The sequence below is a fragment of the Erpetoichthys calabaricus genome, chromosome 3, assembly GCF_900747795.2.
Source record: "Erpetoichthys calabaricus chromosome 3, fErpCal1.3, whole genome shotgun sequence".
NCBI classification, from domain to species: Eukaryota; Metazoa; Chordata; class Cladistia; order Polypteriformes; family Polypteridae; genus Erpetoichthys; species Erpetoichthys calabaricus.
Genome location: NC_041396.2, coordinates 295,132,532 through 295,204,620, shown reverse-complemented (window position 1 = coordinate 295,204,620; position 72,089 = coordinate 295,132,532). Strand labels below are relative to the sequence as shown.

The window sequence follows — 72,089 nt, the reverse complement described above, 5'->3', positions numbered from 1 at the left end:
GTGGCCTCGGAACCTCTGACGATTTTTTTTTCTCCAGTCATCTGGAGTTTGTTTTTGTTTTTTTCTGTCCTCCCTGGACATGTTAATTAGATATTGCTTAATTTTATTTTCTTATATATTCTGTCTTTTTCTTCTCTTTCTTCATCCTGTAAAGCACTTTGAGCTACATCATTTGTATGAAAATGTGATATAGAAATAAATTTTGTTGTTGTTGATCAGCCATTTTCAAGGCTGCCTCACTTCTTCCTCTTCCTCGTTTCCCTCTTCTATGTGGGGTTGATGTTCCTGATGAACCTTCTCCATACAGCTTGGTCCTCCACCTCCCACCCAGTCAGCCCCTTTCCCTTCAGATGTTCTTTGACTTTATCCATCCACCTCTGCTTTGGCCTCTCTCACTTTTTCTTCCCCTGGACTCCCATTCCCATCACTCTTTTGCCCACCTATTCACCGTCTGTCCTAATCACAGGTCCATATGACTTCTTCTTCATCTTCCTCTTCTTCTAACTTCATCTTTTCTCACTTCTATGTGGGGTTGACTCTCCTGATCAACCTTCTCCCTACAACTGCACCTTCTCGCCAGTCAAGCCCCCCATTCCTCCTTTTCTTTTACCCATCCACCTGTTCTTCATCCTCCCTTACCTTTTCTTGACCATGTCTATCATTCTTTTGCCCACATATTCTTTGTCTCTCCTCATCACATGTCCATACCACTTGACCCTCCTTCCCTGTCCTTTCTTAGTTGCTGAGTTGTCTCACCCTCTCTTGTTGTATCTCTAATGGTCTCGTTTCTCATTCTGTCCTTTTTTGTAACTCCACACATCCATCTCCATCTTATCATCTCTGCCACATCTCACTTCTTCTCCTGAGCCCCCTTTACTGCTTGTGTCTCAGCACCATCCATCATTGCTGGTCTCACCACTGTATTAAAAACCTCACCTTCAGCCTTCACATTAATTCTTCAATCCCACAATCCTCCAGATAGCTTCTCCAAATTGTTCCATCCACACTGTGCTCTATGAGTCATCTCTACATCTACTTGCCCATCTTGGTGTACCACTGATCCCAGGTAGTTAAACTCATCCACTCTCAGGCTAACATCTGAATCCTGATCATCACTAAACTTCTTCTTCTTCCTCTACATCTTCAATCCTCTACCTTCCAAAGCCCTTCTCCACTCTTCCAACTTCCTCCCCACTTCCTCCTGCCATTTGTTTCCTCTCATTTTTCTCTGGGGACCCCGACTCTTCTCAAACCTCCCAAAGACTTTCATTAGCACCTCTAATTTGGTGCACACGTTTTGTGAAGGCTCCTCGTGTTCAAACCCTGCCATCCTTCAATGCCTCCAGGCGGCCTACACGTTCTCCCCATCTCCGTGTCTACTTGGTATCCTGTTTTCTTCCTTCACTCCCAAAATATGCATTTTACAGTCATATGAAAAAGTTTGGGATCCTCTCTCAGCCTGCATAAAAATTGACTCTCCTTTCAACAAGAAAGATAACAGTGGTATGTCTTTCATCTCCTAGGAACATTGGACTACTGTGGTGTTTTCCGAACAAAGATTTTTAGTGACGCAGTATTTAGTTGTATGAAATTAAATCAAATGTGAAAAACTGGCTGTGCACAAATGTGGGTCCCCTTGTCATTTTGCTGATTTGAATGCATGTCACTGCTCAATGCTGATTACTGGCAACACCAAATTGGTTGGATGAGCTCGTTACGCCTTGACCTTCATAGACAGGTGTGTCCACTCATGAGATATAAAGGTGTTTAAGGTGGTCAATTACAAGTTGTGCTTCCTTCCCTTTGACTCTCCTCTGAAGAGTGACAGCATGGGATCCTCAAAGCAACTCTCCAAAGATCTGAAAACAAAGATTGTTCAGTCTCCTGGTTTAGGGGAAAGCTACACAAAGCTATCTCAGAGGTTTAAACTGTCAGTTTCAATTGTAAGGAATGGAATCAGGAAATGGAAGGCCACAGGCACAGTTGCTGTTAAACCCAGCAGGTCTGGCAGGCCAAGAAAAATACAGGAGCGGGATATGAGCAGGATTATGAGAATGGTTACAGACAACCCACAGATCACCTCCAAAGACCTGCAAGAACATATTGCTGCAGATGGTGTATCTGTACATCGTTCTACAATTTAGCACAATTTGCACAACTGTATGGCAGGATGATGAGAAAGAAGCCCTTTCTGCACTCACACCACAAACAGAGTCGCTTGTTGTATGCCAATGCTCATCTAGACAAGCTAGATTCATTTTGGAACAAAGTGCTTTGGACTGATGAGACAAAAATGGAGTTATTTGGTCATAACAAAAAGCACTTTGTATGGCGGAAGAAGAACATCGCATTCCAAGAAGAACACCAGCTACCTACTGTCAAATTTGGTGGAGGTTCCATCATGCTGTGGGGCTGTGTGGCTAATTCAGGGACTGGGGCCCTTGTTAAAGTCGAAGGTCTGATGAATTCAAACCAATATCAACAAATTCTTCAGGATAACGTTCAAGCATCAGTCACAAAGTTGAAGTTATGCAGGGGTTGGATATTCCAACAAGACAATGACCCAAAACACAGTTCGAAATCTACAAAGGCATTCATGCAGAGGGAGAAGTACAGTGTTCTGGAATGGCCGTCACAGTCCCCTGACTTGAATATCATCGAAAATCTATGGGATGATTTGAAGCAGGCTGTCCATCAAATTGAACTGAACTGGAGAGATTTTGTATGAAGAATGGTCAACAACACCTCCATCCAGAATCCAGACACTCATCAAGGGCTATAGGAGGACAGCGTCTAGAGGCTGTTAGATTTGAAAAGGAGGCTCAACTAAGTATTGATGTCATATCTCTGTTGGGGTGCCCACATTTATGCATCTGTCTAATTTTGTTATGATGCATATTTTCTGTTAATCCAATAAACTTAATGTCACTGCTGTAATCCTACTCTTTCCATAAGGCATGTCAGATATTAAAAGGAAGTTCAGCCAATGAGAAACAAAAATCCAAAGAATTAAGAGGGGTTCCCAAACCTTTCCATATGACTGTAGGTTCTCTGCCAACTCTATACTGGGTGTGGGTATGAGGGTTACCCCCTCTCCTAATGCTTCTGTCGTAAACTGGGAGTCCCAAAAGTGCACCAGTCCCATAAATACTTCCAAAATACTGAATTCCACAGCAATAAACAAAGGGGGTATTAAACATTAACTTGAATCCCACCCAGAAGAGGAACCCTGGCCAAGACATGACCTATCTGGGATAGGTTTGACCCCGATGTGGATTGAGTGAGTTCACCAAATGAAATGATGGAGACTAGAAGTGAATGGGCTGAACATGGGAGCCTGATGTGACCTTTGCTTTTATTAGGATATGATAAATGACGCCAGTGCAGCTCAGCCAATGTGTGGCATAGTTAAAAAAAATGGCACACCAGTCCCATAAATACTTCCAAAATACTGCCCTCTAGTGATGGGGATTACGGTCAAAACCCCGGCTAGAAACAAAAGGGGCCTTGCAGAAGCTTTATACAGTAGAATAAAAGATTTATTTTTATCAAATCCCAAGGAAAAGTCGAAAAGAAAGCATAGGTTCAAAAATCCAGAAGAAGTACAAAGGCACAGCAAAACACAAATAAACACTCCACTCCCTAGCGCATTCAAAATGAACTACCAGGAACTATGGAAGACCCATCAATTTATAGGGTGGGCGGTGATTGTCAGGTGGCCCCACCTCTTGGGGAGCCACCCCTTAAAAAAACATAGGACATAACACAGACTACATAGAAACAAAGACAAAACCAACAATAATGAATGAATATTAAGTCCACTAATTAACGAATCAAAAAAAGACAAAGGCGACAATAAACATGAACATGAATCCCACCCAGAAGAGAAACCCTGGCTGAGTTATAGCTTATCTGGGATAGGTTTGACCCCGATGTGGACTGAGTGGGTTCACCAAATGAGATGATGGAGACTAGAAGTGAATGGCCTGAACATCGGAGCCAGCGGGCGGCCGATGTGCCCCTTGCTCTTATTTGGATGATTCAATATGATAAAGGACGCCAGTGCAACTCAGCCAGTCAGGGGGTGATGTGCTCCTTAATCTTATTTCATGTCTGATCTTTGACAGCAGAATTCTGACCACTCAAAGGTGAACTTTTAGTAAGCCAACAAAGAGGCGATGAACGTGTGGCATAGTTAAAAAAAAATAGCACTGGGTGGCGCAGTGACCCACTAGGGGTTTAGGAGCTGGAGTGGGTTCAGTCGCCATCACGGACCTCAGTTTTGGTCCTTACTTATCATGTGAGACTCCAGGAAAAATACCATCTTGGCATTAACCCCTTAACCGCCCTCTGCCGGATATATCCGGCATCGTAGCTTTATTGCTGACGCCTTACTGCCGGAATTATCTGGCACATTTGCCTGTGGTTATGTGAATGCCTGGCGCGTAGTATAACTGACAGTTTGGCGTGGGTATTATTACTACGTTGTATTTTGACAACTCTGCGCTTGTATTGGCCAATCACGTAATGTGATTCGAAAGTGAAAGCTGTGAATATGGCGAAACGTAAACTGACTTCAAGTGAGGTTTTGCAGGCGATTTTGGACAATAATTCTGATCATGATTGTAGCAGTTCTGAAGAAGATTTTAGCGACAATGATGATCAGCAACGTGCGCTGCATGATACTGTGAATGACGACGCATCGGATGATGGCGATGAGTGGGTGTATCCCCAGCATCTCAACTGGACTGCTGCCCGTTATCTGAGCCAGATATGAAAGATCCAAACCGTGACCGCTTGTTCAAGCTACGTCCTTTGATTGACCATTTATTTGAAACATTTCAGCAGGTATTTCAGCAGGTAAATACTGCTTGAATAAATGTAAAGTAAAAAAACGAAAATTGTTCAGATTTCTCCTGGCAGGGGGAATATTTAGGGAGTTGGCGGTTAAAAGGTTAAGTGAGTGAACACGTTCTCTTTAATTCATGATTGAGACCTTCAACATTCCAGCTCACAAAGTTCACTGTCTGGTCATAAACACATTGCTTCTGAACTTCTGTTGATGTTTTGAAGCCTTACGTTAAGGTGGTATATTTTTACAGGTGGTAGCTTTGATCTAGATTTCATATTATTGCCAGGTGTTCTGGCTTTGATGCCTACTGTTGTGTTGGCATTAATGATTGTTGGGGTAGAGAGGATAAATAAGAAATAGCAAAGCTCTTGTTCTCTCTCTCTCCCTCTCCCCCAATGACCACCGACTTCCCAAACCCCCAAATGAGGCATACCACACTTCACAAACTCCAGGTGGTGCAGTGGTAGTTGTCCTCACAGGTGGTGCAGTGGTAGTGCTGCTGCTTTGCAGTAAGAAGATTGTGGGTTCGCTTCCCAGTTTCTCACTGTGTGGATAGCTCTTTGAGTACTGAGAAAAGCACTATATAAATGTAACGAATTATTATTATTAATGAATTATTAATAAAACTTTTTTTTTCTGTTCATGTGTGTTATAGCAGACATGTAAAGTCACTGGGGTGGTACCCACTAAGACTCAAATGATGGTCATCTGTAGGGTTAAGGTGGTCTATTTTTACATATGGTAGCTGGATTTCATATTATTGCCAGGTATTATGGCTATGATGCCTACTGTTGTGTTGGCACATTAGTAGTGTGGGGGTAAAAAAGATAAATAAGAAATAGCAAAGCTCTCGTTCTCTCTCTCTACCACCCCCAATGACAACTGAAGACCCCCAAATGAGGCGGACCACACTTCACGAAGTCCCGGTCCTCTGATATGCCCACCTCATTTTCACGTGTGTTATAGCAGACATGCAAAGTCACTGGGGTGGTACCCACTAAGAATCAAATGAAGGTCATCTGTAAGGTGACAGCGTTATATATGACTGGGAATTCCAGTTTACAGTGTGTGGGCCCTTCGGGGGTCTTGCATCTCCACCTTAGGATGCCAACAACCTGCATGGCTTGTTTAGCAGGCTCCATGGATCCTGGGGCAGGTGAAGGTGATGCCTATCAGTTTCAGGTTCTCCTTAAGTACACCTCAGTACTCGGGCCCCAATCCAGGTGGTCTGTCGTGTGGTGGGTGCAGAAATGTGCTATCAGCGTAGGCTACCAACCTTAACTACTACGTTTGAAGCTGCCTTTGTCTCTGGTCAGGTGTACCTTCTTCACCTCATCTTCATCATGTGGACTTTCAAAAACTCAACTTGATGTTATTGTAGGAGTGGACCAGACTGGCAGGCTTTGTTGGGCTGAATGGCGTGCTCTTGTCTCGATTGTTCTAATGCTCTGATGTCACTTTGCTAACCAAACAAGGCTGGTGACAGACGTTGTCATGGGTCTGAGGTCCTCCATCTTTTATGATTAGGCCCGCTGTGTGATTTGCCATGTTAAAGCTCTTTATGAGCTCTGTGAATCATTAAACCTGTGGCCTGCCATCCCATGTGAAACATCCCACTGTGTCAGTAATAAAAAAAAACAACTTTGGACTCATTTCTGGAGCAGGTGACCCCGAGCTGATACAGTCGTACCGCTGAAGGTAATAAGAATGGCGGCCTCATGCGGCTTAAATACAAAGTAGTGGATCCTTCAGTAAACGTCTCTCTATCTCAGCCTCCCTCACACTTTGGTGGGTCACATGGCTTCTCCTTCTCCATTCACTGAAACGTCTCTTGTGAGACAGAGCAACGTTTTTTTCTCGTGGGCCTGCCTTGACTCCAGTGACCGCATGCTTTTGCACCCATGATCAATTTTACATTGTCACGCGCAGCTGGTCCATGACACAGGCAGCCCTAATGGTGCTGCAGATCTCCAGCCAGCAGGGGGTGCATGCCCTGTGGTCTGAATGTGAAACCCAATGCCCCACTGCGGTGACGGGGACACCATGCTGTAAAAATAATGAGACGTAAAACTGAAGTCCTGAGCTCTCTGGGGTCATAACAGATCCTTGGGCATCCTGCATAAAGAGTAGGGGGTATCCCGATGACCTGGCTATTTGTCTCACAACTTCACCACCTAACAGCTCATGTGTGGTTAGCATACTGCCACAAAAATGGCTGCTGTCCCATCACCCAGGTGGGTGCTGCTCATTGGTGGTGGCTGAAGAGGCTCCACACTCACTGAAAGCACCTTGAGCAGTGAGAAAAGCGCTATATAAATATGGAAAAATGGAATAGTGAGAAAAATGCTGTATGAATGTAAATATTATTAGGTTATTAAATTATTATTATTATTATTATTATTATTATTATTATTATTATTATTATCCTTCAGTGGGACCCCTATAATCCATTTCAGCCTTCTCATTTTGTTCCTGTCCAGGAGGTGCCCCCTCTGTTCTTCTCAGTCTCCATGTTTCTTCTCCATAACTCTATCATACCTGTATATCTGAGATCCTGGGTTCTTAATAATATAATATAATATAATATAATATAATATAATATAATATAATATAGTGTGGTGGTACAGTGGTAAGCAGTGCCCATGTCACATGGCACACTCACACAAGCCCCTACAATTGCACTGTCGGGTCGCAGTAAGAAGACCAGGGTTCCCATCCCGAGTCCTCCCTGCTTTGGAGTTTTTCTACTCCCCGTGTCTGCGTGGGTTTTCTCCGGGTGGTCCGGTTTCCTCCCACAGTCCAAAGACACGCAGGTTAGGTGAACTGGTGTTCCTAAATTTACCCTATTGTGTGATTGGGGAGTGTGTGTGAGTGGTGGACCAGTGTCCTGTCCAGGGTTTTTTCCTGCCTTGTGCCCAGTGCTAACGAGGGTGGGCTCCATCCCCCCCCATGGCCCTGTATATCTGAGTGAGCCATCAGAGAGTATTCCCCTCATGTGGCCCTGGGCTCTCTTCTGGTTTATAGGGATACCTTTTGTATGTTAAATTTGCACAGATGATCCTTTGCACCCCAGGATAGGCTCCTCCATTTTTCTGGAAACACTGAAGGCCCTGCAAACAGGAAAAGTAAAATGGCTGTCATGTCTTAAAATGAGGCGGAGCCCCGACACAAAGCTTGCTGTGTCGCCATGCCAACTGCTCAATTAAACTTTGATCCAGATGCACATCTTCTGTGTTACCATATATGGGCACATTGGGCAGCACTCCTCCTCCTCTGGGGGGGGGGGGCGGAGCTTGGCCAGCAGTTCATTGCCTTTGCTACCTGAGCCCTGCAGCTCACTGCCTACCTGCATGAACGCCAAGGCCTGCTACACCTCCTTCCTAAATTCTCTCAAATTAGAGAAGTGCCAGGGCATCAGACAAACGTGCCCCCTAATGATTTACAGAACTCTGTTTAGTTAAAAACAAACCTACGCTGAATTTACAGATCCACAAATCAGGCAGGTGAAGCATTGGTGCCAACTGGGGATGACGTAAGAAGTGGTGAATGGCAGTCGTTTGTGGTGACTCAGATGAAAGAAAATGTTTTACAAACGGCAGCGCCCAGGCGGACAGGAGAGAGTGCAATGACTCATGGGAAACCGCAATTATCTGTTCAGTGATAGGAACGCCGCCTGAAACCAGAGCCCTGCTGAATTGGCGTAGTGATCTTACACGAGTACCTGAGGCGCTGGCACAAACTTCACTCGCAGGAGTGAACAAGACAACAAGACAAAGCCTTGGGCTAACTGCACATTCTCGGCGTTAGAATAAAGCCATTCTCCTTTAAAACTGTCAAGTCGTACTGGCTCTGAAACGCGTCACGTTCACCAATGGACACTTCCTGCTTCCCCTGCCAAGGACGGATCACGTCACAGGCTCGAGGCCATCTCAGAAACTGTCACACTCGTGTAACTACATGTAACACTGCAAAGGATTCTGTGTACTGAAAAGATGAAAGGCACTATACAGATTAGAGCTTCTTCTCTCTATTTAACACATGAGTGCTCAACAAAGCTACGGGACATTGGTGACTGCAAAGTTCTCCAGGACTGGCTCCTGCATTCCATGCCATGAGGCCAGGATAGGCACTGCCCTCCACGGGGACCCTGAAATGAATTAAGGAGGTCAGCGTTGTGATATTACAATTCAAGAATTGAGTCATTAAGTCCTGCAGTCCAGTTTAGGGTCATGGGGGACAAGGCCCATGCCAGCGTCCTCGGGTGCAAGGCAGGATACGTCCCCCAGAGGGTCAGTTCAGCCTGACCAATTCACCTGAGGACTAAGAGGAGGTGTAAATTCCACAAAGACAGCGACCAGCTGGGGGACTCAGCACTGCCCACCACGTCGGCGTGCCGCTAGTAGTAAATGAAAGAGCAAGTTAGGAGTTGGCATTTACCTCCTGGTGATCACCTGGTGACTTGGACATCAGGTGGCCCACCAGGGCTTGGCCAAGTTCCAAGTAGGATGATGTGTATGAGGTCAAGACTGGCCCGCATTACCCTCTGTGCCCCCATATATGGCTCAGGTGGGTGGTCATTCATCTTAAGGAGATCCGCCTGCCTTGATGTGTCAGATGGCAGTCTGCTCTCAGCATTCCTCCTTCCTTGCAAGTGGGCTGCCATGCCTGGCGCTGTACTGGTGGTCCCATTGGCCCACTGGGTGGACGTTGGACATTCTGCCCTGCGTTCATTAGAATAATAATATGTAGGACAGGAGTTCCTCTTACATGCCAAGAATTGAACCATTAAGTCTTTTAGTCCAGTTTAGGGTCATGGTAGACTGAGCCCCATGCCAGCGTCATCGGGGGCAACTCAGGGGGAATCCAACTGTGGATACATCCAACAGAGGGTCCGTTCACCTGAGTGTCTTTGTAGATGTGGAAGGAAAACTAGGAGAAGGTGCAAACTCCACACTGAGAGTGACCAGCCGTGAGATTCAGCACTGACCCCCACGCCAACGTGCCCCTCTTAAACTATCGAAGTAGTGAAAGAGCAGTTAGGAGTTGGCATTTGCCTCCTGATGTGCCTGAATTCACTGTTGGTGATCACCAGGTATTTTGAACATCCGGGGTTGACCAAGTTTCACCTTACGTCCAACAAGCACACATGAGATGATGGCAGCTTTGCTGCGATGTGTACGAGGTCATGACTGGCCTGCATGCCACCCCCCATATATGGTTCAGGTGGGTGGTCAGCTCATGCAGATCCACCTGCCTCGATGTGTCAGATGCCAACACCTCCACCTGTACTTCAGAAGAGGTCACCCAGCTGCAGCTAAGCCTGCTCAGGCCCGGCCAGGACTTGGATGGGAGACCATCTAGAAAAAAAGCTTGGGTTGCTGCAGAACGAGGTGTTGGTTAGGACAGCAGTGGGGGCTTACCCTGTGGTCCGAATGTCGACCTCAATGCAGTGACGAGGACACTGTGCTGTAAAAATGGCACCGTCCTTCAGATGAGGTCCTGACTCTCTGTGGTCATTAAAGAGTAAAGAGTAGGGTGCATCCTGATGTCCAGGCTAAATTGCCCACCATGACCTAATCATGCTGGTCCTCTAATAATCCCCAGTTTCTGACTGGCTGTCTCAGGTGTGTACAAAATGGCTGCCGTCACATCATTCAGGTGAGAGCTGCATGAGTGGTGGCTCCACAGTAGTGAGAAAAGCGCAATATAAATTGAAAGAATTGTTATTATTAATAATAATAATAATGGAGTGCCACACCTGGCACTGTACTGGCGGCCCCAGTGACCCTCTTGGTGGACATGGGACATTCCTTTATGAAATTAATAATGTGTAGGACAGGAGTGCCCTTAGTCTGTTCAGGGTGGTCTGTTTTAACTTTTAGCACCACCTTTGGGGGGGCAACAGCTATACCCACAATGCTGGGTGGCCAGGTATGGCATTGGTTAATATGATGGGTTCAAATCGTGAGTGGGCAATCCAGGAAATGGACCCTAATGACAAACCTGACCTTTATGAAAAATTCCAAGGTGGATTTGTGTCTTTGCGGCCAAGTTCAGTGACCAGCACTGTAAGAAAGGAAAGATGAAGCCGTGGGGAGGAGAGGTGCAGGCTGGGACGCAAGTCGATGTTTGTAGGGGGCCGACCTGAGAAAAGCAATAAACCAATCAAAAGTGTGGAGCAGCTGCCTCACCCACATCAACCCGTGACACTGTCCAAAATGCCCGCTGCTGGACAGACGTCCAGAGGTCACTCTCACTCTCCATGGCCGGTTCATAAGACTCCATTTGTCATTTTGAAAACCGGTTTGAGCCGGCTTAGGGTTATCCTGGCACCAGAAGCTGGCCTGTGCGACTCAGGTGTAACTAAGAGGGGTGCCAGCCTGGTCGAATTTCTCTGCTTGCTCAGCTGGCTAAGGCAGCCATGCTCAGAATCAAGCAGCCCCCCAAAAGTGAGTATGCACAATCCAAAGGGGCGACCCAGGGTGGTCTTTGAGGTTAAGTTAACCGGATGTTCTACGATGGCCTGCAGTGTAAGAGTGGGCCATAATGATAGACTAGGGTCCAATCTGGGGCTGTTTCCGGCCCTGTGCTGCTGAGGTGGGCTGCAGCCCCCTCATGACGCTGATTTGTAATTAAGTGCTTTTAACACCTAAAGAAGAAACGTGCGGACTGGATGAAGCATTTTAAAAATGTACAGGTCAATGAGCGGATTGGATTGAAGGGTGGGTGTTGTCAGGTACCCCCCATGGAAGGCACCCTACCTACATACCCCAAAACACCACCACTGGAGAAGCAGCAGCTCAGCTCCCACCTTGGGTCTCCCGGAATATTCTGGTTATCCGTCCCAAACACAGGCATCAACTCCAAAATGACGAGCTGTGAGTGAGTGGTCCCTGCTTTGTGTGCCCTGTTATGGAATCGGGTGGTGAGATTGTCTGGGATGGGGGGAGCTCTGTAAGAGTGTGGCTGCTAACGTCAGGTGTTAAAAGCTGTCGTCTTCTTCTTCTTCTTCTTCTTCTTCCACTTCTTCTTTTCATTCCTTCTCTTCACATTTCACACTGGCGGCAGACTGGCGGCAGGGGGTTGACTTTCTAATTCTTGAGTTTCTCTGCAGGACCCGAACCCCAAGCCCTTCGCTCCATGCAGAGTACTAACGTCGACGTAGCTCCTCTTAATCAGGTCCTCCCTCCCTTACTTAAGGGGGCTGCCATTAGAACTCTGGTCCTGCACTCCCACAGGAGCTGAAAACTCAGCTGTCCTCCTAAGAAAATGTCTGTCATGGTGGAGGGGGCTGCCTATCTGTCACTGTTACTCCTGAGTTATGACATCCCGTCCCACACACACCCAAGAGTTTGAACGTAACGCTGCCTGCCGTAGACTTGAGTGCATTCTGCATGTTCTCCCCATGTATGGATGGGCTTCCTCTCACATCCTCAAAGACCTGACTCAGGGGTTGGCAACCCGCGTCTCTTCAGCCTCCTTGTAATGGCTCCTTTTGGCCTTGACAAAAAAAAAAAAAAACATGAAAATGAATAACGGCAATTTCTTAATTTAATTTGTATATAATATATGTAATATATATAATGTTTATTTACTACTACTACTGTTATACACTTTAACATCTAATTTTTATTTTATTTATAATTTGTCAACTAAAATATGCGTCACATCTACGTCTATAGCCCTCGCCTTTACCTGCAGGTGGCTTCTGGAGTGTGCGACCCCTGCACTAACCATGAATAAATCCCAAAAATGAAAAATCCCAGAAGAGAACAGAGAGTTTAATTCTGCGTGGACAGAAGCATTTGCCTTCACCGCCAATGACGCTGGCTTACCGGTGTGCTTAATATGTGGCGATAAATTATCGAACAACAAAAAAATGTAACGTTGAAAGACATTTTCGAAACAAGCACTCAGCATTCACTGAAAAATACCCAAGTGAAGATGAGCGAAAGAGAGCAATTTCAGAACTGCAACGGAAAGCTGAACAGAGCAAACATACTTTCAAAAAGTGGATCACTTCTCCACAATCAACTACAGCTGCTAGTTTTGTGGCAGCTCAAGAGATCGTAAGGAGGGGTAAGCCGTTCACAGACGGAGAATACATGAAAGAATCGTTCATAAAAATATCAGAGCATCTATTCTCTGACTTTAAATGTTTTGGTGTTTGAGCGCATGATGACAGTGTTTGCCAGAGATGTACAGAAAGGTACACTCTCTCACTTCCCCTCCCTGAGAGAGTTCAAAGTAGTGAACATTCACATAAATTGTGATTATTTCCACCGTACAATTATTGCAATGCAAGCTGCATTTAGAGAAAGATTCAGTGAGTTCAGAAAGAAAAAAAACACTCTCTCCTTCCCTGGACATCGACCCATCCCTGCTGAACACATCTGCATTCACGAAATTGAACTGGCCGCATAGCGGATAAAGATTTATGGGTGTCCAAGTTCAAATGCCTGACAGCGGATCTTGAAGAAGTCGCCCGTCAGAAGGCTACTCTCGCTAAAGAGCACAAATGGACTGATATTGAAAACCTCCCCAAACCCGACAAACTTGTTTTCAATACATGGAGTGCCATTCCCGAAACATATATGAACATGAAAAAATATGCATTTGGAGTCCTGTCCATCTTTGGCTCAACATACTTATGTGAGCAAGTTTTCTCAAGAATGAACTTCATAAGTCCAAATATCTCTCCCACCTCACACATGAGCCTGCAGTCCTGTGTGAAGGTCAAAGTCACATCGTATAGCCCCGACATAGAACAACAACAACATTTATTTATATAGCACATTTTCATACAAAAAGTAGCTCAAAGTGCTAGAGATGATCTGCAGCGAACTTCAGAAACAGAAGTCACATTAAACAGGTGAGAACAATAGCATTTAATAGGCTAATATTTTAAAAAAAAAAAAAAAAAACACATTTATTTCAGACCCGGAGCTGATGTAGGTTTTTTTGTATGTTCAGGTGCTTCAGTTGATTGCTGGCTGAGAGGGAAACCTGAAGAGGATGAGAGCACACTGAAATGGAATTTTATGTTTACTTTTTTAAAGCTGCTAAGCTACAGCTAAATGTTTTATTTATATTAAAGTGGGCTAGTTTTTATTTTAATTTTATACAGGTATAGGAAGGACTCGAATAGGCCTGCAGAGTTCAGTTAAATTTATTTCAAAGTAGGCCTACACATGCACACTGCACTTCTGTTTGTTGTATTCCGTGGTTGTAACATGTAAAATCTAAAAAAAGATTAAAACTTTTAAAAGTTTATAAGCTGTGTTATGTTTTGCAGCTCCAGACTATTTTTCTTTGGAGGAAGAGGGAGCAAAATGGCTCTTTTGATAGTGAAGGTTGCAGACCCCTGACCTAACTGAATGATGGTGGGTGAGTGGGTCACAAGATGGCTTCCCAGGGTTTGTTCCTGTCCTGCACCCAATGCTGCTGGAATAGAAGCTGCTGCTGTGTGACCGCATCGTCTGAGAATCGCCCGCCTTGTCAAGTGACGATTTGACCGACTGTTATAAGGCCTCAAGAGTGTGGCTGTGAGGGAGCGGGTTGGCTCCACTCCCCCTAAACCATATTGGGGGCCTCTTGAACTCATAATGTCGAGGACGGCCAGGGACTCTGCCAGGCCAGGACACCAGATGGATGGAAAAACCTGGGGGGGAGGGGGGGGGGAGATAGAAAGAAAGAGAGCGAGAGAGAGGGAGAGAGAGAGAGAAAGAGAGAGAGAGAGAGAGGGAGAGAGAGGGAGAGAGAGGGAGAGAGGGGGAGAGAGGGAGAGAGGGGAGAGAGAGAGAGAGAGAGGAGAGAAAGAGAGAGAGAATGGAGAGAGAGAGAGGGACAGAGAGGGGGAGAGAGGGAGAGAGAGAGAAAGAGAGAGAGAGAGAGAGAGAGGGAGAGAGGGAGGGAGAGGGGGGGGGAGGGTGTTCAGGGCACTGGGAGCCCAGGATAGTTGGTCAGTCCTGTGGTGCCATTTTGCCACTCAGAGGCACAAAGACAGATCCGGGGGGCACTGGTGTCTAAAACCTGGAAATGTATGCCAGCCATGTCTTACTCAAAAGTCAGGATTTACAAAACATGAAAACTGTCTTAACGTTACAGCAACTTTTGAACACTGTCACGGATGGCCGGGACGCCTCGACAGTGGAAGACACCCTTGGGGGGAGAGAGAGCTTATTCAGGGTATTACCTCCCCTGGAACGGTAGGTGGCAGAACCCCCCTACCCCCACCCACCGGTGCCTCAGACTCCTACAGGACTCCATGGCAATTGGAGTTTGGTTCAGCCCTATTGGGTTCCATGGGCACCGCCAGGGGGCGCTGCAGGTACTGTTGAGCCCTGTGTGACCCGGAAGTGCAATCGGAAGAAGGTCATCGGACCCCTGGAGCTCTTCCGTGTGCCCTACAAAGCGGGTCAGAGTCAGGAGGAAGGAAGACGAAGCTTGTCAGGAGGAGGAGTGGAGGCAACAAGAGAGAAAGAGAAAGAAAGAAGAAGATTATTTGTGCAGTGGTGTGCTTGAACTGTGCTGCACAGGTGGGAAACGGGGGTCTCACGGGGGTCCTGTGTCTGCCTGTGTCGGGTTTGGGCAGCAGGAGCGCCCTCTGCAGGCCACAACGTCCATAAGTGTTAGGCGGACTTTTCCGGTGTTGGCATTACAGCGACTCCAGGCCGCAGGAGGATGAAGTGAACAGAAAATCTCATTTCAGAGAGGCGTCAGGCCCATTCCGATGCTCATGAAGTTATTTTATCACAGTGAACGGACATGTTCTCTTAGCACAGTAATCTTCAATGGTGGTAATAACATTTGTGACCACAAGGGAGCGCCAAACCACAGCCCCAGCAACACACCACACGTTAATAGAATAAAACAATGGATATTTGTTCCAGACCAACCGCACCTTTGCAGACCTCCTTCCGGAAATGTGCTACAATTATCTAATCAGTCAATTCAATAAAGTGACAAACCTTCCATTCTCCAGCTGAGTGTTCCCAAACCCCCCCTACCCCCAACCCGACTCTCACTTGTCCATGTGTAGCAGCGGGCTTCTTTTTATACCAAACCTGGCCATGCCACACCTTCTGGGAAGCACTTCCGGGTCATAGTGAAAGTAGGGCGGTCCTCCCCTGACAGCACTCTCTATTGGAGGGTAGGGACCCCAACAGGGTTTGCATTTCTGGATTTCATATCCCAAGCACCCCTGCGGGCGTGTTCTCATGTGAGGACCACTGCCACCTGACGTAAGAGGGACTGAACTGCTCCTGACTCCCAGTATTGTTTTGCACCATCCGTGCATGAAGTTATTTCTTTGTCATCACGCTGGGTAACGTAATTCTCCCTGACTCATCCAGGATGCCCGTTCTCCTCCTACACATTAAATGTTGTGTATAAAAAGGGTGAGCTGCACGACATAAGGGGCAATGGTGGTGTTGCCAAGAAGCCAACCATCACCACAAGATGGTGGCAATGCAGCAGAAGCCAAGTCTTGGATCAGTGAGCCCACATCCCATGAGTTCTGGGTGAGGACTGAAAGAACTGAACAGGAGCCACAGCTTCGGTTGGGCCTGACTGCGACTAACTGAGTAGTCGGACACATTGGAGCATCACATATTAGTTGTACATTAACTGAAGGAAGGATCTGCTAAGGATTGGCGCTGGTATCCAGAAGGTTACTGGTTGGAATCCCCGTTACTGGCAAAAGGGATCCTACTCTGTTGGGCACTTGAGCCAAGAACTTAACCTGCATCTTGGTCCGGGGGTGCCATACAATGGCTGACCCCAAGGGGTATGCAAAAACTAACAAATTCCTAATGCCAGGAATTGTATAAGGCGGAATAAAGAACAAAACCCAAAAAGATGAATTCCGGGCAGGTGCCAATAAACCATCCGCTTTCACTAAAGCTCGCCATTTTGGATCGACGTCGGACCCTGAGCTTCCGAGCTGGAAATCCGACTCAAGTGGGACTTCCCATTAAAAATTCCCACTAGTGAATTCAGAACTTCTGACTTCCCGTTTCATTAATGCTTTTCAGTGGGTGCTTCCAGTGGGCGAGGGTCTCCAGTCTTGTATCTAATATTGATACCCGCGTGTAGTACTTGAACAATAAAATACCAAAGTTGTACCATTTTAATGGAGGGGCTTGCCCCCTGCCGGCCCCTGCCTCTCACATTTACTCGGACCACCTTCAGTCCATCGTCGACGCTCACAGAGTTCTACACTGGAGAGGCAGGATGGAGCAACTGGAAAGTCTTCAAGATGCCTGCTCCAGGATGGCACCCTGAACGCTGGCACCTTCCTATCTGTGTATGTCATCTCCATTAAACAAGTGCCAGGATATGATTGCCCTTATCCTGCTATACACTTTATTGCATGTGCTCAAATCCTAACAGCCCTGCCCATTTCCAGATACTGTATGTGAAATGCCCCCTTGCCCACATGGCTGACCACCCTGACTGCAGCAGGCCTCTCGCTTCACCCTTTTCCATATTTGTTTAATGAATTCTTGCTACCGAGACCACTCCCTGTTGCTCCCAAGCGGTCAATGGAGCAGATCTCTTCTGGTTTACCATCTGGAGTCAGACCAAAGCAAATATGTGTGTAAAGCACTCAGAGCGAGGCGCTTCCGAAAACCCCACCCCACCCTACCCCACCCCACCCATTCCAGGCAGCCCCTGGGCAGGTATGGGAGGAAATGGTTTAGGAGGAGAGGGGAGGGTGGGGTCGTTCATCTCAAGTTGCCGGAATGTAGCATGAGAACACCTGTGGGAGAGTGGGCTCGGGTGTTGGGGGTCTGCTTTGTGTCTCTCACCTCTCCTCCCCCATTTGAGACCTTCTTTCGAGAGAAAACGCATTCTTGGCCTGTTTGAAATTCTTCCATTGTAAATGGCACATGACAAAGAGGAGTTCACAGGCTGCAGTTATCATAAAAAGTGCAAACATCTGGTGGAGGGGGAGTCCTGTACACTCCTTGGTGCGACTGGCTGGTTTCGTAAACTGGCAGCTGATAACGCCGGGCCGCCAGGAATGGACAAATAAAGGGGCTTTGCTTCATCCGCTTCCATGCAAAAGGCCGTGGAGCTCGGCCATGTCCCGCTCAACGAAGGGAATCCAATTGAGGGAACCGCCTCTAGTGGGCGCTACCTGCACCTCCAGATATGCCTCTCAGCATGTGCCCCTAGGGGTGCCCCTGACCCCTTATGCCAGAAAACGGGGGTTCCAGTGACAGCGAGTCCAACAGACAGATGAAGGTGGGGTGCTGGAGAAATGGGAGAAGGAACAAAAAACAAAATCCCCAAGACCACCTGCTGGTAAGCTGGTCCTGTACAGCATGCCGGAGACCGCGTGTGAATCTGAAGTCTCCCCTGATACTACTTGGGACCCCTGAAACACAACCAAAAGAGAGATAGGGTCACCCAAAACAAGCATGTTGCTTAGGGCCCCAAAAAAGACAGTCACAAATGAGGTCCCGATGCCACTCTGGAGCACCAGGAGGGTCTACACCACTTGTGGTCTGGAGATGGAAATGGACCAGCCATACCACCTGTACCCACCTGACGCTCAGCATGTGCCTTGGGTCCCCTGACCCCTTAGTAGAAATGCCAGGTGGGTTCCTCGAAACGGGGGGCAGTGACAGGGACAAAGTGAGAAGGAACAAAAAAAAATCCCCAAGACCACCTGCTGGTAAGCTGGTCCTATACGGCATGCCGGAGACCACGTGTGAATCTGAAGTCTCCCCTGATACTACTTGGGACCCCTGAAACACAACCAAAAGAGAGATGGGGGCAACCAAAATAAGCATGTTGCTTAGGGCCCCAAAAAAGACAGTCACAAATGAGGTCCCGATGCCACTCTGGAGCACCAGCAGGGTCTACACCACTTGTGGTCTGGAGATGTAAACCAGCCATACCACCTGTACCCAACTGATGCTCAGCATGTGCGTTGGGTCCCCTGACCCCTTAGTAGAAATGCCAGGTAGGTTCCTCGAAACAGGGGGGCAGTGACAGGGACAAAGTGAAAAGGAACAAAAAAAAATCTCCAAGACCACCTGCTGGTAAGCTGGTCCTGTATGGCATGCCAGAGGCCAAGTGCCTGGACTGCTGTGTAAGTCTGAAGTCTCCCCTGATACTACGTGGGGACCCCTGAAACACAATAAAAAGAGAGATGGGGGGCACTCAAAACAAATATGTTGCTTAGGGCCATCAGGGGGTGCTTATCCTGTGGTCTGTGTGGCCAGTGCAGTGACGGGGACACTGTGCTGTAAAAATGGTGCCATCCTTTGGCAGGCAGTGTGGTGCAGTGGATAAGGCTTTGGACTTCAAACCCTGAGGTTAAGGGTTCAAGTCCTGCCACTGACACTGTGTGACCCTGAGTGAGTCACTTCACCTGCCTGACATGGAACTGACTATCTCAAATGTTGTAAGTCACTTTGGATAAAGGCGTCGGCCAAATAAATAAACGTAAATGTAAACCGAGGCTCTAAATGTGTCACAAATGAGGTGCTGATGCCACTCTGGAGCACCAGGAGGGTCTATACCCCTTGTGGTCTGGAGATGTAAATGGACCAGCCGTATCACCTGACACTCAGCATGTTCAGACCCGGCCAGCTTTTGGATGGGAGGCCACCTTAGGATCAGCTTGGGCTGCCGGTGGTGGTCTGGTGAGGCCAGCAGGGGGTGCTGACCCTGTGGTCTGTTTGTGGATCCCAATGCCACCAGTGCTGTAAAAATTGGCGCTGTCCTTCAGAGGAGGTCCTGACTCTCTGTGGGCATAAGAGATCCCTGGGCATCTTTTGTAAAGAGTAGGGTGGCCCCCTAATTATCCCCTGTTTCAAATTGGCTGTCACTCTCTTGCCTCTACACCACCTAACTAACGTATGGTGAGCGGAGTGGCACAAAAATGGTGCGATAAAGGTGGATGCTGCACATTAGTGGTGGGTGACGTGGTGGCCCACTCAATGAAGTGCTTTGAGCAGTAGGAAAGGCGCTAAATAAAAATGTAAAGAATTAGGATTATTATTAAAGCTGGCAGGGGGTGGAATGGGTGGAGAAGGGTGTCAGGAGTGATTTGGGACAGACGGGTATCAGCAAGAGTGAAAGGGAAGGTCTACAGGATGGTAATGAGAACAGCTATGTTATATGGGTTGGAGACGGTGGCACAGGAGGTGGTAGAGTTAAAGATGTTAAGATTAGCATTGGGGGTGACGAGGATGGACAGGATTAGGAATGAGTACATTAGAGGGTCAGCTCAGGTGGGACGGTTGGGAGACAAAGTCAGAGAGGTGAGATTACGTTGGTTTGGACATGTGCAGAGGAGAGATGCTGGGTATAAAGGGAGAAGGGTGCTAAGGATAGAGCTACCAGGGAAGAGGAACAGAGGAAGGCCTAAGCGAAGGTTTATGGATGTAATGAGAGAGGACATGTAGGTGATGGGTGTGACAGAACAAGATGGAGAGGACAGAAAGATATGGAAGAAGATGATCCGTTGTGGCGACTCTAGCAGGAGCAGCTGAAATAAGAAGAAGAAGAAGAAGAAGAAGAAGAAGAAGAAGAAGAAGAAGAAGAAGAAGAAGAAGAAGAAGAAGAAGAGTGTTTGTGTACGTGATTACCGCCTGCAATTCCCACCATGCACCTGTTCCTCCTGGGATAGGCTTAGACCTTAATGAGGCTTAGAAAATGGATGAGTGGAGTTCTGCTGGATCAGCTTTCTGGACGCCTCCCTAAGGTTTGAAGCACAGCGATCATCAGGAAGGCTTGGATGGCCGAGACCAAAGAGGCTGGACCATCATGGCTGAACATGCCATTTTCTCCTGTTTTATATGGCGATGACCAGAAGTGCACAAAGGACCCCAGCTGGGGTCTCACTTGAGTATTGCAGACCGTATGGGGTCTCATAATAGAGAGAGGTGTAGCATGGGGAGGAACGCCAAGCCCATTAAGGCCTTGACAGAGAGAGAAGTGGATGCATGGGGAGGAAGACATGTAGTGTGGTGGAGAGCAGGACTTTTGGGGGTCCTCAGATGTGGACTTGATGTTATTTTGAGGTGAATAAGCTGGGTGAGCTTGTTGGCCTGAATGGCCTGGTCTTGTCATGATTGTGGAAGGAGGGCACTAGCAGAGGGGCTACAGTAGGTACTGTATATTCTAGAAGGGGATTTTGTCAAGGGCAGGCCCGGAAGGAACACCAGGGAACGGGTGGGATACCTACAGTGGCCCCCCAGATTGATGCAGGAAGCTGAAGAGAGTTATCTTTGGAAACTTCAAGGCCCATGAGAAACTTGGACCATTAGGTGGAGCTCTAGTCTGGTGTATTCTTCAGCAGACTGGACCAGAGGAGCGTTAAAGCCGGGTAGGCACCCACAGGCTCAAAGTGCAGCGGCCAGGGTGGGCACAAAGAGAGAGAAAGAGACACGCAGGAGGAGATGAGAGAAGTACATTGTTGAGGCAGTGCAATGGGCTAAGGGGGGGAGGGGGCACCCCACCAGATACACAGGGGTTCAAACCTGTAGAGACAGGCCCAGAGGGACGCGGGAGACTTGTTTCCTCATACATCCCACGGTCGTCATGTCTACTGAACATTTGCCCCCAGTGTGCCATTCTGTGTGATCTGATGCCACTGCCTCCACTGTCCTACTTCTGGAATTCAGCTGTATTGTCCCTTGACTTTACTGACCAATGAGGACCACCACAAGATGGTGACAATGCAGTAGTAGCCAAGTCCTTGATCAGTGAGTCCACCGGCTCCAAATAGTCAAAATGAGTGATGGCGGCCTGCCACGGAGCTCACTAATACCAGTGGACCTCAGACTGGAACCACTGCAACTTCAAATCTAGAGGGGCAATATGGGGGGTGGTTTGGAATGTAGTTAGGATGCCCCCAAATTAAATGTGCCAGGCATCAAAAGATGACCCGGGGACACATCCAGGATTCCAAGTCTCAACTAGGCTGGAAGTGTCTGGGAGTTGGCAATAAAATGACCCGGTCAGTCTGGCACAGCAGACTGGCAGCACGGCCATCTTAAGGATCATAAGCGACATGTTTCTGCTATGGGAGTACAATGGAGACAGCCAGTTGTGAAAAAGAAGATGAGCTGGCGGGCAGAGGCCCAACTGGTCCCGAGAGAGAACCCAAGGTCACATCCAGGGGCTCAGCGGGAGGACGTAATGCAAAGAGAGATGCCAGCCGAGCACATAACCCTAAGATACCACTCTCAGATACCACTCTCAGATATTCAAATCCAGCAGCACTGCAGGCCAAGCAGGAACCATCCCTGGACAGAGTGCCAGTCTGTGACTGGGCACCACTCACTCACATTCACCTGACCAGAATTAGGAGTGCCACTTCACACAGACGGCACGACTTTAGGGGTGTTTGGGGACAACCCAGACTAACCAGTTGGGCGTTGAATCCACGAACAGAATAATCTTTGGTTGATTTATTGATTGATGGAGTGAGAGAAACGGCGTCAATGCTTTCTGATCAGAATGGCGTCTACAGTCAGGCAGACCCTTCAGCACTCAGTGTATGGAATTATCGTCACCCCCTAAAGTCTTCCAAAGGCCACCTGCACCCTTTTCTGTTCTCTACAAGATGCCCCTTCATTTTAGCAGATCCCTGCCCATTTGTACAGATGCCCATGTAATCCAAATCACTATGCACAGGTCTGCACGAGAGGCACACGTGTGTAATACGCCCACATGGGACCACCAGACCTGTAGGTCATCGGTAAAGTGGAATAGAAAACCAAAGTATCTGAAGACATGCAAAGTGCGCACAGAAAGGGTGGGCAATCTGGGAATAGACGGCGGAGCAGTGATGCCACGGCACCCCAAACCCCCTGCCCCCAGCTGTCCTGCACACACTTTACTAAATAAATTAAGATTAGCGTACAAAATGCAGAGCCTCATGGGAGGCAACACCCTTTTCTAAAGGCTCCTTCAAAAAGAAACAAAACTTGCATTTCTGGCTGGGTGACACCCCCGAGTTCAGATGCCACATACCTGGCGACGGTGGAATGCCAGCAGCTTTCATTTTGGGTGTTTACAAGCCGTGAAGCCGTCAAGGCCATGGGAAGAAAAGAAATGCTGATTGGCAAGAACTGCAGAGAGGCCATGGCGCGTGAAGGGGGGGGGGCTGACAGAGACTTTGCTGCACCCCCCCCCCCCCACACACACATTATCAGGTCTAGAAAAATAAAGGGAAAGCAGTAAGAGCTGGCAGAAACCTCTGAAGCCGCTGAGATGAAAGCCGAAGCAGAATGCATGAGAAAGAACGAAAATACTGGGAAGGGCGAGGACTGGGGTGGGGGGGCAAAATAAATCAAAAGAGGGTCTGCGTGGAGGCCATCATGCTGATCAAGGAGCGGCGGCGTCCAGCCCTCCGGCTACTCCCTTCATTTTACTGTTTGATCTTCTTGTCAATGTACTTACAGTGCATTCAGACCCCCTCACTTTCTGCACACTTTATTGTCTTGTGGATTTCATTTGGAATGGATACTTGGAAAAGGCGCTATATGAATACAATTCATTATTATTATTATTATTATTATCACGCTCACTTGCCTGAAGAACGGGCCCTGAAAGCTGGCATATTGTAGTCTCTTCAGTTAGCCAGTAAAAGGTGCCACTTTGCTTGACTTGTCATTGCACCCACTGCTACACTCTGCGACCCGTGATGAGAAAGTGAACACGTGTTTATCGAGGGCTTTGTAAATTTACTCACAATCAACAGCTCAAAGTTTTCAGAGCCTTAATCCAGCACTTTGGCGGCTGTCAGTCTTCTTGGGTTAGTCTCTACAAGCCTGGCACACCTGGATTTGGCCAGTTGATCGCATTCTTCCTGGCAGATCCCCTCAAGCTCTGGTAGACTGGGTGGGCAGTGACTGTAAACCGCCATCGTCAGGTCTCTCCACACCATTTCTATACGGGGTTTGGCTGGGCCACTCAATGCCACTCACAGACGTGTCCTGAAGCCACTCCAGTGTCGTTTTGGCCATTTGCTTCAGGTCACTCTCGTGCTGAAAGGTACCCTGATGCCCCTGTCTGAGGTGGTCTGTACTCTGGAGCAGGTTTCCTTCAAGGACCTCTCTGGATTTGCCTGCAGTCTTCCTTCTGTCATTTCTGACCGGTCTTAATGTCCCTGCACCTCCATAGCATAATAATAATAATAATCATCATCATCATCATAATAATCATAATAATCATAATAAATGTTTATATTTATATTTTGCTTTTCTCACTATTACTACTACTAATAATAATCATCATCATCATAATAATAATCATAATCATAATCATAATAATACATTTTTACATTTATATTTTGCTTTTCTCACTATTACTAATAATAATAATAATCATCATCATCATAATAATAATCATAATCATAATAATACATTTTTACATTTATATTTTGCTTTTCTCACTATTACTACTAATAATAATAATCATCATCATCATCATAATAATAATCATAATCATAATAATACATTTTTACATTTATATTTTGCTTTTCTCACTATTACTACTAATAATAATAATCATCATCATCATCATAATAATAATCATAATCATAATAATACATTTTTACATTTATATTTTGCTTTTCTCACTATTACTAATAATAATAATAATCATCATCATCATCATAATAATCATAATAAATGTTTACATTTATATTTTGCTTTTCTCACTATTACTACTAATAATAATAATCATCATCATCATAATAATAATCATAATCATAATCATAATAATACATTTTTACATTTATATTTTGCTTTTCTCACTATTACTAATAATAATAATAATCATCATCATAATAATCATAATAAATGTTTACATTTATATTTTGCTTTTCTCACTATTACTAATAATAATCATCATCATCATCATCATAATAATAATCATAATTATAATCATAATAATACATTTTTACATTTATATTTTGCTTTTCTCACTATTACTACTAATAATAATAATCATCATCATCATCATAATAATCATAATAAATGTTTACATTTATATTTTGCTTTTCTCACTATTACTACTAATAATAATAATCATCATCATCATAATAATAATCATAATCATAATCATAATAATACATTTTTACATTTATATTTTGCTTTTCTCACTATTACTAATAATAATAATAATAATAAATGTTATTTATATAGCGCCTCTCCCATGTTTTATGTAGTGAGTGTGGATGATGTGATGCCTGCCTGCCATTTTTGTGCCAGTCCACTCACCACACATTAGCTGTTAGGTGATGAAGGGTGAAAGAGAGCGAGACAATCAGAGACAGGGGATGATTAGAGGGCCAGAATGACGGTGGGTCATGGTGGGCAGTTTAGCAAGGACACCGGGATACCCCCCATCCCCCAGCCTTTACAAAGGATATCCAGGGTTCTTCAATGACCACAGAGAGCCAAGGACCTCCACTGAAGGACGGCGCCAGTTTTTACAGCACAGTGTCCCCGTCATTGCACTGGTGGCATTGGGATCCACACACAGACAAATTTGTCAGTGCCCCCTGCTGGCCTCACCAGACCACCACTTCCAGCAGCAACCCAAACTGTTCCTAGATGGCCTCCCATCCAAGAGTTGGCCAGCTGGGTGCAGGTGGTACAGCTGGTCCATTTACATCTCCAGACCACAAGTTGTGTAGACCCTCCTGGTGCTCCAGAGTGGTATTGGCACCTCATTTGTGACACATTTAGAGACTTTACGTTTATTTATTTGGCCGACGCCTTTATCCAAAGCGACTTACAACATTTAGGATAGTTGGTTCCATTTCAGGCAGGTGAAGTGACTCACTCAGGGTCACACAGTGTCAGTGGCAGGACTTGAACCCACAACCTCAGGGTTTCAAGTCCAAAACCTTAACCACTGCACCACACTGCCTGCCAAAGGATGGCGTCATTTTTAAAGCACGGCCACACAGACCACAGGGTAAGCGTCCCCTGCTGGCCCCCCCCAACACCTCTTCCAGCAGCAGCCAAAGCTTTTTCTTGAGATGATCTCCCATCCCAGTACTGGCTAGCAGGGGGCACTTAACATGCTTAGCTTCAGGTGGGCGACCTGTTCTGAAGTGCAGGTGGCATGTTTGATGCTGTCACCACCCTGCTTCACCATAGGGGTGGCATTAGGCAGGTGTTGAGTTCTGCCCATGGACTTCCGTTTTTGTCTCATCAGAGCACAGAGTCTTCAGGCCCCCAGAGTTCAAGTGGGCTGTAATTTGTTTATACTCAGTGGTGCCCGTTAGCTGGCCGCTGTACCATAAAGAGTAGGCAAAGATGAGCAACTTTCAGACAGCTTCTGCCATCTGTGAAGCCCTTTTAGAGTGACCACCGGGGGTCTTGTCACCTCCTTGACCAAGGCCCTCCTTCCCTGGTTACTCCTAGTGGTTCCAAGCCTCTTCCTCTTTCACAATTCTTGAGGCCCCCTGAGCTCCTGGGAACACCCAATGCTTGACAAATCATCTCATCCCCTGGCCCTGATTTGTGTCCCACCACAGTGTGATCACACAGAGTTCCTCGGACTTTATGGCTTGTTGTTGTCCTGACATGCCATCTGAATCGTTGAACCTTCTCCCCTGCCTTTCTAGATGCTGTCCAGTCCATTCAGTCTGCCACCGGCCGGACCCCAATCAACTTCAAGAAACATCTCAAGGAAGGATTCAAGCCAACACGAGGGGCCTGAGCAGAATGTGGAAGGACTGAATACGTCCAGGAAGGAGAGAAACTTTTCTGAACACACATCGGCATTGTGGGTTGGCATTATAGGCTACTGAGTGAAGATCGATGGGCAAAAATAGCAAACACAATGGAGTGGGCAGAAGGCCAAGGGGTCCGAGTCGCGATTCCAATGCCAGCCTGCTGATGCCGTGTTTGCACGTTCTCCTTATGTCTGAGTACGTCACAAAGACGTCAGGCCCTGTCCAAGTGGTTCCTGTCTTTGCCATATTGCCACCACAAATCCCTGGTCACGACCTGCCAATGGACTGCATGGGGTGGATAACGGCTGGCTATTAACGTCTATTCTAGTTGTTTTGTGAAAGGTGCTATATAAGAGAAAACTACATGACTGTGCATTGGGGACACTTGTGTTAAGCAGCCCAGAGTTCGTGTCCTGGGTGCTCCCTGGGTGGAGTTTGCAAGTTCTTCTCGTGTCCATTAGGGGCACTAAATTGGCCTTGGTGTGTGAGAGTGTGTTTGTTTGCCCTGCAATGGACGGGCACCTTGTCCAGGGTTTGTTCATGCCTTGTGCCCTATGCTAGCTGGGATAGACTCCAGGACCCCCAAGTCCACTGCCCCCCTCCCCATTGTTGTGGAAAAAGTGGGTTAGAAAGTGACTGAGTGGGGACTCTGAGGCTGAAGGTCTGCTCTGGTATGCCGAAGGTTGCCAGTCTAAATCCCCGTTACTGCCAAAGGGGATCCTACTCTGCTGGGCCCTTAACCTGCACTTGCTCCAGGGGTGCTGACCCTGCGCTCCGACCCCCAGGGGTATGCAAAAACTTCACAAATCCCTAATACAAGAAATCGTATAAGGTGACATAAAGAACAAAACCAGGACCCCGCACTGGGACTGTTGGACTGAAGACGCTCGATAGCCTTTCCTATATGGTGCCCGATGTCTGACGTGCCATCAGTTTCCAGAAGGGGTCACTCTTATTCCTCCAATTCCTCATTTTGGTGTTACCCCCCCCCCCCCCCCTAATTCTTTGAGCACACTTTTTCATCCATGGTTGCCCTTCATGAGCTTTTCTAATTCTCCTGTTTCTTTCTTTCTTTCTTTCTTTCTTTCTTTCTTTCTTTCTTTCTTTCTTTCTTTCTTTCTTTCTTTCTTTCTTTCTTTCTGCACTGCTTAGTGTTTGCTGTTCCCCTCAGATGAACATCTCAGCTGGAAAAGCCAGACTCATCCACCCAGTCACCCCCCCCCACACACACACACACACACCCGCTTGTCAGAACTCATCTGACGTGTTTACAGTGAAAGAGGGTTGCCATGGAGACTGCAGGGCGGGGCTCAGGTGTACTCTGATAAGAAGCAGGCTTCTCTCATTCAAGAGCTCAAACAATCAGGAGCCTGATGGCCTTTGACCCCCCCCCCTCCTCCTCCTCCCCCCCATGAGCTTAAAAAGAAAAGGTGTAAAAAGATAAAAAAAAAGTGGGCGGGGCTTCAAGTAAACTGCTGCTCTGAGTGCATTAAGGCAGTAAAACAACCAACAAGCTGTGTGATTTAATCAATGATTAAAGAGCAGAACGGCCCAAGAGTGGACTTCCTAACGACCTGCTTGTTGATTTCTATTGTTTTACTTTTATTTGCCTGCTCTGCTAATTCACTCAGTCTAATTCAATAGAACGACAGACACGCAGGTTCAGCTGAACAGACAGACAGGGCGGGAGTGGATTCTTTAAGATGGCAAGCTATTGATTTTATTGTATGGTCTTGGAACTCAAGTAAGCCGGGAAGATAAGCGGGGCAAACGCAAGCTCAGGCTTTTCTGAAAGGAGGCTCTCCCTGCTCTTGATAGCAACTGTTTGTTCTTTAAACATTCAGCTTTACCAGCATTGCTCTATTGTAATAATAATAATAATACATTTTATTTATATAGCGCCTTTCCCATGCTCTATTGTCTACCTTATACGCTGACTTTTTAGGTGCTTTTTATTTCTTTGCACTGCATTGCAAATTTTCTAAGGCTGTGAGATGACCCAAGACTGGCACCACCAGAGCCAAGGCAGCTGGCATAATGGCATTTAGAGGCACTTCACTTCTACTGGGCAGCAAGAGCCCACAGGTGTGTGTCTCACAAAACTCTCTGGGAATGTAATAGGCCACAGCAGCCTGTGCCCCCTGGAGACTCTAAAGTTACACTGGAATTGATCAAAGTATACACACACACACACACACACATATATATATATATACATATATAGATACATACACAGACATATACATATATAGATGTATACATACACAAATATATTGAACGGGAAGAGGAATACAAGTAAACATTTAATAATAATTCATTGATATAGCGCCTTCCACAGTGTACCTCATCCCACACACCCTTCTTACAACCAAAGTGTTCATGCGGTCAGGCACACTTACATTCACACACCCCATTTTACTGATACAGGAGCACAGAGAAATAACATTTACTGATAATAATAATAATAATCCACAAAAACACAAACGCTTTACAAGTGCACTGCAATTTCTCACATATTTCTCATTTTCACAATTAGAGGAAAGGCAGGTTAATGAAAAAAAACTAATGTTTATATAATGTATAGTTTTATATATATATATATATATATATATATATATATATATATATATATATATATGTGTGTGTTTGTGTATACTGTATACATATATATATATCTATATAAAAATATACACCCATATATTGTAATTAAATACTTCATAATTGTGTATATATACAGTGTGGTCCAGATCTAATTATGCAATTATTGCATTGCATTAAAAGTTGCATAGTTAGATCTGGACCACCCTATACTGTATACATATACACACACATATATTATAATAAAATATTTTATATGTGTATATATACTCTAAACATACATATATATATATATATATATATATATATATATATATATATATATATAGAAAAGCATCTTGTCTGAAGAAGGGGCCTGAGTTGCCTGGAAAGCTTGGATGTCGTAATCTTTTTAGTTAGCCAATAAAAGGTGTCATTTTGCTTGGCTTTTCTCTACATTCATAATGGCTAACATGGTAAAACACCCTAGTACTAATAACTAATAAATATATATATATACATATATTATAATTAAACACTTTTTATAGGTGTATATATACTGTATACATATAGAGGCACATAAATTATATATTAATACTTTATATATGTGTATATACAGTATACTATATATATATATATATACACACACACACATACATTTTCTATTGAAATACTTTATATAGGTGTATATATTTGTATATATATCATAATTAAATAGTTTATATATACTGTATACGCACACACACATACAGTATATACTATATAGTCTATTTCTAGAGTTAGTGTTAAGTTCAGAGGTCAGAGTCCAGCTCTATGTGTATTTGATCCCTTGGTGCGCTGGTGAGTTAACAAAGACCACCAGCACTTTTATAGCGCCTTTCCGTACTGGCCACCATGTCACGCTGCTATTTTAAGCGGTGATGTCGTTTGATTATTTATTTGAACTTTATACGGAGCTCCTTTCCGCAGTGCACACAGATCGTGCGTTGGCGTGCCGAGATCTTAACGAAGGTCCGCCCCATTTTTATTGCACCTTTCTTTATGGCTTGTTAAGTAAAGTTATCGTTTATTTACATGTAGCACCTGGCAATAATCAGCAGAATCACAAAACGCGTCCCAGGGACTCCACTACAGCGCAGTTCTGCTTATATTTTTACAATTAGAGGAAGGACAGGTGTCTGTGGAGGACCTGACGTTTATATAGCGCCTTTCTAGTGTCTCTAGCTCAGAGGACAGCTGTTGACACGTGTGTGTGTCTGCTCCCCGGTGCACAGAGGCGGGTTAACAAAGACCAGCGTCATTTTTATTGCGCCTTTCTGTAGTGATACCGTTTGATTTGTCATTTTATCCATCGCAGGACAAACTGACACGTCCCGCTGTAACTTTATCGAGCTCCTTCCTGCAGGGACCGCCATCTCAGATCACATGTTTGCATTTGACAGTTGGCCTGCAGGTATTTCAACCAAGGTCAGCCATGATTTCATAGCACCTTTTTTTATTGTTTTTAATTTATTTACATTTGAAGGACGAGCCCCGCTCCATAGTGAACACAGGGCCGTGTATTCTGCTGCCTGGCGCCCATGAGTTCCTACGCTATTTGTATAGCGCCTTGCAGTAGTGAGCCGCGCCCCAAGCTGCTTCTGAAGCACTGACACGGTTTCATTCTTGATGATCTGTGTGTTTTATTTCATCAGTTGAAAGATGAGCAGGCATACAAACCCCAGCTAATTCTGTTTCGGTTCATTTCACACGGCGCGTATCTACAGAGAGAGCGTCATCTTAGATCAGAGATGTACAGCAGTGCCGTCAGTCACGTGTGCGTGCGTGTGTGCGCGCGCGCGTGCGTGTGTCTATATACTGTACATACACTTCTACATATATTTTTAAAATTTTATTTGAAGAAAAGAACATTTCCTACACTCAAGTCGAACTTCTGTGTATTTGACGGCCCAGTCAGCGAAGCTTCGGCAGCCCCTTTCGATTGTAAAGCCAGCCTTTGAAGTAAAGACGCCGTTTATTTACCCGTTTTTAAAGTCGGAGGAGAGGCCAGCATACAGTGACAAGCTAATGCTTATTAATTTCATTTTATATCTGTAGTAAGTGGTGGCTCTGAGATGGACGGATCTGCGCCAGCAGTCAGAAGGTTGCCGGTTCGAATCCCGAAACGCCAGAAGTCGTCGCACTCCATTCGAGCCCTAAGACCCTCAGTCTGCAATGGGGTGTGACGTAAACCTGCGTCCTGCTAACGTACAGGGGAAACTCGGGGGTTGACTGGCAGAACTGGCACTCCAGCCACCGTAAAACTGCCACTGTTCCATTTGAACCTGCAGTGTGCCCTCGGGTCCTAATTTGGGATTTGAGGGGTGTGGCAATGCGGTGCCAACCTCCCTGGAGGGGGCATTACGTTAGTTAAAAATAATACGATTGATTTATATGGCGCCTTTCTCCTGCTTAAGGTGCCCCACAGAGTTCCAGTCAGAAACATGGGATACATATATTTGCTGCATAGAACACTAAAGAGATAAACACAGGATATACAAAGGGTTAAACAGAACAAAAGACAAATAAAGCCGAAAACAATACAAAACTCAAGCCTGGAAAATCCCATCATTTGTGATATCACACACAAGTGCACACAGGTAGGGAGTTGCAATATTTGATGTGGGATTTGATAAAAGACAAGACAAGAGTCTCAGAATCGGAGAAGGAGAGGAAAAGAGCGAACGTGACGGAGGTGGAAAGTTTCTTAATATGGTTTACTAAAGAAGGGAGCAATCAAAAATGACACCAAGATTCCTTGTATTAGAAAAAGGTCTGATTCTAGGGTCTAGTTCACATCTTCGTCATCCTCGTCATCTTTCCCCACTTCTATGTGGGGTCCATGTTCCTGATCATCCTTCTCCAAACAGCTCACTCCTGCGCCTTCTCCCCAAGTCAAACCCTTTTCCTTCAGATTTTCTTTTACTTTAACCATTGTGGAAAGCAGCCCGGACACAGACAGGCGGACATTGATGTTGTAAGCACCACCACACGTTTATTATACAGTCGCCATTTATAAAAGTGCACACACCCCCCCAAAACTCCCCCAAAGTCCAGGCCTCACAATGCCTCTTTCACTCTTCAGGCCGTCTCCACTCCTCTCCACCAAGACCTCGTCTCTCGATTTCCCGACTCCAGCCCCCAAATGGAGGGAAACCTCCCCCCTTTTAAAACCACCCGGATGTGCTCCAGGTGTCTCCCGACAATCTTCCGCCGGCACTCCCCAGTGTGTCAGAAGTGCTGGCTGCGCACCCGGAAGCATTCCAGGTGTCTCTGGTCTTCTTCGGCCCAGCACTTCCGGGTGTGGCGGAAGTGCTGAGGGCCAGGGCTCCGTAGGGCGGTGACCACGGGCCCCTACAGGGCTGAGCTTCAAAGCTCTGTACCCGTGGTCCCCAAAGCCACCAGGCCGGTCGCCCTCCAGGGCGTCCCGGCTGGGTACCACCCCCAGCTACCTGTGACACCACCCACCTCCATTTTCGCCTCCCTCACATCCTCTTCCCCTGGACTTCCATTCCCATCAGTCTTCTGCCCACATATTCCATGTCTCTACTCATCACTTGTCCACACCACTTCAGTCTCCTTTCCTGTTCTTTTTTAGTTGTCTCACCCTCTCTTGTTGTATCTCTGATGGTCTCATTTCTTATTCTGTCCTTTTTTTGTAACTCCACACATCTATCTCCACATTCTCATCATTTCCACATCCAACTTCTTCTCCCCTTTACTGCTCATGTCTCAGCTCCATCCATCACTGCTGGTCTCACCACTGTCTTAAAAACCTCACCTTCAGCCTTCACCTTAATTCTTCAATCCCACAGTTCTCCTGATAGCTTCTCCAATTGTTCCATTCACACAGCACTTTATGAGTTATCCCTGCACCTAATTGTCCATCTTGGTCTACCACTGATCCCAGATATTTAAACTCATCCACACTCATGGCTCTCCCTGCAGGCTCACTTCCCAGTCCTCACTGATCCTCATGTATTCTGCTATTTTCCACAGCTGGTTGGATTGACTCCATCCTTAAGTTTTACAGCTGGAGGCCCATCCTGAGTCTAACCCTCTCTGTGTATCTGGACTTGGGACAGACAGCAAGTTGTGCTGTTTATTAATAATAGTAATAATGATAATAACAATAATAATAATAATAATAATAATAATAATGGGCGGCACGGTGGCGCAGTGGGTAGCACTGCTGCCTCACAGTTAGGAGACCCAGATTTGCTTCCCGGGTCCTCCCTGCGTGGAGTTTGCATGTTCTCCCCGTGTCTGCATGGGTTTCCTCCCACAGTCCAAAAACATGCAGGTTAGGTGGATTGGCGATTCTAAATTGTCCCTAGTGTGTGCTTGGTGTGTGTGTGTGTGTGTGCCCTGTGGTGGGCTGGTGCCCTACCTGGGGTTTGTTTCCTGCCTTGCACCCTGTGTTGCCTGGGATTGGCTCCAGCAGACCCCCGTGACCCTGTAGTTAGGATATAGCGGGTTGGATAATGGATGGATGGACAATAATAATGATAATAACCATAGCAATAATGCTAATAATAATAATACTGATTGTAATAATAATAACAATAACAATAATAATAATAATGATAATAACAATAGCAATAATGATAATAATAATAGCAATAATAATAATAATAATAATAGCAATAGCAATAACAATAATAATAATTATAATGATAATAATAACAACAACAATAATAATAATGATAATAACAATAGCAATAATGATAATAATAATAGCAATAATAATAATAATAGCAATAGCAATAACAATAATAATAATTATAATGATAATAATAACAACAACAATAATAATAATGATAATAACAATAGCAATAATGATAATAATAATAGCAATAATAATAATAATGATAATAGCAATAGCAATAACAATAATGATAATAATAATAATAATAATAATGATAATAATAACAACAATAATAATAATAACAACAATAATGATAATAATAATAACAATAATAATAATAGAGATAATAACAATAACAATAATGATAGTAATAATAGCAATAACAATAACGATAATAATAAAATAATAATAATAATAATTTAATAACCTAATAATATTTACATTCATACAGCATTTTTCTCACTACTCCAAGCACTACCACACAAGGCAGACGTGGACCCCTGATCTCCAGACCACTGTGCCCACCAGCTGTGTATTTAAGGTCAGGCTTGTTAACAAAGACCCTCATAGTGCCTCTCTAGAAAGCCCACCACTCACTGTATATATGACTTTATAATTATTTTCCTGTACTGTATTTTATTGTTAGAGTTGGAGGACAATCAGTTAATAAAACCTGAAACAAGCTGATTACCAAACAAAGCACTTTGATCAGGGGAAGGAGCTATATGAATACACTGTATTATTATTATTATTATTATTATTATTATGATTATTAAAATGGAATCATTTGGCATGACTTTGAGTAAACTTTTGAATCCTCTGCTAAACGCTGTCGTGGGGTGCTGGCATCGACTGGAATCAATGCTGGACGGGATGCCAGTCCCTCACGCCAGGCCAGTTCAGACAGGCCAGCTAAGCCTAGGGACACATCTTCAGGATGTGAGGGGACACTGTGGTGACCGTGTAGGAATGATGAGAATGGCCAAAACCCCCTTCAGATGGGCACTGTAGCAGGAACTGAACTTGGGAGCCCCTGAAAACAAGACTACTGTAGCTGTGTGCCCTCCAGAACAGCCAACCCGCGCAGGCTAAGATGGGGGTCCGTACCTCAGACACTGGGCCTCAAATCAGTGAAGCTTCAGGACCTTGGATGGCACTGTGAACATTCAAGAGCATTGGAGGCAGTTGGGGCCGGCCTCGCCATCGCCCACGCCCTTGCCCTCGCCCTCGCCTGCAGCCACTGGCACTTTCACAAGGATTGAAATGAGCCTGCAGAAACAGTCAAACCAAACAAACCGCACAAACGGCTGGGCTCACCGCCTGGGGCAAGCATGCCGGGCAAACTGGGTTCTTAGGGAGCGAGCCGCACCATGCCACTCAATTACTGTTGAGAGAGAAAGCCGAAGGAGAGACCACACTTTGGACTTCTTGTATGACACCGTGCTGAGGGCATCAGTCCTGCAAAGATGGCACACAATTTAAGGAGTTGGTGGGCATGCAAAAGCTTTCTTTCTTTCTTTGCTTTTGGGTTTTTGTGGTCTTCACAGTGCCAACGTGGTACTCTGCAGAGGGAGCCTCGGCCATCTAAAGTGGAGCAGTCTGTGTGCAGTGCGGCCACGTTTGATATCCAGTTTGTCCAAAAGGCGCAGTGGGAATGACCTCTGGGGCAGGCGGTGTGCCATTAAAGCGCTGGATGTTTCTGGATGAATCCCACCAACCCTCCCCCCCGCCCCCGACTTGGTCATCTTGAACATTAACATACCCGGGGTGGAAGGACCATGGGAACAACTGGCAGTATCTAAAAGGAGCCATGCGATCAAAGATGCTACATAAAACTGACATACTATAAGACCCCGGGTGAGTCACATGATCTGAGATGCCCTCCAACATAAAGTTCTGGAAAAAAAAACAAAAAAACAGCACACTCAACGGGACCCTGAGCAAGCCACCTAATCTGACAAGGCACCAACTATACAGTGTGGTGTTCACGATGAAAGGCACTATATACAAGTCATACCCAGTGTGACAAACCTAGTGGCGTTCACAGAAAACAACTTTAGAAATGATTGTGAAAGGCGCTACATAAGTGACATGCTGTGTGACCCCGAGTGACGTGAGAGACCCTAACTGGTAGAGTTATGGAAACAACAGAACACTAGTGGTAGCCAATATGAAAGGTGCTCTACTGTAGACGTATATACCATGTCTATCTATCTATCTATCTATCTATCTATCTATCTATCTATCTATCTATCTATCTATCTATCTATCTATCTATCTATCTATCTATCTATCTATCTATTATATAGTGCCTTTCATATCTATCTATCTATCACTGACACCCAATGGGATTGTGAGCAAGTCACATGATCTAGCAGGGTGCCCACCTACCCTAGTGGGGTCCTCAGTATACAATCTACCAAGAGCTGTGAGAGGGGGGCTCACTGTGAAAGGTGCTATATAAAGCCGTGACCCTGAGGGTGCTCTGTCAAAGGAGGGTCCTCAAGTGGACGCCATCATGAAAATTCTTTCTGCCCATCCTTTTAATTGAAACACATCCTCCATTGCTCTCCTGAGCACCTCAAGACACTCGGCTCAACAAGCTCTCTTAACAGCTTCATCTAAATTTAGGATTAATTTATAACCCAGTTCAGGGCCACTGGGGCACCAGGAACAAACTTCGGGCACGGTGCCAGTCTGTCTGAGACCCCCCTCCCCACATTAACTCATCTGTTGGAATGTGAGAGGAGGAATCAATGCCTTGGTTGGGGGTGTGTTCGGGGTTGGGGGGGGGGGGGGATGAACAAACTCCACAGCGGCTATGACTGAGCTGGGATTTGAACCCAGGACTTTGGAGCTGTGAGGTTACAATTGTGAGGGCTGCACCACCATGAAAGGCGCTATATGAAGGTAAAAGAGGGTGCACTTCCCACCTGAGAGAGTCAGCACTGTGTGCCACCGTCTCTGTGAGGCGCTTGGGGATGATGGATGGCTGGCTGAGCTATGAAGGAGAGTTTGTGTCACTGGAGGAATTCCCTGGACTGCCGAGAATGAAGAGTGAAAATAAATAAATAAATAAAGTGAGGAATCACCTGGCAAATGCTAACGTAATCTTTACGATGGAGGCGGAGCCGTTTGAGACCAACGAGTGCCAACACCGTAGTGAATGAAGTGGGGGCTGTCTTGTCTTTACATTTACACTGACACCTCCGTCCAAAGCGACTTACACATTTACTGTACAATCAGGGCCGTTTCTCTTCCTTTTCCAGTCTGAGCCCAGGCAGGTTGAGTGGCTTGCTGAGGGTCACAGAGTGGTGTCGGCAGACGAGATGTGATCCCCTAACCTCAGAATCTGAGGTCCACAGAGCTTTATATTGAAACATATCACATGGGAAAGGCGCTATATAAAAGAAATGTATCATTATTATTAATAAATACAATACATTTGTGTTATATTAGACATGCAGAAATAAACAGTGAAAAGCAGGGACCGGCCATGGAGGGGGCGCCTTACTCATGAACCCCCCCCCACCTCACCTCCCCTCCCCTCACTCCAACCCACTTAGGCTTATAATTAACCACACCCATAAATCTGGATGGGAGCCCCCCAGGCACACAGACAAACACACACACACACACACACACACACACACACACACACACACACGCGCACACACTCCTGTCAGGCCAGTTTACCTAATATGCATATCTACAGTATAAATCTGGGTGGGACATCAAACCCATGCCCACCCCCAGTGTCACTCCAGGCCATTCGAGGATTTAGCTTTGCTTAGTTTGAGTCGTCACGTGCTCTTTACTTTACCTGAGATCTTGTCACACACAAAAAATAAACCGAATTGAGTCGAAAAAATGGAATATGAATCTGGATGGGATGCCACACTCATGCATACCACCCCCGTGCTCAGCCGAGGGAGGACAATTTAGGGTCACCACCTCAGCTGAAATGCACATCTAATAATCTTGAATGGGACGTGGCACTCCAAGCCAGTGAAATGTCACAAGTCACGCCATTCACACTCATGGGGCTTGCCATTCACACACAACAACAAAAAATACAAAACGACCGTCTCATAGGTACACCCACACCCCCCCCCTTTAAAACAATTTTGTGCCAGCAATTAACCCAACGTGCACACCTAAAAATCTGGACGAGATGCCCCACCCATGCACACCCCAAGAGTTCCTCCAGGCCAGTTTGGGATCATCAGTTAGCCAAACAGACGTGTGTACAAATCTGGATGAGCTCCCCCTGCAGGCCACTTAATCTCACAAGCACTTCTATAATCCTGGATAGCACACAGTTATCATGCACTCCTGGACTCATATCTGGTTCTAATTATCCTAACGGGACATCCCACTTCAGTCCAGTTTAGTGTCACCAGTTAATCCAATATCCTGGACGGAACACCCCAGCCAAGTCTTATCCTAATGTGACATCCCACTTCAGTCCAGTTTAGTGTCACCAGTTAATCCAATATCCTGGATGGAACACCCCAGCCAAGTCTTATCCTAATGTGACATCCCACTTCAGTCCAGTTTAGTGTCACCAGTTAATCCAATATCCTGGACGGGACGCCCCAGCCAAGTCTCAATTTCAGCCCAGTTTGGGATCATCAGTGTCTATAAATCTGGATGAGCTCCCCCTGCAGGCCAGTTAATCTCACACGCACTTCTATAATTCTGGATAACACTCAGTTATCATGCACTCCCCTGGACTCACTCCAAATCAGACTCAGTTCTAACTATCTTAATGGGACACCCCCTTATATAAACTCCGTCAGTCCAGTTTAGTGTAACCAGTCAGTCAGTCCACTATATCCTAACTACAGGGTCACAGGGGTCTGCTGGAACCAATCCCAGCCAGCACAGTGTGCAAGGCAGGAACAACTCCTGGGCAGGGTGCCAGCCCACCGCACACGCACACACACACACACACCAAGCACACACTAGGGACAATTTAGGATCACCAATGCATCTCACCTTCATGTCTTTGGACTGTGGGAGGAAACCCAAGCAGACACGTGGAGAACATGCCAACTCCACATAGGGAGAAGTGAACCCAGGTCTCCTTACTGTGAGGCAGCAGCGCTACCACCGTGCCACCGTGCCACCCTTAGTGTAACCAGTTAATCCAATATCCTGGACTGGACGCCCGACCCAAGCCAGTTTATGATCATCAGTTAACCAAACTGGTGTGTCTACAAATCTGGATGAGCTCCCCCTGCAGACCAGTTTCTATAATCCTGGATAGTACGCCGATATCACGCACACCCCTGGACTCACTCCAAATCAGATTCAGTTCTAATTATCCTAATGGGACACCCCCCTTATATACACTCCCTTTAGAGTCCAGTTTAGCATGCACATATCCTGGATGGAACGTCCCACCCAAGCCCCCGGGCTAGTTTGCAGTCACTAGGTTAACCCTAACATGCACAAATACGATGAAGAGTACCTAACATTTCCCAGATGGCAGCAGGGCTGGGATTTGAACTGCAGTCCCTGGAGCTGGCAGACGGTGGTCCTAACCGCTGGACCACCTATGCCTAAGGGTTAAGTCGTGTACACACACACACGGGCAAAATCAGACCATAGACAGAAGAGGTGTGCGCCCACACCCACTCATTCACTCACTCGGCTGCCCACGGGCTGGCGCACATACAAGTGAAATGCTTTTTCTTTGAGAGGGCGTGGGCACCCTGCTAGAATTTACTAGAGACAGGTAAGGCATGCAAGACACAGAGAAGGCGCCACACCCCATCCACTGTGGTGGCTTTACTGTCCAGACCCCTGCATAATATTTGTTGTAACAATGAAAAGTAAAGAAAAGCAAACAGTGGGCATGGAGCAGGAGAGCAGAGGTGCTGCCCCGGCTTGTCGCTTGCAAAGATCTCTTTGATTAGAACAACGAGAAAGAATGTGGTGGGCAGGCGTGTGAAGAGGGAAGAGCCGCCCGCCAGGTGATAACAAGAGAGCGGCTGTGCAGGGCCCGACATGCCTCGCCTGCTCTCTCTGCTCATTGGCTCAGGTGTCATGTTGCTTAACTGCATGGGACGGCCCCCTTTTCAGCAGTGGTCTCCGCCCCCCTCGGATGGGTGGCTACCGGCTATAAAATGAGAGCAGCCAAACTCTTCTGGTCTACCCCGCTGCAGCTTTCTTCAAAGGCACCTGTTGCTTCTCCAGCTCTTCTTCTGTCCGTGGCACCTACTGCAGATTCAAGATGTCCATAAGATACCAGAGCCAGACCATCCAGTCCAAGCAGAGCCCTAGGAACTTCAGCAGCTTCAGTTATGGCGGGCCTGCCAGGGGTTCCTCAATAAGCACTGGCTTCGGTGCCAGCAGGCCATCGGTCGTTAGAAGCAGCTATGCCAGCTCTGTGTCGTCGGCACGGGGAATGGGCGGGGGTGCAGGGTCTGGCGGGAGTGCCTACGGCTTTGTGTCCAGCGCCAGTATGGGAGGTGGTCCAGGCTTTGGAGGTGGCTACGGGTTTGGAGGTGGTCCCGGCTTTGGAGGTCCCGCTTCGCTCCCCATCTCTGCAGTGACGGTCAACCAGAGTCTGCTGGCACCTTTGAACCTGGAAATCGACCCCAACATCCAGGTGATCCGATCCCAGGAGAAGGAGCAGATCAAGACCCTGAACAACCGCTTCGCCTCCTTCATCGACAAGGTGAGTCGGCCTCCCAGTTTATCTGGTGCCCGATCGCAGAAGTGTCTGAAAGGGCCTTGCCAGTCATGATGCGGGCGCAGGAATGTGTTAAAGAGTGGCTCTGGCCTTCCTGGTGAGGCTGTTCCAATGGGCGTCCCGAGTGGGGGGGGGGGGATGTTCACTGGAAAGGTGCACGTGGCCCGGCTCCGTTAATTAATACATGAGGCAGGTCAGTGAAACTCAAGGCGGGTAGTGGGCCTGCTCGCTTTATTGTTGTCACAAGCTGAGAAACGCTGTCACCTGTCGGCGCAGAAGGGGGCCATCGCTCTTTTGCAAGTGACGCCAAACGCAAATGAGAATTTAGAAGACACTGCATGCTTTAAAATGAGGGTGTGTGTGTGCAGGAGTAAAGCGGTGATCACTCCCACGTCCTGGGATGGTTCTTGACTTGTGCCCAGTGCTGTGACCCCCCCACCCCAGTGTTATGTCTTGTTACTTAGCAGTCTGTTTGGTGGGCACTCCTCACTGTCTCCAGATTCTTTCAAGTCACTTGGCTTCCATAAACAGCTGTTAATGATTTACTGATGAGAGGGTGGGGGGGGGGCACACCTTATTCCAGTAAGGGGGGGGGGGGGGGGGCTCATACCAGGGCACATTCTAATCCAGGCAGCCACACCCTGGCTACTCCCTTTACTAGCTGAAGGCCACTCAGGTGGCCACTCCTCGATTTTATTGCTTGCCACACCACTGCCAACGTTCTTGGGCAGTGCAGCTGAGAAGGCCACCCTGCTTCATCACAAATCGGCGTCGTGTCCCCATGTGGCTATGAAAATGCCAGATTCTTGTATTTCAGTGCCTTGCATCAATCCTCCCACCAGGAGTTTGGACACAGTGGTGGGCAAATGAGGCCCACACTGCACATTTGCAAAACATCTTAATGTTCAAAAATGGCGTACATACGTCCATATACTGTATATGTGCGCCTTTAGGGAATTGTGTAAGACATTACAGGACATTTGATGGCAGTCAAGTTCTGTAACTCCTTTCAGCCTTGACGTGCATGACAGGCACTTGGAGGAATGTCAGAGGAAGATGGGGCCAAATAACAAATGACATGTGGTCTAGTTACGATGGGATTAAAAACCAGCAGATTACAGAACAAATGGCATTGAACACACCGTGGGGGGCACACCGGTCCTAATAGGAGGGCACACTCCAGACCTGCTTTAGCATGCAGCACTTTGGGATGGTGGTTAGCCCTGAAAAGCGTGACATTATTAATGTGAGGTATTATTAAGAATAATTCTTTACATTTATATTTTGCTGTTCTCACTACCTTTGACACAGTGAGTGGGGGAGCCCCTTCAACCAGTAGCACTCCAGCTGGGAGATGCGATGGCAGCCATTTTGTGCCAGTATGCTCACAACACATTAGCTCTTGGTTGGGGGTCAGGGAGATAGTTGGCTAATTAGAGATGGGGAATAATTATTGGGGGGGGGGTGTCAGAATGACTAAGCCATGGGGGACAATTTAGCCTGGGCTTGAAGTCTGAAGCCTCGTTGTGTAGGTCAAGATGCTCGCTCAGGGTCACACTGAGAGTAGGAACTGACAATTGTGACCACCATTTTAATGCTTTTTCTTCATATTTCAATTGAAATGAGCACTGACCCCCCCCCCCCCCCCCCCCCAACTTAATCTTGGGGGTTTGAAGTCAGATGCCTTAAGCATGAAACCACACACCCTAGTGGCGAAAGTACAGTAATGCAGCACAAATGTACCAGTTCAGCCAGTGCCCCCACCTCTGAATCTCTGTATTAATGTGGGTGGGCAGCTTAACCTGCCAGTTAGTACAATGCAGTTCTATTATATAGTGCCATTCACATCTATCTATCTATCAATGTATTATATAGTGCCATTCACATCTCTCTGCCTGTTAGAGAATTAAATATCTATCATTCTATCATATAGTGCCTTTCACATACATCTATGTATTATATATTGCCATTCACATCTCTCTGCCTGTTAGAGAATTAAATATCTCATTCTATCATATAGTGCCTTTCACATACATCTATCTATGATAAAGAGCCTTGTATATCTATCTATCTATCTATCTATCTATCTATCTATCTATCTATCTATCTATCTATCTATCTATCTATCTATCTATCTATCTATCTATTATATAGTGCCTTTCACATCTATCTATCTATCTATTATATAGTGCCTTTCACATCTATCTATCTATCATATAGTGCCTTTCATATCTATCTATCTATCTATCTATCTATCTATCTATCTATCTATCTATCTATCTATCTATCTATCTATCTATCTATCTATCTATCTATCTATCTATCTATCCATCACATCACATGACCTAGCCTGGTGTAACATGACACACTCCACACCTGCTTGTTCCAGTTTAGGGTATCAGGGGGCCTGTAACAGTGGCGCTCACTGGACTGTAAGACAGTTCACTGCAGGGGTCTGCAGATGTGCCCACCCGCTCTCGTAGTCCCGCACATATCCAACTGAAAGTGGAATGTGGGTGGGACAGGAGAACACGTAAAATCAAACCAACACACCACTAGGGGGAGAACATGCAAACTACACACCCGATGTCCTGCAGCTGGGCTCTGTGAGGTCACCGACTACTGAAAGGAGCTTTATAAAATAAGTCTGGTTTGTGTAAATGTCATTCTAGTAGAAGTTTGTCAGGTTGTGAAAGGATGTGATCGAGGCCTCCACTTACATAATGGATGAAGTGAAACAGATGTATACAACATGGTGTTTGACAAAAGCAGATGGGCACTATTGTAAAGGTTGAGGTGAATGAAGTGGCAGTGCTGCTCCAATGTGCCCAGGTGACATCCCAAAGTTTGGCGCAGCGCTCTCAGAAGCTGCAATACTGACTTCATTTTTTAAAAGTTTCTCTTCACCCCACATTTCAGGTCCGCTTCCTGGAACAGCAGAATAAGATGCTGGAGACCAAATGGAATCTGCTGCAGGAGCAAGGTGGTGGTGCTGGTGGTGCAAGATCCAACATTGAACCCATGTTTGAGGCCTACATCGCCAACCTGCGCCGCCAGCTGGACTCCCTGGGACAGGACAAGATAAGGCTGGAAGCCGACCTCCAGAACATGCAGGGCCTGGTGGAAGACTTCAAGAACAAGTGAGTTCTGCTTCCTTTCCTCACCAGCTCTGCATGCATTGCTACAGTGGAGCTCCCCCTAGTGTTTGTCAAGTGAAAACGGCAAGAAAAAACGTTTTACATGCACAACATTTTGAAATTCAGTTTGGTGCTCTGTAGGCCTAGGAGTAAGCGTTACGGCTCATAGAGGGCTGGAAAAGTTATTAGCTAAGGGCAGTTTGGTGAAATATTGAAGCTGCTATGTGTCATGGATTAGCAGAATTAGATAGATAGATAGATAGATAGATAGATAGATAGATAGATAGATAGATAGATAGATAGATAGATAGATAGATAGATATGAAAGGCACTATATGATAAGGAGTTAGATATGAAAGGCGCTATAATCAATATGTGAACTGATGTTAAAATCTAATATTATAATAGAAAATAGGAAAAGATAGATAGATAGATATGAAGGGCACTATATGATAGATAGATAGATAGATAGATAGATAGATAGATAGATAGATAGATAGATTAGATAGATAGATAGATAGATAGATAGATACTTTATTAATCCCAAGGGGAAATTCACATTAAAAACACCATATACATGATAGATAAATAGAAACATAGATATTAAAGGCCCTATATAATAGTTATGAAAGGCACTATATATTTAATAAATAGATATGAACAGTGTTATGATAGATAGAAATGAAAGGCACTATATGTGTGATAACTAGATATGAACAGTGTTATATGATAGACAGAGAGAAATAAAGGGCACTATATAATAGATACATATGAACAGTGCTGTATGATAGATATGAAAGACAATAATAGTGTCTTTCATATCTATCACTACTTGTATAGTGCCACCTTTCACAACTATATTATAGCATAAGGCACTATACAATAGATAGATATGAAAGACAGTAAAGTATGTACCTAATAGTTATAAAAGACCCCATATAATAGATTGTGCCTTTTAAATATACAGATAGATAGATAGATAGATATGAAAGGCACTATATAATAGATGGGCAAAACATTATTTGTCCCAAGGAGGAAATCTGTCTTTTTACAGAAGCTCTTTAAATATATATATATATATATACACACACACACACACACACACACACACACACAGACACACACACACTGTGATCTGAACGCACGCCAGAATGACTACAATGCAAGAAAATGAAAAGGCCGTCTGTCACCAAATGAGATTGCCTGTGTGGCCCCTTATTGATGGCAGGTCCCACAGCCCAATTCCCTTCTCTTTATGGCGTGAGGTCATGTAGCAGCTACATAACGGGATGCCGAGGTGCGGTGAGACCCCGAGGAAGTCACTTAACCCGCCTGTAAACTGTCCTTCTGAACAAACACACCAGGCAGCTCTGCACTAACAAGCCAATCTAAAACACTTTTTCTGTGTTAAGTTCTTGGCGTTGTGGTTAAACAGCCTGCCGCCATGAAGGGAGGTGCCACGCCAAGATGACCAGATGACCACCCCATAATAATGTTTATGCTCTGCTTTTTTTTTTTTTTCTCCTGCAGATATGAAGATGAAATCAACAAGCGTACTGAATGTGAGAACGACTTTGTCCTCATCAAGAAGGTACGCAGTGGCTTGGCCTCCGTCCTCCATCATTGACAGTCACAAAACTAGACGGGAGATGTTTGCTTGTGGGTGGGAATCCTTTGAGCCTAGCAGGGTCCATGAGCTCCTCTGAATGATGTGATGTTGGGGGTCAGGAGACTCCCATAGCAGACGTGCTCACTCTAGTGGGTGGAAATGAGTGCTGCGTGTCACGTTTGGTCTTTTCACATTTCCTTTATACTTTATACTCACTCCTCAATGCTGTCTCTTTGTCTCCACCATGCAGGACGTGGATGAAGCCTACATGAACAAGATCGAGCTCGAGGCCAAACTGGAGAGCCTTACGGATGAAATCAATTTCCTGAGACAGCTCTACGAGGCGGTAGGGGTCTCCTCTCAATGGCCACAAGCTTGGCGTGCCCGCTGTTTCATGCCACACACGCACACTAGAGGGGCATAGGAAGCTGACGTAGAAGCATACAGGGGGGGGGGGGCAGCTATCTTGATGCTGGTGTCATTATCACATGCACAGGGGACAGTGAAATTCTTAACTTGCGTGTCTGACCAATATTCACGTTCATCAGTCAGCCTGGGCAAAGCCCACCTTGAAACAGGAGAAATAAGAACTGAAACTAAAGCAACCAGCATGCACCCTAATTAAAGCCTTTCATGTCACCCACCCATCCATCCATCCATCCATTTTCTAAACCTGCTCATCTAGGAGCAGGCTGGTATGGAAGCTGGAGCCAATTCCAATCAACCATCCATCCATCCATCCTTCCATTTTCTAAACATGTTTATCTTGAGTAGGGTCACAGGGAAGCTTAAGCCAATTCCCTCCATCCATCCTTCCATCCATCCAACCAACTGTCCATCCATCCATCCATCCATCCATCCATCCATTTTCTAAACATGCTTATCTTGAGTAGGGTTACAGGGAAGCTGGAACCAATTCCATCCATCCATCCATCCATCCATCCATCCATCCATCCATCCATCCATCCATCCATTTTCTAAACATGTTTATCTTTAATAGGGTCACAGGGAAGCTTAAGCCAATTCCCACCATCCTTCCATCCATCCAACCAACTGTCCATCCATCCATCCATTTTCTAAACCTGCTCATCCAGGAGCAGGCTGGTATGGAAGCTGGAGCCAATTCCAATCAACCGTCTATCCATCCATCCATCCATCCATCCATTCAACTGTCCATCCATCCATCCATCCATTTTCTAAACGTGCTTATCTTGAGCAGGGTCACAGGGAAGCTGCAGCCCATTCCAGCTAGCTATAGTGTCTCAACATTAGTTAAACACAAATGGCTTCATTTTATCTTCTGCCCTTGACAGGAACTCCATGAGTTGCAGAACCAAGTCAAAGACACTTCTGTGATTGTGGAAATGGACAACAGCCGAAACCTGGACCTGGACTCGATTGTGGCGGAAGTGCGCGCTCAGTATGAAGACATTGCCAACCGCAGTCGGGCAGAGGCAGAGACCTGGTACAAGTCTAAGGTGGGTACCAGCTGTACCTTTCATTGAATAAAAAAAAAACAAAAAAAAACAAGAGCTTTAGGGACACCGGGACAAAAGCCACCATGCTGGCATGTCACCTATACTGACTCAAGTTCACAGTGGTGTATGAAGTGTAATTATTTCAGATAATGGTTTCAGTGTTTATTTTTTGTAAGCCTTGGCAGGTGTCCTATTAGCTCTTAGGCCACACTGAGTGGCACTTCATTCTTCTCATGATGACCTACTTCAAAAAAAAAAGGCAGATTACCAACCCGTCTCTGTTAAGATCAGGACACGAACGGCCGACTCCCCCATACCCCCCCCCCCCCAGCCCTCGTGTTTCCCATCAATCCCAAAAAGTCCAAGCTAACTGGTATTTTCCTCCCTTTCAGTTTGATGAGATGCAGGCTTCTGCCGGAAAAGCCGGTGACGATCTTCGTGCGACCAAGACAGAGATTTCAGATCTGACCAGAATGATCCAGAGGCTCCAGGCTGAGATCGAGGCCCTGAAAGGACAGGTAAGACCCGTATGGTCACCACAAGATTCTCACGATAAGGTGTGAGATGTGACGTGAATGATGTACGGGGAGAATGACGGGCATCAAACCTAAGCGCTCACATGTCCAACTCATGAAACAAGATGGCTCCTGGTGAGGAGAGCAAGAATCGGCAGCACTGGGGCAGAAAGGCTGTGCTGGGCTTCAACTAAAGGCTTGCGATCAGTAAAGTATCCATCTATCACTTTGTATATAGTGCCTTACACATCTATCTATCTATCTATCTATCTATCTATCTATCTATCTATCTATCTATCTATCTATCTATCTATCTATCTATCTATCTATCTATCTATCTATCTATCTATCTATTATATAGTGCCTTTCACAAGGCAAACTTGGCTGTTGGTGGCAGGATTGTCACTCCAGCCACAACCTCCCACTGTATAGTAGTTGTGCTGAGGTGTCGCCCGTGGCATGGCTGCACTCGGGTCTCAATCCAGGTGGTTCACCATGTGGTACATACGGCAACACGCTGTAATATCACTTTGTATATAGCCCTAATCTATCTGTTATATATATATAGTGCCTTCCATATCTATCTATGAATCTATCACTTTGTATATAGTGCCTTTCACATTATCTATCTATCTATCTATCTATCTATCTATCTATCTATCTATCTATCTATCTATCTATCTATCTATCTATCTATCTATCTATCTATCTATCTATCTATCTATCTATCTCTCATATTCTCAAGTCGGCGTTTGGCCTCATGACTCAAGTATGGGTGACTTGCTTTTTCACCCCAGCCCTTAGCACTTTTCGGTCCTGGCATTCTCTATTTCCAGCTCGCCTGAAGGCCCTCAGGTTGTTTCTGATCAGATATATGTGGCCTCTAGGGTGTGTGACAAAAGACAAAGGGAGTCCTCAGCATATTTCCTCCCATCTTCTCTTGCAGAGAGCCAACCTGGAGAACCAAATCGCAGAAGCGGAGGAACGTGGCGAGCTGGCAGTCAAAGATGCCAAGGCCCGCATTGCTGACCTGGAAGCCGCCCTACAAAAAGCCAAGCAGGACATGGCCAAGCAAGTGCGTGAGTACCAGGACCTGATGAACCTCAAGCTCGCTCTGGACATCGAGATCGCCACCTACAGAAAACTCCTGGAGGGAGAGGAGAGCAGGTGAGTTTAATGGAGTGGTCCTCAGCTGACCGTCATGTAAGGTGCCATTCTGTGTCACCAACTCGCTCTCTCGGGGCGGAGTGGGGGCTCTGAGGCTGAGGGTCTGTGTTGGTATTCAGAAGGTTGCCAGTTCAAATCCCTGTTACTGCCAATGGAGATCCTGCTCTGTTGGACCCTTAACCTGCACTTGCTCCTGGGGTGCTGTACAATGGCTGGCCCTGCGCTCCGACCCCAAGGGTATGCAATAACTTCACAAATCCCTAACACAAGAAATCGTACAAGGTGACATAAAGAACTCGGCACCTCATTCCTGATTGCACATGTGCAGTGTGTGGCCAACTAAAACGCATGACAGTCGGCCCTTTTCAGTGCTCTTCACTGAGCACCTTGCACAGATTTTATAAACGGAGTCCATAACACAGGGCAGCATGGCGGTGCAGTGGTTAGCGTCCCCTGCTTTCTTGGTTTGAACCCCATGCTTGGTTGCTGTCTACATGGCATTTCCTTTGTGTTCTTCCTTTTCTTTTTTTTTCTTTCGATCCCAAAAGTCATGCTAAGGACTTAACTGAGGAGACCCCTGTAACGTTGCACGCTACATTCTGCTGCCTTTCCAAAAGTGTCCCATCTTTTCACGGTGATCCTTCTTGTTTGAGTGCCCCGTTAACAGCATATAAGGTGACAGGCAGATGACAGACAACTGAGAGATGGCGACAAACACACAAAGTGATGGGTAAAATTAAAATACAAACGTGTGTCAGGAACGGATTACACTTAAAACTGCACAGACGGACCACCAGAAAATGGGAAGGATTCCGTTACAAAGGAGTACAACGTGCTGCCGGCCACAATGACGCATTTGGGAATGTTCTCCCACACGGGAAGCATTTCCTTCTTCCATCTAATATTCTTATGAAATTAGAAGAGAAATTAAGATGAACCTCACTGGGGGTTACGTGACCACCGAGTAGCAGGAAAGCCTCGCCGATCCAATGAGCTCCCCGACTGGACTTTCTTCTTCTTCTTCTTCTTCTTTCATTGATTTTGTTTCTGTGTATTCGTACACAGAGCAGACACAACTCAGCTCGGCCGAAAATTGCCCAGAACTTGAATGCCATGTCTCCATTGTGCAGCCATCTGCGTAGTGAACAAGCTTTAAGGGTCACAGGGGGTCCTGAACCTGTGCAAGGTGGGCACACACTTGATCATTTCATTACCAGTTAAGTAACTATGGGAGAAAACCCACTGAGACCCGAGGAGTACAAACACAAAATTACAGAGAAAACCCACCGGGATACACACATGGGGGGCTTTAAAACAAGAGGAGACGACCCATTCTATCTCACTTTTTTTGGGGGTCGGCACCAGTGGCTCATTGAAGAGGGGGGGCTGCCAGATCGATCCCAAACCTCTGCCTTGCTGTGTGACCCCTGAGTGTGTTACTTTAGATGCTTAAAAGTATAAGTGGGACTGCGGGGGGCATCATTCCCGTTCTCCCAGTCTGAAAGTTTTTCCCAGTGTCTGTGTACGTTTCTCTCTCACTACTGGTTTGCGTTCGGTTATGAAACTACTAGGAGCCCAGAACCACAGATCATGTCGAGGGTCCAGACACATGGGGGGTCCCACAGCATTAAATAATAATAATAATAATAATAATAATAATAATAATAATAATAATAATAATGAACTGCATGGTTAACACTTCTGTTCCTGAGCAGATCAATAACTGGGCTGGTGGTCCTAAATATGCATGGAAAAACTGTTAGTATAGTATCAGGGGGCTGACTGACCTCTCCTTTTTTTTTTCTTTTCATTTTCCAGGCTGGCTAGTGGAATTCAGGCCATCAGCATCTCCAAACAGAGCTCCGCAGGTAAGAGCGCCACCTCTCTATACCCGCCTATTGGTTATATAGTGCCTTTCCTATCTATCTATCTATCTATCTATCTATCTATCTATCTATCTATCTATCTATCTATCTATCTATCTATCTATTATATAGTGCCTTTCATATCTATCTATCTATCTATTATATAGTGCCTCTCATATCTATCTATCTATCTATTATATAGTGCCTTTCATATCTATCTATCTATCTATTATATAGTGCCTCTCATATCTATCTATCTATCTATTATATAGTGCCTCTCATATCTATCTATTATATAGTGCCTTTCATATCTATCTATCTATCTATCTATTATATAGTGCCTCTCATATCTATCTATCTATCTATCTATCTATCTATCTATCTATCTATCTATCTATCTATCTATCTATCTATCTATGATATAGTGCCTTTCATATCTATCTATCTATCTATCTATCTATTATATAGTGCCTCTCATATCTATCTATCTATCTATCTATCTATCTATCTATCTATCTATCTATCTATCTATCTATCTATCTATCTATCTATCTATCTATCTATCTATCTGTGGTCTTTTCGTAAGGTCCTAGTAGTGTGATCATTCCAAAGCAAGAAAGTGGGCACTATGCATGGTCCTTCAGAGGCCACAAAGACTGGCCGATGCCATCTTTTGAGCCACCTGGCTGTAAATGCAATCCCTCCGCACTAATGTCTGATGTCCACACCTGGCAGCTTTTTGACGTGTGCCACTTTTGCTTCCGTCTTTTCCAGCTCCTCTATCTATCTTATATAGTGCCTTTCTCTACCCATCTATCATATAGTGCCTTTCACATCTATCTATCTATCTATCTATCTGTGGGGTGCAGACATGGGATGCCTGGTCTTTTCGTAAGGTCCTAATAGTGTGATCATTCCAAAGCAAGAAAGTGGGCACCAAGCACAGTCCTTCAGAGGCCACAAAAACCGGCCGATGCCATCTTTTGAGCCACCTGGCTGTAAATGCAATCCCTCCGCTCTAATGTCTGATGCCCACACCTGGCAGCTTTTTGACGTGTGCCACCTTTGCTTCCGTCTTTTCCAGCTCCCTCCTATGGCGGATTCAGTCTTGAGAGTGCCACCCGCGGCTATTCCGGTGGCAGTGGGTTCTCTGCCGGCAGTGGGTTCTCTGCCGGCAGCGGCAGCGGGTTGATGGGCGGCAGCAGCTACGGCTACGCCCCTGGATATGGAAGCAGCGGAAGCGTGAGCTACAGCACCAGCAGTACCACCAGCAGCTCAAAGCCCAGGAAGAACGTCATCCTTAAAGTGATCGAGGCCCACGATGGCAAGGTGATATCTGAGTCTTCACAAGTCCTCCACGAATAAGCCACATCTTCCGGGCAGCTTTGCTCCGCCAATCTTGCAGCTATGTTCTTCCACCTATTGAAGAAAAAGAACTGGGGGGGGGAAATTGGGGTGGCATTTCTGAGGCACCCTTCTCTACGCTGACTTCTCCACACGGCCCTGAATTTCTTTTCTTGACGCGAGTGCGATGTTGCGGGTCACTTCTGGATACGAGACTCTCCTGTTCTCTCGGCCACACTGTTCTTTCTATTGTAAACACGCTAAGAATGCCCCCACTTTGATGAGACCCCCCCCCCCCCATCGACCGACTCCCCCACCAACTTGTGATATGATGTGTGCCTCCAGAGCCTCGACGCTCTTGGTTTGATCTTTTATTAAGGTGGGGTTTGGGGGGGGGGGGTGTTGCATTGTCTTCCATTTATCCAAAACCAATAAATAAACTGGACCCACTGGAACGCCCTCTCCGTCTCCTGTGTTTTCTTCTTAATTTATTCGTTTTCCATCAACCCAGAATTGTGTCTTAGCCGGCCACCTTGAGGCAAATTACCAGTCCAGCATTCATCACACAGGAACTGGGAACAGGGGGGCTAAGGGACTCGCTGAGGGTCACACAAAGAATGAGGAGAAAGCAATGAATACATCTGGGGCCTTAAACACGATGCCACACTGCCAGCTACCCACAAATCAGCCAACCGCTCAGCTTTCATGTGATCCTTGTGAGCTAAACTGCCATCTGCCAGTCATTCTGTAAGCCCCAAACACCCTGGTACATGTGCACTCTGAATCCAGGGACCCCCATTTGCACCTCCTGTAATGTCTTCACTGTAAAATTAGATCCTTACTTTGCAAGCATTTATGTCACCCACCATTAAGACATTTGCTCAGGTGGCATCTTTGGAGCTCACTGGGTCACAGGATTACAGGACCCCCGAACACGCTAGGGGGTACTGGAACCAAGTCTGTCCCAGCTAGCGCAGGGCCTGGGAAGGGTGCCCGTCCACTGCAAAGCACATCCCAAGGCCAAATTAGGACCACCAATCCACCTGAGCTGCTTGTCTTTGGACTGTGGGAGGAAACCCACGCAGACACGGGGAGAACATGCAAACTCCAGGCAGGGAGGACCTGAGATGCAGTGCCACCGTGCCACCCCTTCTTTGTAACGTGCCATTTAAAATATAAAGCCAGACAAGAGAGCCAGTCAGACAGCACAAGTGGTCCGATACCTAAAGCGCTCCCCTTAAAAGATTTTTTTTTCTTTCAAATTCAGGTCCCCTGTAATGAGCTCACAGTAAAGTGTGATCCTTCCGTTGCATGCATCAATGTCACCCACCGGTGAGACATCTGCTCAGGTGGCACTTTAGTGTCACTAGACGCTTACTGGGTCACAAGATTACAGGACATCTGTACTTTGAATCTGGAGACCCCTCCCTGTTTGTGTCCTCTGTAATGTGTTCACTGTAAAATGTAATCCTTACGTTGCATGCATCAATGTCACCCACCGGTGTGACATCTGCTCAGGTGGCACTTTAGTATCACTAGACGCTCACTGGGTCACAGGATTACAGGACATCTGTACTTTGAATCTGGAGAAGGTTTGTGTCCTCTGTAATGTGTTCACTGTAAAATGTGATCCTTACGTTGCATGCATCAATGTCACCCACCGGTGAGACATCTGCTCAGGTGGCACCTTTGGTGCCACTAGAATCTCACTAGGTCACAGGATTAATGAATGGCTGTCTCAGCCAGTGGCTCTACAGGACATCCTGCCTGGCACAGCGGCATTCTGAACCCGGGGACCCCCGTGTGTGTCCCCTGTAATGTGTTTACTGTAAGATGTGATCTTTACCTTGCATGCATCAATGTCGCCCACTGGTGAGACATCTGCTCAGGTGGCACTTTGGTGTCACTAGATGCTCACTGGGTCACAGGATTACAGGACATCTGTACTTTGAATCTGGAGACTCCCGTTTGTGTCCCCTGTAATGTCTTCACTGTAAAATGTGATCTTTACTTTGCATGCATCAATGTCACCCACCGGTGAGCCATCTGCTCAGGTGGCACCTTTGGTGTCACTAGAAGCTCACTGGGTTACAGGAATGGCTGCCTCAGCCAGTTGCTCTACAGGACGTTCTCCTTGGAATATCTGCACTCTGAATCTGGAGACCCCTGTGAGCGTCCCCTGTAATGTGTTCACTGTAAAATGTGATCCTTACGTTGCATGCATCAGTGTCACCCAACGGTGAGACATCTGCTCAGGTGGAACCTTTGGTGTCACTAGAATCTCACTAGGTCACAGGATTACAGAATGGCTGCCTCAGCCAGTGGCTCTACAGGACATCCTACCTGGCACAGCGGCACTCTGAACCCGGGGACCCCCGTGTGTGTCCCCTGTAATGTGTTTACTGTAAGATGTGATCTTTACCTTGCATGCATCAATGTCGCCCACTGGTGAGACATCTGCTCAGGTGGCACTTTTGGTATTACTAGACGCTCACTGGTTCCCAGGATTAAAGGACATCTGCACACTAAATCCAGGGACCCCCATTTGCGTACAGCATGTGCAACCAAGTGGGACACAACCAACCGATGTCTCTCACAAGTGACAGTCCCACAGGCCAGCAGCAAATAGATAACAGTGGCATTACATTTGACATCTGCCCACCCGCCCAAGCAGTTACTGTATTATCATTATTACTTGTAAGCACAGTTATCAAGTTAAATTGCTGCACCATCTCATGAAATTCATAGCAAGTGGTCCGTAATGATATTTCAAGAAGAAGTACGGTAAAAGGCGCATAAAGCACACATGCCACTGGAGTTCTCGGAGCTCCAACTTGTGACATCTCACCCTCCCAAGTCACTGCATTCTCCTGCAGATGTTTAGGGGAGACGTCAGGTTGGGGTCGTATGGCTACTTGGTTTGTACTTTTTCATAAAAATATAAGGAACTCTAAACCTATTGGAGGAACCTCCCTGTAAGAAGTTTGGAAGGGAGACACAGCAGAACAAGGAAGTGACAGCAGAACAATGTAAGAAGAATAGACAAATATAAAACAAAGGGAATTATACTGAAGCTATTTACAATGAATTACCTCTGACCCTCTTATTGGTGTGGCCCAGAGAGACCCCCCCAAAAGAAAACCCCGGTGTCCTCCCCCGCGCTCGCCTCGTCCCGTATATCCCACACCTTCCCATCATCCCCCGTGAATCGTCCACAAATCTCCGCCTCCATTTCCGGCTCCACCATTCAGGGCCCCGCCCCTTTTCTTCCTTCTAGTGTCAATCATCTCCCTGACATCAGTCCTCCGCGCCGCTCTCCGCTCCACTCACCAGCCCTTCGGCCCCCTAGGGCTTCACCCCGGCCGGGATGTGTCACTCTGCCCCTCCAAATGCAGCCTGAGCACAGGAGTGCCAGTTCTGGCTGACCAGGTTTGGTTTGTCTGAGCTGACAGGACATCATAACTCCAAGACTCTGAGTAGCAGTCATCACTGAATTTTCAGACTGGGGGCTCGTGTGAAATTACTGACTTGGAGACTCGCCTGCTTATTGTGCAGGGATTTCATTTTGGGTTGAGGGGTTCTTAGCTTGGTCCATGGGGTCTGAGTCTTATAATTTGGGATATGAATTAATTTTAGTCATTTGTAAATCTATTTTAAATTTAAGGTTTGAGTTTGTGTGGTGGTGGTGGTTGGGGGGGGGAGGGTATTAGGTTTAGGGTCCTGGAGGTCTATCGTTTGAGTTGAATTCTTTAATTTTAGGGTTTTGGAGGTCTAGTTTAAATTTAGACATTGTGGGTTTGATATTAGCTTTAGGGTCTTGAAGGTCTGTTGTTTGGGGTGTATTGTTTAATTTTAGGGATTGGAGGTCTAATTTAAGTTTAGGAGTCTGTGGGGTTGACATTAGGTTTAGGGTCTTTGAGGTCAGTTGTTTGGTAGTGTGTTCTTTACTTTTAGGGGTTTGTTATTCTGTTTTAAGCTTAGGGATTTTTGGGGATTTAACTTTAGGTTTAGGGTCCTGGAGTTCTGTTGTTTTGGGGGGGGGGGTGTTTTGGTTAAGTTTAGGGTTTGGGGGCGCTTGCTATTAGGTTTAGGGTCCTGGAGGTCTTTGGTTTGGATTGTGTTCTTTGATTGTAGGGGTTTTGAGGTCTTAGGATTTAGGGGTTTGATATTAGGTTTAGGGTCTTGAAGGTCTATTGAATGGGGTGTGTTGTTTAATTTTAGGGATTGGAGGTCTATTTTAAGTTTAGGGATTTGAGTTTGGGGGTTGACATTAGGTTTAGGGTTCTGGAGGTCTATTGTTTGGATTGCGTTCTTTGATGTTAGGGGTTTTGAGGTCTTGTTTAAGTTTAGGGTTTGGGGGTTTGATATTAGTTTAAGGGTCCTGGAGGTGTATTGTTTTGAGGGGGTGTTTTCTTTAAGTTTATTCAGTTTGTTTGGGTTGGGCTCTGAGTGTGGATTCTGATTAACTTTAGGGTCAGATTTGCCATCTGCCTGATAGCAGGTGAATGTCGCCACAGTTGTAAGTGTTTAATCCACAATCGCAGAGATCAATAGCTGCCCTATTAAAAATTAACAGCCTGAGGCAGATGAGTGAGGTAAGGGTGGGCTAGTGGGGTCCAGTTGCTCATGGCGTTACCATGTCCTCGATGTCACACACCAGTGCCATTTACCAGGCTGCGTGAGTGTGAAGAGCCAGTGTGAGGAGCAGTGGAGTCTTCAGTGGTGTGTGTGATGAACAGTATGATCTGTAATGGTGTGAGGGTCTCAGCTGGGAGGTCTTCCAGCCCATGACGCTTCACTTTCCACATCAGACAGCCATGTAAAAGGTAAGACTAAGGCACACCTGGAGAACCTCACTATGGAACACCACTTGTGCCGAAATGAAATAAATAAAATGGCAATTATGAAATAAAGCATTGCAGGCCAAATGTATACAGAAATGAGTAAATGAAAAGTCATCTCTTGTGAAACACAAAATCATTCTTTGATTATTATTACGGGTTTTAATTCACAATGGCCTTATATTTATTTATTTCATAAGGCGACTTTTCTGAACGGCACATTGCCGAATGGCTCTTTATTTTATTTCCCAATAGTGGTTTTCGTCACTTGTCAATCAAGACAAAGACCACCCGGCTCTCCACCTGTACCGCTGACAGATCTCAGAGGGTTAGCCAGTAGCCATGTGGTGGGTGCGGCAATCAGCTCCATCAGCGCCAGCTCCTGACCCCTCTCTCCTCTCCCTAATCCACACCAAGGTCAATAGGGGGGTGCTGGAGCCTAACACTGGGTGCAAGGCAGGAACCAACCCTGGGCAGGGTGCCAGTCCATCGCAGGGCGAACACACGGACTTAGGGGTTAATTTAGCAGCACCAATTCCCCAAACCTGCATCCACACAGGCACAGGGAGAACATGCAGACCCGGGTCTCCTTACTTGGAGGCAGCACTTATTATTTACATTTGCGTATAATGTGGCTTTATCCAAGGTGAATTACAAATTTTGAGATATCATTGGCTCCAATTGGAGCACACGGGCAGGGGTAGTGACCTGCTCAGGGTCACACTGCAGTGTCAATGGCAGGATCTGAAGCCACCACCTCAGGTACTGAAGGGCACAGAGCCGTCACCACTATGCCAGAGTGTCAGGGTCAGTAACCCAGCTGAGGTTTCATTCACATCATGTCATTCTCAAACCCCCCTAATCCACAACAGGTGGTGGGGGGTTTGCTGGAGTCTATCCCAGCTACCATTGGGTGCAAGGCAGGAACAAACCCCGGGCAGGGTGCCAGTCCATCACAGGGTGAACACACAGACATAGGGGCTAATTTAGCGGCGCCAGTTCCCCTAACCTGCACATATGCACAGGGAGAACATGCAGACCTTACTTGGAGGCAGATCTTATATTTACATTTGCTTATAATGTGGCTTTATCCAAGGCGACTTACAAGTTTTGAGATATCATTGGTGTACAGGCAGGTGAAGTGATCTGCTCGGAGTCACACAAGAGTCAGTAGTGGGATTTGAGCCCACCGCCACAGAGCCTTCACCACAATGCCAGTGTCTCAGGATTAGTAACCCAGCTGAGGTTTTCATGTACAGCAGAACATCTGGTGACGTAGTCTGAATCTGAAAACAAAATATTTCCTCTTCTATTAGGTCACCTTCACGCTTTGTTAGAAATGCCCCCTTGTTCTCCAAAGCTGGCAGTTTAGCTCGGTTACCGTTTTCTACGCTTCTATTTATTAGAGTGGCTCCGGATGTTTTGAGCAGGAGGCTGATGTGTCTGTTTATCGCTTTTGTGTACAGAATGAAAAAAGAAAAAGAACCTGCGTGATTCGAACAAATACGGTCAAAAAATAGAAAATGCAGAATGGTCCTTGTTATGCCCTCACACCTTACTTTTATTGGGCTGCTGGGACTGATCCTGCTCGCTCCCTTGTCCGACCAGGAGGCCGTTATAAAAGGAGGTCCGCGATATTCCGCCACAGCGCCAGTGACATCCCAGCAGCCCTTGAGGGACTTCCTGGTTAGGCCTGGGCAGTGGGTGGCAGCATCCTGTCTGGTGAGCCCCGATATGGATACCTGCAGAGCCGCAGGGGGGGTGGTGGTTCAATGGGGCTGCCCGGTCGTGTCCTTACATTGGCTCCCATTAAGTTTAGGGCAGACATCAAAATCCTCCTTTTAACGTATAAAGTCTTAAATGGCCGAGGTCCGGCTTACTGGTCTGAACTTATAATGACTTACAGACCTGAGCGCACATTAAGATCTCAAAAGATGCCAGCCTGCTTATAATTCCGAAATTTAATAAAATAAGAGACGGAGGTCGAGCTTTTAGTTACCGGAGCCCGAAGTTGAGGAGTGGTCTGCCAGCTACTATAAGAGATGCCCCCCCTTCAATCTCAGGCTGAAGACTCAGGACTCTAGTTTAGCCTACCCTGACTAGAGCTGCTGATCAGCAGTGCATACTGTGTTTCTATTGTTAGCCATGATTAGTACAATACAAGTAATAAGAGTAAAATGAGAAAAGGCGTATTAAAAATATTTGGGGGTGGGGCACACGGTGACCCCATCTTAATACATAATTCGCCAGTCTCCTCACTCACTCACTCACTCACTCACTCACTCACTCACTCACTCACTCACTCACTCACTCACTCACTCACTCACGTCCATCCGAAGCCGAATGTGCAGTCGCCTTCTGCGCAGCTGCCCGAAAAACCTTACGAGACCGACATCGCGGCAGGCGGTGGATTTACGGTCGCGAAAATTCAAAGAGAAAGGCGACTTCGATTAAAACTCTAGAGGCCTGATAGGCGATTTCGACTACAGCTCAAGGCCTAATTACGCATTCATTCAATACACCTATATCAGGTTTGTGGTGCTTATACTTATTACTATTCCACTCATGCCCGCTTCATCTTACGTTGTCGAAACGGGCTCTTTGTCTAGTATATCATAAAGGCAAAAAAAAAAAAAAAGAATGTCATTCAATACACGATGTCTAAGGCCAGACTGGCAAAGACTGGTTAAGTGCAGACCAGGCAGGAAGAGGCGGGTCCAGGGGGGACGGACACCGGAAGTGACATCAATGGTGAGAAATCATCCCGTCTGTAGAGGGAAGAAGAGAGGAGGCATTAGTGTACACTGCCATCTTGTGGACTGGCGTTGCATTATCGCCACCAGAGCCTTTAAGATGTCCCCAAGGTGCATGTGTGTGACAGCAACATTTATAAACTGGTACTCACGGTCGTCTATTCTGATTCTCTTTTCGGTATCCTCATGTGGCACTTGGTGCCCACTGCTCTAATGCCAAGATGCATGTCTGCCTACGGAAAAGACGTCTCTGAGAAAGGAGCACTTGAGTCATCAAGCAGAAGGGTCCTTTCATCTGATTGGCTGGCCCAGCACTGGCTCAGCTTTGGAGTGGCCAATAGGGGGAGGCGGCTTGTTGGCGGAGGTCTTCAGGACTCTGACTGTGTCTGGCTTGTCTGACTCCTCGTCCACATCCTGGCTGTGGTTCTCCAATTAGCCGATGGGCGGCCGCGGTTGCTTTTCATTTATGTTAATTAGTTCCTCCTTTGCCTTAAATAGAACAGAATGCCTTTTATTGTCACTATACACATGTACAATGAGATTAAAAGCAGCTCCTTCAGTGCAGACATATATGTAGAACACAACAAGTAAATAAACAAATGGTGCAAAAAGTTGCAAAAAAAGTTCTGCGACGTTATATACAAATGGAAAGAATAATAAATAAATCGAGTTATTGCACATTATTTAAATACTGGAAAGAATAAATAACTATTGCACTATTGGGTTATTGCACATAATTTAAATATTGCACAATAATGATGATCATGTGCAGTGAATAGTGGATGTTGGACCCTGAGAGTAATGATATTGTACAGTATACAGATATTACAGTTATTATCAGTACCATTTAGATATTGGATATTGCACAGTTGATGGTGTAGCAGTAGAGGCCTTTATCGACCTCTTGAACCCTCAGGTACCACTCTAAACACCAGGTAAAAGTACAATTATTATTTATTAAATAATAATACAGTGCACCAAGCACCCTCCACGCCACACTACTCATATAATCAATAAACCGATCACAAATACCAATCCTTCTCTCCCAGACACTTAGCCACCCTACCTCCCAGCTCAGCTCAGTGTCTGGGCTTTCCCAGAGTCCTTTTATACCCCCTGACCCGGAGGTGTTCCTGCCCACCAGTCCACAAGTCCTTATTACTTCAGGGTCAGGGTAAAAGTCCTTTTCTTCAACCTGGAAGTACGTCATTTCTCCTGTTCACGTGACCAGGACGTACTTCCAGGTTATAGGGCACATAAGAGTCCATGAGCCTCCCTACAGCGACTCCCAGTGGTCCCCAAGGTATCCAGCAGGGCTGTGTATAAAAACTACAAAGTCCATGAGGCCCTGCTGGAATTAAGGGGCACGTCCATGCTGTCGGGACAGCTCCTCTTGGCGGTCTGGGGATAAGGGCCGGAAACTCTCGCCGGCCATCCATCACAATGGATAGAAGGAAGTCCAGGGGTCGGGGGGTTAGACTGTGTAGTCAGTGCATGTGTGAGTTTAGAATGGTTACGACTTTTGGGAAAAAACTGTTCTTGAGTCTGTTTGTCCTTGTTGTGATGCACCTGTAGCGCCTCCCTGAGGGCAGCAGGTCAAACAGATCAGAGCCAGGGTGGGCGCTGTCCTTGATGATGTTTTTTGCTCTGCTGAGGCAGTGTTAGGTGTAAATGTCCATCAAGGAGGGGAGAGGGCAGCCGGTGATCTTCTGTGCTGCCTCTACTACTCGCTGAAGCCTCTCCCTGTCTGCCATGGTGCAGCTGCCATACCATACTGTGATACAATACGTCAGCAGGCTCTCGATGGACGAGCGGTAGAAGGTCAGTAGCAGGTTGGAGTCCATGTTGTGCTTTCTCAGGACCCTCAGAAAGTGTAACCCGCTGCTGAGCCTTGTGATGTTGTGTGTCCAGGAGATGTCAGCGGAGATAAGGACACCAAGAAACCAGGAAGGTATGGACCCTCTCCACACACTCGCCATTGATGTAAAGGGGGGCTAAGTCGGTGCTGTGCCTCCTGAAGTCGACAATGATCTCCTTAGTTTTCCTGGTGTTCAGAGCCAGATTGTTCTTTGAACACCAGGCTGCCAACTTCAGGACCTCCTCTCTGTAAGCTGCCTCGTCTCCCTTTGAGATGAGTCTGACCACTGTGGTGTCATCAGCAAACTTGACGATGAGGTTGTTGTTGTGGGCCAGACTGCAGTCGTGGGTGTAGAGACAGTACAGAAGGGGGCTCAGCACACAGCCTTGTGGGGCACCAGTGTTCAGTGTGCGAATGGAGGAGTGGTGGGGTCCGAGTCTCACAGTCTGGAGCCGGTTGGTAAGAAAGTCTTTTATCCAGACACATGTGAGAAGGGGGAGGCCAAGAGTGACCGGTTTGGTGATGAGAATGTCAGGAATGATTGTATTAAAAGCTGAGCTGTAATCCACAAACAGCATCCGGACTTAGCTCTGCTGCTGCTGCTCCAGATGGCTCAGCACAGAGTGGAGAGCTACAGCGATGGCGTCTTCTGTGGATCGGTTCATGCGATATGTGAATTGGTAGGGATTGAAGTCTTGGAGGAGATAGTCCTTGATGTGCTGGGGAGCCAGTGTTCTCGAAGCACTTCATGATTACTGGAGTGAGGGCCACAGGGAGATGATCATTTAGGCTGGTGATGGCACTGGAATGATTGTGGCTGATTTTAGGCAGAATGGAATGACTACCTGGGCTAGGGAGAGGTTGAAGATTTCGATAAAGTTAAAGGTGAACTGGTGGGCACACGCTCTGAGCACCCTACCAGGCACTCCATCTGGGCCGGCAGCCTTCTTGGGGTTCACTTCCAGGAGCACCCGTGTGACATTGTGCCCCTTTAGAGTGAGTGGAGTGGTGCAGGAACCCGGTGAGGGTGTGAGCAGGGCTGGAGCAGGTGAGTGCTGCTGTTGTGATGATTCAAAGCGAGCAAAGAAGCAGTTCAGCTCCTCTGCTAGCAGCGCACGCAGATCTCCTGTAGTTTGTGATGTTTTGTATTCCCTGCCACACCTCCCGTGGATTGTGGCTGGACAGGTGGGACTCTATGCTGCTCTTATGGTCCGTATTGGCTTTTTTAATTCCACTTTCCAGAGCGGCTCGGGCAGCACTGTACAGAGCTCTGTCACTTGACCTGAAGGCAGCGTCACGGTCTCTGAGGAGTGGATGGACCTGGCTGTTCATCCAGGGTTTCTGGTTTGGGAAAACCCAAATGTTTTTGTCCACAGTCACATTCCTGATGCAGAACCTGATATAGTCCAGTAACGCTCCTGTGAATGTTTCCAGCTCTTGGTGTTCAAATATGTCCCAGTCCGTTTGGTCGAGGCAGTCCTGTAGTTTGGAGAGTGCATTTTCAGGCCAGGTTGTAACAGTCTTTATGGTGGGCCTGGCACTGCGTCTGAGGGGGGTGTAGGCTGGGACAAGCAGGAGAGAAAGATGGTCAGACTGTCCGAGTTCGGGGAGGGGTATGGCTCTGTACGCGTGCTTGATGTTGGAGTAAACATCTATTTGAACAAATCCGTACCCTCATATTTGACACTTCTGTATTTAGTGAAGGGTGTCATCTATTCTTTCATTGTGCCGTGCGAGTTGTTATGGTGGTCTGCGCCTGCACTTGGTGAGGACTGCTTTGTGAGGTGGTCATGACAGATTGGTCCTCTAGCTCTGGGGTGAGGATTACTTGAATTCTGTTGTGTGTCTTGTATTCACCCACTGGGTGCCCAACCTACCTGGAGGGGGGCTTCACTCTCATTTGATTTCCACAAGATTCCTTCCATTTTTGTTTTCTTGTGTTCTTAGGGAGTCATGGTCACAAAACCAGGGCCTGTTAAAGCCCACCGAGGCATTTCCTTGAGCTACACAAGAAGTAAATTGTTGTTGTTGTGCTGGGGCTGCCAGGGGGCACTGCCAGATATTGACTGCACAAGGACCCGGGTGGTCCTGCCCGGCCCAGAAGTGCATCCCGCGGGTGATAGATTGACCACCAGACGTTCTCCCGGGTGGGATGTTAGAAGAAAGTTGTCCACTTGGTGCAGGGAGTCGGGTGAAGCTCAGCTGGGAGGAGTGGAGGAGTTGAAGAAAAGAGAGGAAAGGAAAAGAATCAAAGAAAAAAAGAACAACGGGTCACTTCTGGAAGGAGAACTGATCTATGATGGCGTCTGAAGAATCAGGCATTTCTTCAGTCGAGGACTTCATTTTAACTGGGGACTGTGCTGGTAGCAATTGTGTCAGGGGTTTAGGGGCTCTGGTGCGCCCCCTAGAGGTCACACTGAGAATTCTGTCATTAAACTCCTCGTCCTGTTTTAGGACTTCACAGTTAAAAGGCCACAACAACACAACACAGAGAATGGAATTGAAATGGACTCACGACTATGGCATTGGGGTGAGAGATCTGGGGGTCACCTTAAGGTTCGTGGTGGCCCTTTAACCAGTCGGGTTGCCCATTGCAGGTCTGAGGCCCCTAACCCTGCTTTACCCATCTGTGCCACCTCCTCATGACCTGATAGGCTGATTCGCAGTAAGGAGACCAGGGTTTACGTCTCAGGTCCTCCAGGCATGCACTTTTAATGTTCTCCCTGTGTCTGCATGGGTCCCCGCCACAGTCCAAAGTCATGCAGGTTTGGTGGATTGGTGACACTAAATTGTCCCTTTAGTGTGTGTGTGTTTGTGTGTCCTGTGATGGACTGGCACCTCGTCCAGGGTTTGTGCCTGCCTTGTGCCCTGTGTTGACTGCGATAGGCTCCAGCAGACCCCACTGTGACCCTGCTCAGCACTGAGTGGCTGACTGGTGACTTTATTACATATTAGTCACTTTGATGACTTCTTATATTTGGTTACAATTAGCAGAATGTCTCAAGCTTACTCTTTAATGGCATTGACATGCAGCCTTACTTCTTATACTAAAATATTTCAATGAGACATTTCCAGACATTTCAGGGGTCGAGTCTCAGGGTGACACAGCAGGGCTGGCTTCATGGAGGGACTTCAGGGGACCGCCGAGTCGTTTCGTTACATCACACCTGACCTCTGAAACACCGGGCACGAAAACACAACCATGTCTGCCATAGTGACTCGACAAAGGGGGGCATCATGTGTGGAGGGTAAAAAGTTTTAAAAAACTGACGCAAATATTTAATGACGGGGTGCCAGCCATTTTACACCCTCAGGGCACTCTGATGGCTGCCCATAATGTGTTCTCTGCCAGTTACTCATAACTCCGGCTCTGCGCTAAATGATTGGCATCACATCGCTGTGCAGTACAAAGGTTTCCAACCTGTAGTGTCATTTGCAGTTACTGGGGGCTTCAATGCAACGTATTTAAGGGATATTCACCCTGAACATCCTCAGCATGCCACCTGCTCTACCAGACACTTACACTCACTACCTTGCCCTGCACTGCCCTCACAGTAGCATAGTGCCACCCTCTGTAACCTGATTGTGCATTTACTGACTAGTAGACCCCAACATGTGCAGATTGGCACCAAGCTCACCATCAACAGAAACACGCCATTCACTCACCTCCAACTCCATCACTACATTTGCTGATGGCCTGGGCGCCGTGGCCTGCAGAGGGCACACCTGCCACCCCAACCCGACACGGGCAGATGCAGGACACAAGTTCAGTACATGCTTTTATTTTTTATTTCTTTTTTCACAGGTGGGAAACGCCTCCCCCCGTTTACCACTTTTACAGCACAGTTAACACCACTGCACAAAATTCTTTCTTTCTTTCTTTCTTTCTTTCTTTCTTTTTTTCTTTCTTTCTTTCTTTCTTTCTTTCTTTCTTTCTTTCTTTCTTTCTTTCTTTCTCTCTCTCTCTCTCTCTCTCTCTGGAGTAGTGGCACCTGGCTCCTTTTATAGGGCACCCAGGAGTCCCCCAGGTGGTGGTAGTGCTGCACCAAAGGGCTCAACAGTACCTACCGTGCCCCCTGGCGGTGCCCACAGAACCCAACAGGGCTGTGCCAAACTCCAAATCCCATGGAGCCGCGTGGGAGTCCGAGACACTGTTGCATCCCATGGGGGGACTGCCACCTAGCGGTAATACCCTGAATAAGCTCTCTCCCCAAGTCCTTCGAGGTAAGGGCCCCGGCCGTCTGCCACACCACCGACACTGATGAGGTGGCTCACACAGAAAGACAGTCTTCTCATTAATGCCAACAGACACAAGATGCTGGTCAAATACTTGGCGGGGTACAGAGCACACTGCCATCTGTGGAGGACATTTCTTGGAGACGACGGGACCTGAAGTGACCTGAAGTGGCACAGCGCAGGCCCTGTTTGATTTTGAGAGTGTAAAGATGTTTTTTCCCAATTGAGTCATGGAAGGCAAAATCAGCAAAATCAGTCGAGACACAAATAGGTTAGAAAGCTCAGAGCTCTAGAAGCCAAACCTCATCCGGTGGGACTCTGGATGCTGCCGTGTAACGATTAGACAGAAAGCCTGCACTGGTGTGTGAACGCCTCCCTTGAGATGGTCTTAGTTTTGGAGGGTCCTAAAAAACATGACCAAATGAGGACAGAGTGGGTTTAGTCCCTGCGGCATCTTCAGAATTATAACTGGTCAGTGATGTGGACCCACAAAAAGATTTGGGGCTGAAAAAAGGCAAAAGCATGAGACAAGAGTCCAACACAGAAGTGACAAACACAAGGAATGTGGCGGGTTTTAAAGGGAAGTGATGTCATTGGGCCCGGAAACGAAAGTGATGTCATCGGAGTCATAAGTGGCATCATCGAGCCTCAGAAAACCGGAAGTGATGTCATCAAAGTCAGAAGTGATGTCATCGGAGTCAGAAGTGATGTCATTGGGCCTGGAACCGGAAGTGATGTCATTGGGTTCCTGGAAAACTGGAAGTGATGTCATCGGAGTCAGAAGTGATGTCATCGGAGTCAGAAGTGACATCATGAGGCACAGAAAACGTAAGTGATGTCATCGGAGTCAGAAGTGATGTCATTAGGCCTGGAACCGGAAGTGACGTCATCAGGCCCAGAAACGGAAGTGATGTCATCAAAGTCAGAAGTGATGTAATCGGAGTCAGAAGTGACATCATCAGGCCCAGAAAACGTAAGTGATGTCATCGGAGTCAGAAGTGATGTCATTGGGCCTGGAACCGAAAGTGACGTCATCAGGCCCAGAAATGGAAGTGATGGCATCAAAGTCAGAAGTGATGTCATCGGGGCTGGAACCGGCGTTGAATTACCTCCTTTTGAGCCCTTTAGCTGTCTCCCATGCACACGTGTGTGACACCCCTCAAGTGCTTGCATGAGTGGACCACCTCGACATCCACTCCTTGAATAGCGACCGGTCGGAAAGACTCTTTGGTGTGGTGAAAGTTAATGAGCAGTTTCTTAGTTTTGCTGATGTCAAGCCGCCAACAGTTCTTTCTGCACCAAGAACCAAAGTTGTCCCTCTGCTTCCTCTCCTCTGTCTCGTCGCCCTTGTCAATATCCCACCGCCCCCCCCTTTAGCACAGAGAACTTCTGCAAGTGATGTGACCTGCTGTTATCTTTAGATAACTGGTGCTCCAGTGTTGCAATTGTGACCCTTGGACCGCCAGAGTCCTGGGTTCAAATCTCTGACCTTAATCATGTCTAGCCACAGTTTGCACCGATTTGTTCCTGTGGTCTGATTTTCTCTTTCTTTCTTTCTTTCTTTCTTTCTTTCTTTCTTTCTTTCTTTCTTTCTTTCTTTCTTTCTTTCTTTCTTTCTTTCTTTCTTTCTTTCTTTCTTTCTAAAGTGTGAGTGAGTGTGCCCTGCAATGAACTGGCACCCCATACAGAGCTGCCACCTGCCTTGTGCCTGAGGCTGCTGGGAATTGACTCCACCCCATGGTACTCTGAACTGGATTAAACCGCCTTCTAAATAGACGGACACCTCTAAGCTCCTCCCACTACCTGCCAGTTCTTCTTTTTTTTTTTTTTTGTACTTCCTCTGTGCCTTTTTATTGCTCTTAATTTGCATATTCTATACTGTAGTCTAATTCTGTTTGCCCTGAGGAGCAGCAGGTGATGATACGTGTCCTCAATGGTCTCATGTAAATTAAAGATTGATTGATTTGTATATTAAATATCATTCCAAAGCTTTAGAGCAGTAGAGTACAATTATTTCCATATTTGTACAGGTGAAGCCCTAGCAGGTGCCACTGGCCCGATGTGTAGTCTTTTGATGACACACAACGGCAATCTGTAATAAGCCCCCATGAATCTGCAATCTACTGATCATATGAGAACACCCGAGACGAGAACAGGCCCACCAAAGCTCACCAGTCCTGCCCACTTCATTCTTCTAAAATAACATCAAGTCGAGTTTTGAAGGGTCCCTTAAGTCCTGCTGTCAACCACACCTTTCTGTTGTGGAGTCTGCTGATCACACGTGTCATTCTGGTGCACTTGACATCTCTACAGGTGGTAGGAGGACTGGCTCATTGGTGTCACACGGAAAGTCACCTTCTGCCACATGATTATAGGTAACTCCTTGGTTGGCACAAACTGCTGAAAAAAAAATAGTCAGAACACCCAACGCAGCTCAACTTGCGGTCAGAGTGCTCATGCTGACCCCTGTCCACCACCACAAGCCCCTACAGTGGGCACAGCAGCATCAGATCTGGACCATGGAGCAATAGAGGAAGGTAGCCTGGTTTGATGAATCACACTTTCTTTAACATCACATGGACCGCCGGCTGCTGCGTGGGTGCCATTTACCTGGAGAAGAGAGATGGCAGCAGGACAAACCAGCAGAGGCAATGCTCTGGGAAATGTCCTGCTGGGAAACCTGGGGTCCTGCCATTCATGTGTGTGTGTGTCTGTGTTACTTTGGCACATACCACCTACCTAAAGATCATCGCTGAGGGCCCCTTCATGGCAAGAGGTATTAACTGATGGCTGTGGCCTCCTTCAGCAGAATAAAGCGCCCCGGCGTACTGCAAAAAGAGTTCAAAAAGAATTTTAGGAAGATGACAACAAGCTCAAGGTGCTGACCTGGCCAATCTGATTGAGCAACTGTGGGATGTGCTGGAAACACAAGTCCAATCCATGGAGACCCCACCGTGCAACTTACAGTACCTAAAGGATCGTGTCTTAGAGCAGAGACCACCGGACACCTTCAGAGGTCTGGTGGAGTCCATTTCTTGATGGGCCAGATTTGTTTTGGTGACCACTTTATTAGGTACAACTGCTTGTTAATACAAATATCTAATCAGCCAATCACATGGCAGCAACCCAATGCATTTTGGCCTGTAGACCTTGTCAAGACCACCTGCTAAAGTGCAAACTGAGCATGAGAACAGCAAGAAAGGTGACTGAAGTGACTTTGAACGTGACATGGCAGACGGGCTGCTCTGAGTATTTCACAAACTGCTGATCTGCTGAGATTGTCACACACAAACATCTCCAGGGTTTACAGAGAGTGGTCCTAAAAATGGAAACTATCAGTGAGCGACATTTCTCTGCCTTGTTGGTGTCAGAGGTCAGAGGAGAATGGCCAGACTGGTGTGAGGTGACAGAAACAGGAACTCAAAGGAGCACTTGTCACAAGTGAGGTGTGCAGAAGAGCAGCTCTGAACACACAAGATGTCAAACCGTGAAGCAGGTGGGCTACAGCAGCAGGAGACCACACCAGGTGACACTCCTGCCAGCTGAGAACAGGCAACTGAGGCGACAATTCACATGGGCTCACCAAAACTGGACAACAGAAGAGTGGAGAAACGTGGCCTGGTCTGACGAGTCTCGATTTCTGCTGTGACATTCAGGTGGTGGGGTCAACAACATGAAAGCAGAGAGCCATCCTGCCTTGAAATTTTCCTGGCCCACGTTGGGCCCCTCAGTACTAACTGAGCATTGTTTAAATGCCACAGCCTACCTGAGTGTTGTTGCTGACCATCTCCATCCCTTTATGATCTTCTGACAGCTCCTTCCAGCCTGATAACGCGTCACGTCACAAAGCTCAGATCATCTAAAATGGTGTCTTAAACATGACGTTGAGCTTGCTGGACTCAAATGGCCTCCACAGTCAGCAGATCTCAATCCAGTAGAGCACCTTTGGGATGTGGTGGAACAGGAACAGTAATTAAGTGCTATAAAGAATGCCTATGAAGCCATCTAGTGCTCACTACGTGTAGAATGAATCCATCTCTATCCATATCCCTATCCATATCCCTATTTCTATCTCTATCCCTATCCATATCCCTATCCCTATTCCTATTTCTATCTCTATCCCTATCTCTAGTCATATCCCTATCCCTATCTCTATTCATATCTCTATCTCTATCCCTATCTCTATCCCTATCCTTACATCCAAAGTGAGATAAGCAGCCCAATTGTGTAGCCACATCTGGACGCCTGGGCGCAGCAGTGGTGGGTGTCCTGCTATCAGGTAGAACATACCCGTGGTAGAGCACTGCCTCTTGGAAATCCTGGGTTTGACCCTTCTGCCCAGTGGCTCTTTGCACCCGTGTCTGCACGTTTGATCTGAAGACGAGTATTTTAGGTTGGCTGATGAATGATTCCACGTTGGTCCTGTGTGGGTGTGAGTGTGAGTGTGACCCATCTATGATGGACTGGCCTCCTTTCCAGTGTTGGTTCCTGCCCTGCACTTGAGTGACTGAACTCCAGATCCCTGTAAGCCTTTATCGGAATATGCGTACATGGAAAACAAACTGAACGGGCTGACATTAAACAAAGGGGCCATTCGTTGGTGAAACGGAGCTCACACAAGGTCATGATGAATGGACTTAGACTAAAACTTTATTTGTGCTTCACTTGAAGCGTTTCTCGCCCGAGTGAATTTTTCTATGGTGGGCCAGTCAATCTCAACGCGACCTTAAAGACCGCCACGGTGCATTTTATGGAGTGTAAGCATAATGGAGGGTCCAGATGGCTGCCCCAACATCTCTACTAAGCACAAAATGCCAAGCTGGTTATGCAAGACGCCTCTTCCACATTAGGAAGTCAAAGCTGAATTTCCACATGGACTTGGCTGCGTTTACGCCATCCTTTATTAGACTCTGAGGAAGAAACTCCCAGGGATTAAGCATGTCAAGGATATTAAAAAAGAGATTTTTATGTATTATTGATTAAATGTAATGCTGCATAAAAATTAGAAAAGAGCCTTCACTACTTCAGCTGGGAGTTTGTCTTGGATTTAGTAATTGAGTCCACTGGGAAAAAAGAAAAGTCAGTGAATACTATCAGGCCTCATTATTAATTTGTCCACCAGAGGGCGACCAAGGCATTTCTATTACAATCTGCTGACTGAGTTTACTGAAAATGAGGAAACCTCATCCAGGGATTACTAGCTCCTGTTCAGAAAGGACCAGAACTCCAGACAGTTAAGATTTTACCTGAATGCGGCCACTCGTGCGGAAACAAATGTTTTTGGTAATTAAGGCCTAAGCGGAGATCAAAAGGCAGGAAATGCAGGTGAGTGGCTAAGGCAATGGGCAGGAAGCCAGTCTGTCGCGGGCCCTCCATCTCCACTTCTGACTCTGTGCCAGCCAGTACCAGCCCGCTGGGATTACCTAAGCCTCTTTCATCAGCCTTTCCTGTGAATGGTACCCCGGTGGGTAGGGGGATCTTCTCTCAGGGTCCTCGTCCCATCTCGTTTCACTCTCACTTCTTTGTAGCCATCATTACTTTTCTCTCCATTTGAGTTACATGTTTCAGGTGACGTCACACGTCACACACTGGCTGCTACCTGTGTTGGGTTTCTGTGTTGTCCCAGTGTCTTTTGAGCTTTCTCTGGTTACTCACCATGCCTCCAAATGAGTGAAGTTTAATTTAACTGGCCCATGGTGAGTGGTTGCATGTGTGCGCCATGTCATTGACCACCCAGTACCCAGTGCTCTTGTGAACTGGATTAACTGGGTCAGGGAATGCCATTTTATGTTACCTTCATGATTTCAATGCACACTGAACTGACGCAACTCTACATGGCATGCGTTGAAATGTTTTCCGATGTCATCGTCCAAAAGATGCTTTTTTTTTTGCCGTAGGCCAGCAGGCACAAACAGATGTTGCAACTGGAATGACCATCAGGGGTCATCTCTGGATTGCGTTAGCCACATGTGTTGCAACCCAACATAAATCACTGTGATGTGAAGGGCACGCTACACAATTCTAACAGACTTGAACAGCTGGCTAAGGCACTGGTTGGCGGGGTGGGAGGACTCGTTCAGATCCCACCACTAAGTGACCTCATGCTCTAACACGCTCTACGTGCAGACAGCTGTAATGCCATAAGTGTAGAAAGTGGATATAAGAATAAAGAGACACAATATTGCAGGACGATGGCCTTTAAGGAGATGTCACACCAGAGTCACGGTAAACAAACTCTTCAATGGCTGTCAGCTTTTGATGATCTGATGGATGAACACGCTAGGTTATAATAGCAGACTGGAAAATACAAAGTGCACTCACTGCACTGTGATTGGCTGTGAGGCAGTGGCACTCACTGGTCTGTGATTGGCTGTGAGGCTGTGGCACTCACTGGACTGTGCTTGGCTGTGAGGCTGTGGCACTCACTGGACTGTGCTTGGCTGTGAGGCTGTGGCACTCACTGGACTGTGATTGGCTGTGAGGCAGTGGTGCTAACTGTAGTGTGATTTTCTGTAAGGTAGTGGTGCTAACTGGAGTGTGATTGGCTGTGAGGCAGTGGTGCTAAGTGAATCGTGATTGGCTGTGAGGCAGTGGTGCTAACTGTAGTGTGATTTTCTGTAAGGTAGTGGTGCTAACTGGATTGTGATTGGCTATGAGGCAGTGGTGCTAACTGGACTGTGATTGGCTGTGAGGCAGTGACGCTCACTGGACTGTGATTGGCTGTGAGGCAGTGGCGCTAAGTGAAT

The 72,089-nt window shown here is 46.5% G+C and overlaps 1 protein-coding gene across 1 annotated transcript; it reads left to right on the top strand.

Annotated features, from left to right (window-relative positions):
• The first annotated feature begins 39,980 nt into the window (after window positions 1–39,980).
• On the top strand, window positions 39,981–52,114 carry krt8 (keratin 8). The gene is made up of 9 exons (XM_028798546.2): window positions 39,981–40,525; window positions 43,460–43,680; window positions 45,208–45,268; window positions 45,537–45,632; window positions 46,600–46,764; window positions 47,157–47,282; window positions 48,226–48,446; window positions 50,265–50,314; window positions 51,396–52,114. Exons 1-9 carry the CDS (start codon window positions 40,079–40,081, stop codon window positions 51,674–51,676), a joined length of 1,668 nt encoding a protein of 555 aa, XP_028654379.2. The 5' UTR covers window positions 39,981–40,078; the 3' UTR covers window positions 51,677–52,114.
• Window positions 52,115–72,089: the final 19,975 nt, after the last annotated feature.

Bases quoted from the DNA above. Each gene is read 5' to 3' on its own strand.
- krt8 (XM_028798546.2), top strand. From the start codon at position 40,079: ATGTCCATAAGATACCAGAGCCAGACCATCCAGTCCAAGCAGAGCCCT. The intron at 46,765-47,156 runs GTGGGTACCAGC...CCTCCCTTTCAG, and splicing joins AGACCTGGTACAAGTCTAAG to TTTGATGAGATGCAGGCTTC. The intron at 48,447-50,264 runs GTGAGTTTAATG...TTCATTTTCCAG, and splicing joins CTGGAGGGAGAGGAGAGCAG to GCTGGCTAGTGGAATTCAGG.